This window comes from Emys orbicularis, chromosome 1 (genome assembly GCF_028017835.1).
Source record: "Emys orbicularis isolate rEmyOrb1 chromosome 1, rEmyOrb1.hap1, whole genome shotgun sequence".
Lineage (NCBI taxonomy): Eukaryota > Metazoa > Chordata > Testudines > Emydidae > Emys > Emys orbicularis.
This window is the reverse complement of record NC_088683.1, coordinates 293,681,903-293,753,991: the sequence shown is the minus strand read 5'-3', so window position 1 is coordinate 293,753,991 and position 72,089 is coordinate 293,681,903.

Below are 72,089 nucleotides of genomic sequence, written 5' to 3'. Positions count from 1 at the left end.
GTTTTACACAGATCCAGGACTTCTTCCTCTTTGAAGAGTCTCCTTTTAGGATTGTTTTTTTTTTTATGAGAGGAAAATCAAATACATTTTGAATTATTTACAGTTTGATTTCAGGACAGGTTAAGATATGATTTATCAATGAGTGTGTGAGTGGGGTTGGGATATGATCGAAAGAAGATAATATTTAATAAATGCAAAACTGACTGTCATTTACATAGAATACTATTTTCTCTTTTAGTATATTGTTAAATTGCTTGGAGTTTACCACACAATTCAAAACAAATTATGCGGTAAACTTTCAGAAGGGATGTGGATTAAAAACTGTTTTTCCGACACAATTTGCAACCATGTTATTTTTGTTTGAAAAATGACTGTCAAGTATTTGCTTCTCCAAATAGCTGGTTTTCATTTGCAATCAGGTAGTCTGGGGACAAATTCTGCACAACCTATGGCCATGGGAGCAGGATAGAGGCCTAAATATGCAAACACTGAGATATGCACCTGAAATGTAAAGTTTGTTGTCCTTTCCCTTTCCTTCACTCTGTCTTTCTGTCAATTGTATATTTTGTGGTAGCTTTTTCTCCTCCTTCTTCTGTTTCCACCTGCAACATTTTTGTAGAGTATATAACTTTTCATTCCTTTCTTCTCTCCCTCCATTATAATATTTCTGTTTAGCTATGTTAAATTCATACTGCATATCACATTGGTATGTAAGTGCACCACTCCCCTTCCTCCCTTATTTCTATATGTGCTGCTTCCATCTCACTCCTCCACTTCAGGTCTCCCTCTTGTATCTTCCTTATTCCTCCATTTCTTTTCACAGCTTCCCAATCACCCCATCGCCTACACTCAGTGCCTGCACACACAGATCCCATCATTCAAATTTCTTCCTGGTACACACTGCCTCCTCTCCTCGTGCAGACAAACAGACGCACGCACCCTTTCCCTTATATAGACACACATTGCTATTGAAATGAATTCAGTTGGCAGAGTATTGACATGACAAAGCGCACAGGTGTTCCCAGTTGTGAAAATGACAGAACCCCTCAGCTCTCTGGCACAGATAGATAAAATACATTAAGCATCTCCTCAGGATAGTATGTTTGGGGTTTTATCCTGTGTGTCCATTTTTTATTCATGCTCATTGCTGATTTTGTGGCAGGGTACTGCATAGCACTGGTGTGCTAGCTTAGCAGTCTCTTTCTCTTTACAGAGGGTTGTGCATAGTTTTTCCTCCACTGCTTTGTGATGGAAAGTGCAGGATCATTTCTGATACTCTGAGAAAAGTCCTTTATATTTTGGACCCTGCAATAGGAAAGCTCTTTCTATTTTAATCCCTGCTCTGTCACACTGGCCTCCCAGCATTTTTCTCTCAATTTGCATTGTGCTTTGCATCTGCCGATTTTCACCTCTACTTTATGTTCATTGATTGTGTATTTGGCTAACTGCTTGGGAGCTGAAGAGGGGAAAATGTGACAAAGAGCAGGAGGATCCAGATAAGAAAGAGAGAGTGAGCTAAAGCTCAGAGAGGGTTGGGGATTTTTTATTTTTTGCCTTGGTCTCTCTCCTTTTTTTTTTACCACTCAGTCAGTCTTTGTGCAGTAGGCATCCAGGGCTAGCCCTGTAGAGCGAATACTGTCTGTATTTCTAGTACATATAGTATGCCTGCTTAGACTTATTTTCAGTGTTCTACACTTCTTTGCTATGCCTATATCTCTGTGCTTGTTTCATTCTACATCTTCTCTTGGGCCCTGCAGCTATTCTGCTCTCAGATCTTGTTATCCAGGGTTCTTTCAACCCAAAGCTCTTGATAACTTTTACTCTGTGTGAGGTGGTGTCAGGAAATACATCAAGGGAGACACGGACATCCGACTGATAGATGGGGCTGGCACAAACAGGGCAACACAAGAGTGCTTTGACTTAAAGATAAACTTTACTTAGTCTCAAGCACTTACACACATCTGCAGCAGGTTAGTAACCCCCCCCCCAACCCTCGATAATTACCAAAGCTGGGTGTGGCTTTCGAGTGGCTCAGCCTCAGCAACAGCCTTCTGATAGCCAATCTTCCGTCTGCTGGTGGGGACCACAAGATGCATCCAGAGGGACAGTCCCTGAAGAGTCCCTCCCGAAAAGTCTAACTACCTCAAACTTTCCCCCCTTATTTATACATTAGTAATACAATGACATTTTACTTAAAGAAAATTCATTAAGCAAGCAGTTTCAAAGATCAAGCAAGAGATTTCCTTCTGATCATCAATTAACCAGATGTGTGTGTGTGTGTGGGGGGGGGGTTCTTCAGGGTTTGCATGCCTTGAGGCCCTGACAGACACGTTCCTGAGGGCACATATAGACAAGCTTCCTATTTTTCTAAAATACATATAATCGGCAATTTCAACATAATTCTTAGCAGGAAGGACACGGGGTCAAACTGCCCTTTCTGTGGCACCCAGAACCCCCTCCCCATCTGCCTTGGTTATGCTAAGGCCACTGCATGGCCAATTTACAGCCTGCTGACTTGGCTACTTTTAGCAATAAGCAGTAGTGGTTCAGGCACTTTACTGGTTTGCCAAAATCTCCCCGTACAGATCTCTTCTTGAATTTTGTGCATACTCAGATTTTTCAGATGTCAATGCACAAGTATTGCAGAATTAGGCACCCCTCTGTCCTAGCTGATCCCTCGGTCTTGTTCTTTCATGCTAGGGTGACCAGATGTCCTGATTTTATAGGGACAGTCCCGATTTTGGGGGCTTTTTCTTATATAGGCACCTATTACCCCCCACCCCTGTCCCGATTTTGTACACTTGCTATCTGGTCACCCCATTTTATGCTAATCTCTCTGCTTGGAATAGCTTTATACATTACCTCCAAGCACCTCTCTCCCCTTCAAATCCTTCCTAAAAATTCACCATCTTACTCTGTGTAGGTCTCATCACAATTGATACATCAGTAATCTTACATCTGGACTGTTGTTTACATTAGTCTTTTGGCTCTTTGCAGTAGACACCCTCTTCACAACATCAGTAAAGAGTGGTGCCCATCTACGATGCCCTCTAACTGATGATCAAATATCTGAGTTGTACTCTTCAACTTTGTCCCCAACTAAACCTCCTCAACAACAACAGATTTTCTAAAGTAGTGAAATATGTTGTTTGGCCATCCAAAAGGTTCAGTGTTTCACAAACGGTGTGAGGCTGCACCATAAGTGCAGTAAATAAACGGTGATATTTTCTATAATCAGCACCTGTGCGCTCTGTGGCAAACTGGATATAAATTCTGTGTCATGTGTCTTGGATTTTGCAGCACTCTGGTGCTGCAGACAGGGAAATCTATGGTAGCTTAAGCTATATTTTAAAAAGGAACTATGTACTGAATAAATTAGAACAATGACTAACATAACACACATTTATCCCTTTGTTTAATTGAGTTTACTAAAATCAATGCATTTTATGCGGTCCTTGTATTTTCAGTTGTCAGTGTTCCACAGGTCTTTTTGTTGACAACATACAAGTGTATCATTTAAAACGGCAGGAGGGAAAGCTGAAGATTTTAGTAACTGAGTAAAGGACAGTTTTCTGTTGTTTTTATTTTAAATCAGGAAACTAGCAGGATTTTAATCTGAAATTATCAGCAGCAAAATAATTAATTGTGCTGACATTTAAATTGTAACCTTTAGGTTTCAGAATCAACTCTCACAGAAGTGAATGAGGCAGTTCCCACCTCTCAGATATACTGTTTCAGCCTCTCTGCAGAATCAGGAAGATGGCAATATTTATAGTCACTACATTTAAAAATAAGATTTCTTCAAAAAATGTATGGACTACAATACAAGTATATGGTTTTCTTGAGAAAGAAAGTTTTGCTTCTGGAGCACAATGCCACCATAGAATCACAGAATACATGAGGTCCTGTATATAGTATACCTTCTTGAATAACTTTAACAAATCCTATAGAATTGGAAACAAAGAGAACAATACAAACAACAAAGTTCCTCGGGAAAATACCATTTGAAAACTTCAGCTACAACAGAACCCATGCTAACATAACAGATCTGCATGTATAGAGCATATGCCTGTATTTCAGGTACTTCATACTGGTTTCCCGTTCATTTTGGAGTGCAATTTGGGATTGAACTACTAACCCCTCTTCTCTGTAATTTACCCCAGCAGTTGAGATTTATTGGCATGCTTGAGCTAATGGTCCTCGATATATACACATCAAAGCAGACTGGAATTGTCAATGGAGTGCCCTCAGTTCTGGAAATCACTTTCCCAATATAGCCTAAGTTTGCTGACCTCCAGGGTATGTTGTAGGTTCTTTTATTTATTCAGGCATTTTAGAGGACATCTAGGGGATGTTTCAGTTTATTGATTTTGTTTTATTTTGTTTATATAGTAGTCGTGATTTGGAAGAGCTTTTAATGACACCCCTCCGCCCCCCGTATAATAGCATTTTTTATGGCCTAAATGTCCTCTGCCTTGCACCTTTTATTGCCAGGTACACCTCAGCTAAACTGGTATAAAATTATGGCATTCTGATTTGGTAGAAATTTATGCTCACTTTGCACAGGTATAAATGATGACACAAGGTGTAAGGCAGTGGAAAATCAGACCCTTAATGTTCAAAACGTGCCTAGCAATTGTGATCGGCACTTATATAAATTGAAATAAATTGTCAACAAGGATGAAAAGGGAACTTGGAAAATGATAACAATAGTTTTTAATTCATATAAACTGAATCTATAAAAAGAATGGGAGAAAATTGCATTAAGTTGTATAGGATTGAGAGACGATGATGGAAATAAAGGAGCTAAATGTCACAGAAACATTCCAGATGCAATAAGTTCAAAATCAAGATGGACATAGCATCTTAAGGTAGGGAAAGGACAGGGCATTAAGGGAGTTTGGGAAAGACTACTTAGGCAGAAGGTAATTAATGTGTAGAATAGACTACAAACACAAACAGAATTTCCTAATTGAGCATATTTATAATAGAATTTGACAAGCCTTTACGGGGAAAAAATTACAGGTTACAAACAGTAGACAGACTTAGATGAGCCACCTTGCTGTCTTTCATTCTGACATGTTATTGTAGGAATGGGAAATATTTTCCCACTGCAACCAAATTAAGCCAGTAGTACATAATTTATTTACAAGCAAGGATTTTCAAAAGTAAATCTACCTAATGCTCAATGTACTATAGGTTTTTTTGATACATTTAATAAAAAAATCCAGATTGTCTTTACTTTTTTTCCAGCATCATCCACATGTCCAACACTTATAACCCTGCTCAAAACTCTGACAATCAGCCTGACAACACAGTTAAACAAATTCAATTCTACAGCCATTTCCTAGGTAACCAACCACAAAAATAAATTCTACACAGTGGGAGAAGAAATGAAAAAAAATCTGCATCATTTCCACATTTCTAGTACTTTCCTAGGGCCAGATATTGCCATTTTTACTCATGCTGAATAGCACTTACACTGTGACTAGTCTCATTAATGGGTGGTAAAATCTGGCCCTTAGATTGTACAGCCTTTGTGTTTAGGGACCTTTGTGTAAGTGGAGAACATAGTAGGAACAGGTACCACTCAGAGCTGGGGCTTCTCAGTGCTACAAAAACAGAAACAGTATTACTAGCTTGTTAATTGGAGGGGAAAATGCTAAGGTATAAAAACAGATAATGCAGGGAAGTGGAATACAACTTTTGTCTTCTCTGGCTCACTCCTGAGGGGAGTGCTTTGCACAACACCTCTGGTGAATTTATGGTGTACTGTGTTAGACAAGATTGCATTTCTAGGTGTATTCCATATGACCTTGGCTTGGTACCTACAAATGCACTCTTGCAGTATATTAATGATGGGACTGTGCGAAAGATTCACATGCAATCCTGAACACCCACTGAGATCCACATGTTTGTCAGACCAGGGCTGTTGCTATTTGTACTTATCAGCCCCCTCACTATCATGTCCACACTCATCTTTAGCAGCCCTAACCCTAGGCACACCTACCCTCCTTCTGTCTTCCATTCATGTCTAGAGTCTTTCCCTTCTCCCTCTTGGAGCTTAGTCTTCAACAGGTTCCCAGTGACCATTATCCTAACAGCAGGGTTTTTGAGTAGTCTGTCAAGTATGGGCCACAATCCCTCAATCCAACATGTTGACTATCCCCTCCTTCTGCACAGTGAACAACAGAGATACAGAAACACTCCTGCCCCTTCTGCCAGTGATTAAACCTGTGGCTAAAGAGGCATAGGCATTCCTAGCCTGGTATATAGAACCACGGGGCAAATCCATAACAGATGCCTGGGAAACATTTTGGGTGTATCTAATGATTCCACAGCTTGTGTGGCACCTGTGTCCTGCTTTCTGTGCAGTAGCTACCGGCAGCAGGAGCAGGAACTCTTATCAAAGAACTTGCTGTGGGGATGGTGGCCATTTGGTGATTGGGGAAGAAGACAAGAAGCAGCAGGCCTTCCCAACAACAAAGTTGAGGTAAGTAGTGTGTGTGGGGTGTCTTCTTCTTGGAGACAAACATCTCAGGAGTGGGTCCATTGCCAATCATTGAACATAGATATTTTAGGGTTCAGGTCTTCCTAATTAATGCCCACTTCCATTGTGGCCCAATGAGCTAGAGCAGGGGTCAGCAATCTCTGGCACGCGGCTCGCCAGGGTAAGTACCCTGGTGGGCCGGGCCAGTTTGTTTACCTGCTGCATCCACAAGTTCGGCCGATCGTGGCTCCCACTGGCTTATCCTGGCGTGCCGTGTGCCTGAGGTTGCCGACTCCTGGGCTAGAGAGTACAGAGTGCATGCATACTTACACCATTCTTCTAGCCAACCCTAGCTTTTTATAGGGGATCAAAAGAGGCACACATTGTCTGCTCTACTAAACATATATTGGGTGGATTTGTACCATTTTTAAGATGGCCATGTCTAGCTATAATTTGAAGCCATCTACTTCTGAAATAAGAATGCCTATATTTTTCCTTTCTTTGTGTTTATGATACTCCTTTTCCAAGTACTAGAAATGTGCAGTATCTGCTTCTGGTGGGTTTAAAACATACTAATTATCCACACAAATTCAAGTGTGTTTGCTAAGTGAATCAATCACTCAACAACAATAACCCTGGGATTGTCACAAAGAAATAGTACAGTATGTTGGCAGAGAACATTTACAAATCAAACATCAGTTTGCCAGGTATTTGGCCAAATATTCTTGTGTTATTTTTAATCTAATTAATCTTACTGCTTTTGATTCAGCAGAATCAATTGTTCCAGAGTGTTTAGAAATATAATTGGAGAGTTTATGTATGGTTTGAAGCTTCTGACTAGTGCTTAGTGTCTATTTTATTTATAGGTGTTTGCATATCTCTTTGTATGTGTATTTTATGTATTTGATATTTCTGAAATACAAATGATAAAAAATGGAATTAAATTGTAAAATATTCTCCAAGCCTGATTTTGTCTGGCATCTTAACGTAGGGATGTTTTATACTGTACCAAGTTGCTAATGCTTGCTTACTAACTCTCAATTGCATTATTGTGGTAAGCAGATTTCTGACAGCCATCTGCTTAGACCTTACTACTTTATCCTAATCAGCCCATTTGAAATTAAAATAATGATAAAAGCAAGGAAGTTAAGATGAGAATTGTTAAGCAGTTGAAGCTATAATTCTGTTTGCTGTGTGAGTTGCTGCTGTGTTTGCGGATACTGCAAGAAGACATTATATTACAATGCAGAATTGCTGCAAAATGTGTTCATAGCTTGCTATATGAACAGAGAATTTACAGGGTCCTCTAGTATATATTCCCTTGTAATTAGTACACAAGTATTTGCAATTCTTCGTATCTCTTTAAACATACTGAATATATTTACTGTAAAAACAAAGTATATACTCACCTGTAGATAGAATAATTTATTTGGTGAAAAAATATTCTATCAAAGCCTGTGGAATTAAGTATAATATGCGTTAAACATCTTTGAGCAATTGATCCCCCTAGACCCTGCCATGTTTGTGAAACTAACTTTTTTTTGCAAACACAACACATGAAAAATAGTTAGTTTTTAATAAATGGAAATATGTAGAGATTAAATTGTCTCAGGCTGTCAGGGTGTAAGGATGCTGGATGGTTAGTGACCTGTAACTACACAGTGCATTCTCATTTATGCGATTCCGTGAACTCCGTCTGGTTATGGGTGACTGATTTGCATAATCACTGTGTGCTTAATTCTCTATGTGCGTCAATGCCATGTGACCAGAAACAAGCATTCACAGGACAGAAGCAGGATGCATCCATTACTCCTACAAACATGTCTGAAATATACAATGGCTGTATTTAATGAAGGCAACACACATATGGAGTGGTTCCACTCAAAAAGTTTGTTCTGTTTGGAAAGATTCTACCAGCTGGAGAGCTGTTGACTCTACTGAAAATGTAGAATACCAATAGAATGGATCTTTCTCAAACTACCAAAAACTTTCAGTGACCCTACTGCATGTAGAGAAGCGGTTCTGACAAACTGATTGCTGCTAGTGCTAGATTTTCCTAGGTACATTCTCCAAATGCCTGCTCCAGCATACTGAGATTAGTCCTCTTTCCCTCTGTCTCTTTTTCTTTCTTTCTTTCTATCCCATCCTAAAGATTACCCAGTCCAATGTTTTTCAAGCAAAAGGCAGCACGTGTATTTTTGAAAATAAAAGAGAATCACTGACAGGTTCTCTCCCTGGAACACATTAATGCTTGAAGAGGCCCTCCCTTCCCTCCTCCACAGCCTCTATTCAACATTTTATTTGTCCCTGCTGCAACTAATGAAATTATCTGGCATTCGATAGTTGCATAGAAAAAGGTGGTGTAATGAAAGCCAACATATCCTGGCTGTGAGCAGTCAGGCATGCTGTTGATGGATACTGCACTTACCACTCTAAAAAGCTGCTCAGAGTAAATACTTGAGTGGTGACAGGTTTGATGTTGCACAACTACATGGAACAGGGCTGGCCACAGATCCTTCATTACTTGAAAATACAGCAAAGGGGTTGTACCAACTGGTACTCCTGATATCCATCCACCATCTGTTCAACCCTAGCTTCAGCTGAATACTCCAGGCCCTGATGGGTGATGTTGACAAGTTCAAGGTCCTCCAAGCTGTTCTTTAGGGAACTCCCACACTCTAAACTGCAACTGTCACACTGTTGCTATCCCCTTTGCTGAGTAGCATGATGTGGTCTGGCATTTGAATCAAAACCTGCCTGACTTCACTCTACCACTGTGTCACTTAGGTTTAGTTTCGTTTGTTTGCGTACTCTTTCTAGACACCAGTCATGACTGCTACTTGGAGCAGCTAGTCCTGAAACCCACAAGGGGAGAAAAAGCAATTCCAGATCTAGTTCTGAGTGGCATGCAGGGTCCAGTCTAAGAGGTGAATACAGCTGAACTGCTCCATAATAGCAACCATAATGTAAAAAAACTTTGCATCCTTGTAGGGAAAAATACCAAAGAAACTTCCCGCAGTAGCATTTAACTTCAGAAAGGGGAAACTGTACAAAAGTGAGGAAGCTAGTTAGATGGAAATTAAAAGGAACAAGAGTGAAATGCTTGCAAGCTGCATGGAAACATTTTAAAAACACCATAATAGAGGGTCAAACTAAATGTATTCCACAAATTAAAATAATTAAAAAAAAAACAGTAAGACAATGAAAACAATGCTGCCATGGCTAAACAGAAGAGTAAAAATGGCCGGTAGAGACAAAAAGACATCCTTTAAACACTGGAAACCAAATCCTAGTGAGAAATAGAAAGGAGCATAAACTCTGGTAAATCAAGTGCATTTAGGCTGGCCAACAAAGCATTTGAAAAGCAACAACTTTTTAAAATACATCAGAAGTAGGAAGCCTGCCAAACAATCAGTGGGACTACCGGATGATTGATGTGCTAGGAACACTTAAGGAAGATAAGGTCATTGTGGAGGAGCTCAATGAATTCTTTGCATCAGTCTTCACTACAGAGGATGTGACAGATTTCCACACCTGAGCTATTCTTTTTAGGTGATAAATCTGAGGAACTGTCCCAGATTGAGGTGTCAATAGAGGAGGTTTGGGAACAAAATGATAAACTAATATGTCACCAGGACCAGATGGTATTCACTCACTAATACTACAGGAATGCAAATATGAAATTGCAGAACTTCTAACTGTGACATGTAACATATCACTTAAATCAGTCTCTGTATCAGGGATCTCCCTACATCCCACCAGGCGGGTGTACACTTCCCCTGGATTTCCCCAACACTCCCTCCAACCCCCATCCCCACCCCGCCCAGCTGTCAACGAGTTATATGCAGTGTGGCCAATTTAGTCATTGTTTGGAAATTTGAATTGAAATTGAAATATTAATACACACTTTAAAAGCATATACAGAATACGATAAAATACTTGTACCTGAGAAAGCATAATAGGTTTGAAAAGTATGAACAAAGATTAGCTTTTTCACACAGCTATTGTTTTTTATGACAATGTTGAGGATGGCGTGAACGGTGGCATGATGAACAACAGCGGCCAGAGTGAGTGGCCGAAGCGAGTGGCGAGCGGCTGAAGGAATGAGCAAAGTGCTTTTCCCCTCCCACACCACCAGGTGGGAGGTGAACTAATGGGAAAGCAGCTCTGAACTCTGGGTCTTCACTGACCAAGGACAACACTATGAATGGGTTGCGGTGGAGGGAGAAGGGAGGGGCACATTAAAGGAAATGTTGTTTGTTGGACTATATTTTAGTGACTTTGCTCCAGAATGCAGCACCAGAATGTGGACTTTGCTCCAGATTGTGCCTGGTAAACTTATATAAATATACATTTCCTAGTAGGCGAAGATTTTTAAAATGCATTATTTTCTAAGGTTATCTCACAAGGTCTCTGTCCTGGCGAGTTTCTGTACTCAACATTTTTATTATTATATTAAACTTATTTTTTACATAAGAACATAAGAACGGCCATACTGGGTCAAACCAATAGTCCACCTAGCCCAGTATCCTCTCTTCCGACTGTGGCCAATGCCAGGTGCTTCAAAGGGAATGAACAGAACAGGCAATCATTGAATGATCCATCTTCTGTCATCCAGTCCCAGCTTCTGGTGAACAGAGGTTAAGGACACTCAGAGCATGGGGTTGCATCCCTGCCCATCCTGGTTAATAGCCATTAAATGGACAAATCTTCCATTAGCTTAGCTAGTTCTGTTTTGACCCGGTTATATTTTTGGCCTTCTCAACATTCCCTGGCAAAAAGTTGTGTGAAGAAGTACTTCTTTTTGTTTGTTTTAAACCTGCTGCCTATTAATTTCATTGGGTGACCCCTAGTTCTTGTGTTATGTGAAGGAGTAAATAACACTTTCTTATCCACTTTCTCCAAACCAGTCAAGATTTTGTAGACCTCTATCATATCCCCTCTTAGTCGTCTCTTTTTCAAGCTGAAAAGTCCCAGTCTTTTTAATCTCTCCTTGTATGGAATCTGTTCCATACCCCTAATCATTTCAGTTGCTCTTCTCCATACCTTTTCCAATGCCAATATATCTTTTTTGAGATGGGGTGACCAGAACTGCACATAGTATGCCAGATGTGGGCGTATATAGTAAAAGTACCATGGATTTATGTACCATGGAGCTTGGTTTGCCAGACCTATCAGCAAAGCCAATGCTGACAACCTACATGAAAAGGCTGCAAAATACCAAGCCCTTGAACTGCATCGACATGCAGAAAGCCTTATAAGCCAGTCACTATAGAAGCCCATTTTAGAAGTACTTAATGAGACTGTTGAGAATGCTGGAGACACAAACACAGTTTACGTGAACAAACATGGCTGTCACATCATACTTTCTATTTAAGCAAGAGATACCACACACTACAAACTAGAGGCCAATGTTAAGTCCATTGTTACTTGTTAATTCTGAAGCTGGACACTGGTTCTGAACAAGACTGGAAAATGCTCGCTATCTTTCTGCAAGAAGGTCAACTGACTGGTTAGAAACATGTGGTGCAACAGTGAAAGATTCAGCAGTTGAAAAAGTGAAGAACTCTCTCACATTATTCAAAAATGTGCATATATGGCTGATGAATGCACTGAGGCAAATGGGCATCAAAGTATTAGGTCATTGTGGTTATCTTCATGTCAGTGGGAGGCCAGTAGATGCATTTCTAGATGTTCAGGTTATAGAAGACACATGTGGGTTGTCACAGATGCAGCCAATCTTAGACAAGTTAAATGCTTGTAAATTGACCCCCAAACAGCTGGCTGCTTGTGCATTTGATGGAGCTGCAAACTTCTCTGGAAGACATAGTGGAGTACAAGTTTGCTCAGAGAAAAATGTAACCCTAATCTCTCCTGTACACACTGCAGAGGCCATCTATTCCAACTAGCACTAGTACGAGCTGCAGAAACTTCAAAAGACTTTTTAAAAGCCATACATGTAATGTCTTCATTATACTCTTTTTTTTTCCCAGCAAGAGTCCAAAAGGACTGAATGTCTTGGGAAAAATAGAAGATACACTAGAACTGAAATTCAAATTAGTCCAACCTGGGAAAACCCACTAGCTTTCTCATGAGCGATCCTTGGCTGTTATCTTAAAATTACTGCAACTGTTATTACTGGCTTTGGAAACTATCTATAGAGATGGGAAGGATCTAAGTAGTGAGACTGGTGGACTACTTTTACTACTAAGTTCAAAGAAGACTATTATCATTCTCTCTCTTGTAAGTCTACTGATGAAACCACTTGGGTCATTAAACAAGCAGGCATCTCCTACAACAGTAGTAGATCTTTGTCCAACAATTGAAGCTACACTTGAATCAATTAGAGAGACATCCTTTCAAAACATACTGGAAGAAGCAAAGACTTCAGTCCAGAAGTTGACTAATGAAGGCATTACATTGAATCCTTAAGTGAAGAAGACAAGAAGTGTTTTTTAAGCCAGCTGAAAAAGTGCACAGACTTGATTCTTACAAATCTGCAAGAGTGACTTCTGGAATCTACTCAACTTCTAGGTAGGTTTTACCAATGCCTGTCTTATAAAATACTGACCATTGAGTGGAGTGAGGCACTACCAGCTATGGAGTTGCCATGTGATCTGGACAGACTAGAGAACTTGAACACAGAGTGGAATGTCATATGGTGAACAAACAAAGATTTGAATTCAACTATTTCTTTATCATCATTAGTGGTTTGACCCAAACTTTGTTCTATGTTTCCTGGGATGAAAGAAGTAGGAATACATTTCTTGCTACTCCCAGTCACAACAGCTATAGCTGAGTGTTCTTTTTCCTCATCAAATAGAATTTTGTGTTCTGAAAGAAGTCACCTTCTGCCTGATTGTAAGCATATCATGAAGGACTGGAAGTACTAGACACGAGATGCCACCAAAGATGAAGGCACAGCATTCAAGAAGTACATTAACAGAGTTGTGCAAAATTACAACAAGAAAACAAGAAGGTTGTAGATATAGTGCTTCACAGTAGGCTTGGGTAGCCAACTTTAATTTGTGTGATAATTTTAAAACATGAGTTAAATCTAATAAAATGGTTGTGAAACATTTTTCAGTTTTTACTGTAGTGCCATATAGCTCACCTTCATCCTCACAGTCTCACCCCCCCTGTAAATTAGAACACTCCCTTAATTTCAATTCCTGGGGAAAACACTGCTCTGTACCAGATGATGGGAGTGTAACTAATGTAAGGCTGATGTTTAATAAAAGGCTCCAGACATGATCCTGGCAATTACAGGTGAGTAAACTGAAGTTCAATGCCAAGCAAATTAGTTGAAACTATAGTAAAGAACAAAATTTTCAAATGCATAAATGAACGCGATATGCTGCAAGTCAACATGGCTTTTGTAAAGGGAAATCCTGCCTCACCAATCTATTAGAATTCTTTGAGGGTATCAAGAAACATGTGAACAAGGGTGATCCAGTGGATAGAGTGTACTTGGACATGCAGAAAGCCTTTGACAAGGTCCCTCACCAAGGGCTTTTAAGCAAAGTAAGTAGTCATGAGATAAGAAGGAAAGTTCTTTCATGGATCAGTAACTGGTTAAAAGATAGAAAACAAATGATAGAAATAAATGGTTAATTTTCACAGTGGAGAGATGGAAATAGCTGTTCAACATGTTCATAAATTAGCTGGAAAAAGAGATAAACAGTGAGGTGGCAAAGTTTGGAGATGATACAAAATTACTCAAGATAGTTAAGTCCAAAGATGACTGTAAAGAGTTACAAAGGGATCTCACAAAACTGGGTGACTGGGCCATAAAATGGCAGATGAAATTCAGTGTTGATATATGCAAAGTAATAAACTTGGAAAACAATCTCAATTATATACACAAAATAATGAGTCTAAAGTAGCTGTTACAACTTGAGAAAGATTTTGGAGTCATCATGGAAAGTTCTCTGAAAACATCTGGTCAATGTGCAGTGGTAGTCAAAAAAGCTAACAAAATTAGCAACCATTATGAAAGGAAAAAGTAATAAAACAGAAAATATCATAATGACACTATATAAATCCAAGATATGTCTACATCTTGAATACTGCATACAGTTCTGGTCACTCCATCTCAAAAATATATATTAGAATTGGAAAAACTACAGAGAAGGGCAAAACATGATTAAGGGTATAAAACAGCTTCAATGTGAGGAGAGGTTAAAAAGATTGGGACTGTTCATCTTAGAAAAGAGATGACTCGGAGGGGATATTATAGAGGTCTATAAAATCATGAATTGTGTGGAGAAAGTGAATAATAAACTGTTATTTATCTCTTCAGATATCTCAAGAATCAGGGATCACCCAACAAAATTAATAGGCAGCAGGTTTAAAAAAAAGGAAATATTCTTCACACAATACACAGTTAACCTGCGGAACTCATTTTCAGAGCATGTTGTGAAGGCCAAAAGTATAACCAGGTTCAAAAAAGAACTAGATAAGTTCATAGGATAGGTCCATCAATGGCTATTAGTCAAGATGGTGAGGGATGCAACTTCATGCGCTGGGGTGTCTCTAAACCTCTAACTGCCAGAAGCTGGGACTGGATGACAGGGGATGGATCACTCTATAATTACCCTGTTCTGTTCATTCCCTCTGAAGCACCTAGCAGTGGCCATGGTCAGAAGACAGGATTCTGGGTCTGGACGGAATGGTGAAAGTAAAAACAACGGATTGTGTCTGCTTCATTTGGTAGCATGGAAGTTGACCTCTTCACAGATGCTCCTGGATATATTTATGCACACATTAAGAAGGGCTGAAGTGGGTGTAGATCAATCTGGCAGTGTAAGGAGTATGATTCACTTGGTCAAAGTAATATACCACTAGGCTGAGGCACTGTTTGAAAAGTGGCCATCAGGCACCGTGTCTCAAATTTTGCCTGTGGCTTGAGGCCAGAAACAGAGGGAAGAAAATGGAGTTTATACCCCACTCCATAGCAACATGCAGCTTACTCATGCAATTAAGGTACATCAGCACAGAGTTCAATTGTAAATGAAAAGACCTAATGGAAACCACTGAACTGTATTTTATTTTTTTAAATATTTTTCTATAGGGTCATTTTTGAGGCTTGTTTTTTTGCCCTCATATTTTTATTACTAGGGACATTTGCTTACACACCTGATCTCTTGATTTGGAGTTAACCAAATATATTGCCATTTATTCTTCACTTGAAGTAGCAGGGTTAAATTTTCAAAAGCACCTAAGTGTCTTTGGAGTTAACGTCCCATTTTCAACAGTAACGAACACTTAGGAGTATAAGACTCATCGATAGTCAATTAGACTTAGACTGTCTAAATCATATTTTAAAATGATACTTTGGCTCTCCCATTCAAGCTGTTCCATTTTATGAAGTATGAGTCAGTGGGCCAGAGAAACCATGTGAGTGGCTCTATAGCCTGGTAATTAGGATACTCACCTGGGAGACCCATATTCCACTCCCACCTCCAATATCTATTTCGCTATCTTATAACAAGTGGATCAGCTTCAACAAGAGATGGAGAAAAATACACCCTGGAATACCCCATAGCCCATTTGTTAGGGCAGATACATGGATTCAAGGCCCTGCCTAACATCAGGCAGAGTGGGGATTTAAACCTAGGTGACCTACTTCCTGGGTGAGTGCATGATTTCCCTTTACAAAAGCCATGTTGACTTCCAGCATATCGTGTTCATTAATGTGTCTGAGTAAAAAGGGGGTGCGGATGACTCCTCCTCAGATGTTTTTTTTCCCTCTGAGAAAGGGCTGAGCTGGTTTAGGTGCTGAAGGAGGAGGGGAGGGAGCTGCCTCCTGTTAGATGCTTAATTCCCTTTGAGGGTCAAGTCTTAGGTTCCTCAGCATTTCCCATTGGATAGCTTAGGCAGCTCCCTGCTTAGTATTCAGGTTTTTGTGACTCCCAGTCTCAGGTACCCTTTCTCCCCATCCACTATAGAGGGTGCCTAGCTCACTGTTCATTCCCCTAACCTCAGGCCACCTCAAAGTGAGACACTGCAACACTGTGTCTGAGTCCCCTTTGTAGATGTAATGCTTAGCTGCTTCTGAAACTTTTACCCAGAACCTTCATTTTGTGACACCAGCAGCATCTTCACAGAACTAATTGTGATGTCATCATCCTAAGATTATGAATTCAAACAAGCACTAAGCTGCCAAAGCAAACGAATGCCCACACAATCAGAATCCTATTTTTATGCAATTATCTCCAGTCATAAAAATCCAGCACATGAGAAATACAGAAAATATCAGCTATGTCAGCAGAACGGTCTGCAAATCTGAAGTTTTTTTCCAGCGTTTACCACGATTACATCAGCGAATTTTTAAGTACTATAGTAGATCTGCCACAGTCTGCTCCAGCATGAGGCACTAATGGCCAGTTTGTTAAGCTGGCCAGTAAAACAAGAATACTATATCAAGAGGCCTATGGTAAGTTGAGTGGTTACTCCATTCCCATGACATTCCAGATAGCCATTTTGGAGCAATTTATGCAGTCGATTTGAAGGCAAGTTTAAAACCATTTCCAATTCATAATCAATTGAAATAAAATGGGCTTTGCAGCCGTTCAGAATATGTTAATTTAGGTTCTTACTCCACTGAAAAGCAGCTGTGATTGCTACCTTGCGAGCACTGATAATGTGTCCTCCCAGAGCCATGTAAAAAACCTCACACAGAAAGCAAAAACAGCCAAATATGCATATTTTTTATTTTGCTGTGATATGCTGTGCATCGTGCTGTTACATTCTGCAACTCAGCAAGAAAAGGTATCACATTCTAGGAAGGAAAAATGAAAAAAAAAAAAAATCTATAAAGTAGTGTTCAGGCACTGGAGACACAAAAGAGAATTTTGTTATAATCAATATATGTTAGTGTGAGGAGCAAAGCTGGAAGAGAAAGAAGCAGGAAGCTAACACAGGATTTTGGTTAATATCTAGATGGCCCCAGAATAGGTTTTATAGTAATTTGCAAGCTATGCTAGAAATGTCTTTACATTTAGATGTCTCATGAATGTATAATACTTAAAAGCTCAATCAAGTGTTCTCTTTCTGTCATCTTTTAAATTATTTTTGGTTAAAGTTGCCATAAGCCTTTAAAGAGAAGGAACAAATTTGTGGAGGGAGGGAGATACAAGGTTATCACTCAAATGTCAGAAAATACTACATAATTCTTAATATTAAATAGTTTACCAAAATCAAATAACAAAACAAAATAAATAAAATAAAAAAGAGGCTCTGGTATGAGAAAGTTATACTAACAGGCAATTCTCTATTAAAAATACCAGTCATTTGTACAATGACTAGACTGGTGTTATCCCACTGAAAACACCCTTGACTGCCCTTAATTATTTACTAACTTAGTCATTACTAGTTACTTACTGGGCACCATAGATGTGAGCAGCAATATACAAATCAAATAAAGATATAATCCTAGCTTTAGCTTTTAGGAGTTCATACTATAAGGCTCTGCTCCCATTGAAGTCACAGGCAAAAGTCCCATTTTTTCTGCTGTGAGAGAAGAATCAAACCCTAAATTCAGAGCAGAGCAAATAAGTGCGAGTAGAATTTGCCCATTGTTTTAACCTACTTTTGATCAAAACAGTGTCAAGGGTTAACACTGTATGTGTTAAAACTTACTTAATTCCGAAGAATTAGTAGGGAAAACAATATCTTGGCCACTTTTCTTCATTGGAGACAGGCCATGTGCCCAAAATGTCAATCTTCATCCTAATACTCCTAGAATAAAATGTAAGTTTTGTTCTATACAGTAGAGCTTCTTGAAGTTACTTTGAAGGGGATTCATTTAAATGTGGTGTGTCTAAGGCTCTCTTTCTAGCATGGAGCCATAGTCTATCCTCACTCTTTGAGCAGTACTCCCTTTGATGTTAGTTATCAGTGTTTGTGGCTTACAAAAGGTCTGGGCATGTCAAAGCAAGTGAAAGGGTCAGAATATAGATAAGGGAAATTATTTTGTTAACAAAAATAAATCACATTAGTATTTAGGCTGACATTGCATGCCTTAGTCCCCCACCACAGACACATTCACGTGCATTCTTTCCACAGGAGGCCACATAGTTGTGATCTCACCCTAAGTAATTGACAAGGCAAAGAATAATGAGACAAATCACAGTTATTTTTCAGGATATTCAGACCTATGGCAAAATCCGACAAGAGCAGTTTATAAATGTAATAAGCTTTATGACGTATGGCTGAAAGACTGAAATTATTTTTCCCCCTCAATAAGTCCAGTGTTCTTTATCATATGTGATATGTGATTTCCAGGTGACAGTTCATGGCTGGCAAACTGATTAGTCATCATTTCTACGACTGTATGTGTTAATGGATTTGAGCTAATTGAACATCTTTTACTATGAAATATAATGATAGGTTTAGTAGCAGAGAAAATAATGCTGGTGACATGTTCTTAATACTAAAATTGGGCAGAAAATGGTTTTCCCATCCCACAAGAATGTTTTGAAGTTCCAGAAAAAAATCCTGAAATGAGTTCAAAAAAATCAAAATCTCAAAAATTTTCATGAAAAAAAAATCTGATCAGATCAATCAAACATTTCATTAATTTCAGAATGCTTCATTTCAATTTTGAGTTCTCTCTTTTTTTTTTTTTTTTTTTTTTTTACATTTTTAACTATAATGTAACTCAGATTTTTAAACCAAAAAGTTTTCAAGCAAAAATGGGACTTTTGTTTTGAAAATTGAAACTTTCCAATTTTTTTTCAAAATAGTAAATTTATCTAAACTACCTCCTTCTGGTGAATAATTTTAGTTATAATGAATCGGCATTTTTGATTTTTTTTTTCAAAAAGTTCCCAATCAACTTTACTCAATACACAAACAATAAACCATGACATCAATTTGAGAAGGATGGGACTAGGAAAAGTGAAGAGACTGACAGTCTACAATAGGGACTTTGTAAAAATAAAACAAAGAGAAAATATAATGTTCTGGTCAATGTGTGTTATATAGTTTCCAGCTATGGAGAACTTGGCTTTTTAACTCATCTCTACAGACTCATGCTTTCAACTCTGGAGGTAACCTGAAAATGAAACAAAATGTTTGGTTCACCCTCCCCCCCCTCCCCCCCCCCCGCACACACCCCTCAAAAAAGAAATGTTTTGGGTAAACCTGCCAATTTTTATTTTTATTTTTTTCAGTTCAGCAAAGTGAAAAACCATTTATTTGCAATCTCTAGCAAACAGGAAGCAACATAATTTGTGAGCATGTTGGTGAGGTCTAAACAGAATTTTGCTTCAGGTGTATTCATGGCCCTTTTTATTATTTTTTTCCATATTCATGTAAACATTTGCTTGTGAGAGTATTCACAGAGTGCAAATTATGGCCCATGTCCAAGATTTAAATAATCACAAAGGATAACATTTAAAAAACTGCCTGAATGGCTTGACTTAAATGTCATTTTCACTAGATTTTTTAAAGTTATTTCATTTCAATAGGAATTAGGGACCCAGTGGTATTTTCAAGACATTTATGCACCTATCTGGCCCTTTAGGAGCCCAAATACCTTTTAAAAATCTAGTCTTTAGGAAGTAGAGCCAGTCCACAAAAATACTTAGGCTCTGCACTGCTCAGAGTTGCAATACCTAATGCCTAGCCACCCCAGCACCTCAGGAATTTTCAGCCCCGCATTAGGTGCCCAGGTTCCCCATATAATGCATGGGGAGACTTGGGAACCCAAGGAAAATATTTGCAGAAGCCCTCAAGCCAAATCAAATATATATTAAGTCAGGCAGAAACTGTCTTTAAAGCCCAGTGGTTAGGGCACTCACCTGGAATGTGGCAGAATCAGGTTCAAGTCCCTGTTCCAATAAATAATTATGTATACAATGCAGAAAAGATCCAAGATAAAAATCTTGAGACCCCCACTCCAGAACAGCCTAGTAATCGCTCTCTGGCACAGGGGTTCAAGCCTCTGCTTTAAATCAGGCAGAGTAGGGATTTGAATGTGGGTCTCCCACATCAGTGCTCCAGCCAATGTGTTATTGCTGTACTATGGGGCCAGGCTCTTGCTCTCTTTTCTTCCCCTCCCACTGTGCTATTGACTGATCAGGGGTTGGGGTCTTTCTCCCTGATTTTTCATGAGAAAGGGATGTCCTGACTTAGGCACATAACTCCAAGGGAAGGGCACACATCTGTGGATCCTAAGTGGAGGGATGCATCTCCTTCTAACCCATCAGTCAGGAGCCTAAGGCCCAGATCAATGGGAATTAGGCACCTAAATACCTTTGAAGATCTGGGCCTAAGCCCGGTTCCTTTAAGCTGAATTTCCAATTGGTTAATTTAGGCAGCTCCTTGTTCAGATTACTGGTTTCTGAGAATCCATTCCTTAGGCACCTTCACCTCCCCATGCATCATATGAGGAACCTGGGCACATAAGTCAGGACTGAGAATTGCACTAGGCACGTAGGAACTAGGTGGTGTAATGCCTTGGAAATCTGCCTCTAAGTGCCTCACTTTTGAAAATGGGAGGTAGGTTCCCAAATCACATTGGTGCTTTTGAAAATGCTACCAAAATTAATTTTATTTTGTTCAGAATGAAAATAATTGATACATATTAAGGAAGTCAACCAGGCAATGAACAGAGACAGTCCCATGTTAATAGAAAACCTCACATCAAAGAGTTAACAAGAAATCCACAAGCTGACATTTGTTCACATTACACATTCAAACAACTTTAAATACTGAACAACTCTGTAAAACTCACACTCTGGGGCGACCAATTTGTGAACATCAAAATGGGGTAAATTTGCCAAACTCATTGTATGTTGGTAATTGTTAAATTTTGCCTCATGTAGAAGGTAGTTCTGACTTTGAACTGTAGCATTAAACAGAAGTTAGTGATTGAAACAAGTATTATTGTAACCAATTCACTAAAAAGGCCAAAGTCGGTGGCTAAACTGGCCTCTTGCACAACCAACCAAATTCTGCAGGCAATCAAATTAACTTTGCACACATTTTGAAAATCATCTCTGTGTGTGCCAGTTATAGCATATTATACAGAAATGGAATTGGTCTAGCCAATCAGAGCAAAGAAGATGTACGGCGATTGATGCATAACCATATATTTTTTCCTTAGCGAGGCAATTCTCTGCACACAGGTTGGTTGTGGTTATCTGATTTGCATAATCACTGTACAGTTATTTCTCAATAGTGCAAGCTGTTCAAGCTGTTTACCAGCAACAAAGATGCAGTTTCAGCTTCTCATTCTCTTCAACCGATAGAAATATTCTAAAACTTAAAAAAAAAAAAAAAAAGAAAAAGAAAATGGAGCTAACACCTGAAAAATAGCTAAATCCCTGGACTTAAACCCATCCCCACGAGCATAAAAACACCCCCCACACACACACACTTCCCCCATCTTCTTCTTGCCCATACATATCGACAAGGCTCTTGTCCCCACAATAGCTATCATATTTCTGTTTCCACTTCTGTTTGCACATTGGGAGAATCCCAACCCCTCCCTCTCAGTTCAGTTTTGAGAGATAATACAAACAACTCAATTATTCTGGAGAGCAGAGAAGGGCCTTGCTGATGGATGGAGAGATGGAAAGTGGAACTGAGAAGGGGGTGGGGAAAATGAATGCGATGAGGATTCAGAAACACTCAAATGATAGAAGTAGGTGGGCAGCAAGGTCCAGAAAGCTACCTAGTCATCCTGATGCATTTGGATACAATAATAAAATGTTTATCCACTACCATCAATTAAGCTCTGAGTTCATCTTCCTTTAGGTTCACTTAGCTACTTTCAGATGTCTTCAACTCCACTGCTAGGTAGGGGCTAAAGTATTTTAGTGAGCCATTGTTTTCCTGTGTCATTCTATACTTCTGATTAATCTCTCCCCTCCATTTTGGGAGCATAGGCCTAGATTTTGCCTGCCCCTGTATGGGTGCACAACAGAGATGGAGAAGGCCCAAGGTGTCCATTTCCCCCACTTGCAGACCAGTGCAGAAGCCAGTCAGAATGCTAGTGCTTGCAATAGCAGACTCAAGGCAGGAATGTGCTACACCCTAAAGATGAACCCGGATGGTGTGAGGGTGAGGCCTCACCAATGCACTGTTTAGTTGTTAGAAGTCAATGCTTGTGGGAAGCACCCAAATCACCTCTAATAAGAAAACATAAGAACCCTTACTGTGCAAATTCCTCATCAGCACCACTGGAGGCATTATGCTTGCCTTAACAATCCATATGCAAAATTCCTCTGTCATTGATGCTCAAGGTCTGCATATCTACACTTTCCTAGCCTTAGCATTTTTATGGCTGCAAACCCTAGAACAGACCCCTTAATGGTACCTGAGTATAATAATTTCATTTTGTGATTGGTTATTATCTCTTGGAAGTCACCCATATACTCTGATGATTGATTCCATTTTGAGAATTTAAAGACAGCTAGCTGATCATGTAAACACTTTTTAGGTTTCTCAACTACACTGTGTTTCTATTGATCCTTTATCTTTTTCTCCTTTACCCAAATATTAAGAGAACTACATTTCTCATGAGAACTGTTCCCTAGGAGATCCAGACATATGGCTAAATCCCATAAAATTGACAGTCCATAAAATCAACAGAAGTGGTGTTTTTTCAAACACTGTTTATTTTGCAAATCAGAGTGGATGTTCATCTTTAAAAAAAAATAAAAAAAATTGCATTTGCAAGCACAGACACTGTTCCGGTACTTGCCTTGCCATTGCCTCTCAATAGAATATTAACTCTTCCTTCTTTGATGCAGCAGGTACTTGCTGTCATGTTGACTTTATGAAAGTGTTGGCTTTCCCTCATTTGCTTTTCAGCTTTTCAACAATACATAACGTCTACTAACTTTTAAAATTAATGTATTCTTTTGATCTACAAAATAATACTTTGTGGACTACTTTAGAGGGGATATTAAACATTTTCAGATATACTGCTGAGTAGCTCTTTTTCTCTCCTTTTTCTTTGCCCTGTCAATTACTTAATTAACATCTTTGTCCTATATCACAATTTTAGTGCCTTTAAACTTTCTTCTCTCTATTTTAGAAACTATATGCAGCAGATGTATTGTATGTGGGTTTTATTCTATTTAATCACAAAATCTTTCATGAAAAATTAATTCAAACTGTTTTGGAGGGAAACACTGTCATGTTTTATTTTATTTTAGTTTAGTTTTTGTATTCTGTGTTTTGTATAGAACCATAGAATTCCTTATGTGTTTCTACCTTCAATATTATAGGATGCCAGCAGCCATCTAAAAATCTCTGTTCTCTTTAGAGAAAAAAAAAAAGAGAAAAGAAAATATAGAAAATATATGTTGCTCACCTGCAGCAAGTAACTTTTCACAGATTCACAGGATATTCAGCCTAAATTTCCCCACTCTTAGTTTCATCCCAGTACTCCTGTAATAGCCCAATGCATTTTCCATCTCTAATATCTAAGATTCTATTTGTTATTATTAAATATTTATACTTCAGTAGCCCACAGAGAGCCTAATCAGGATTAAAGTTCCAGTGTGCTAGGCTCTGTACAACCACATACAAAGGCAAAATTCCTGCCTCTCAAGACCTTACAAACTAGGATTCTTTGTTATTCATGATATCAAAACCTTTCTTCATTTCTCTGCTTGTCTTAAGCACAGAAGTCGGGAGGGACATTGAAAAGTGGGTAAACATAGCTGACACAAATGAACACTCAGAACCAGTTTATAGAAACAAATAAGGACCATACTCAATCAATATAGGGTGAGCAAATCTTTCACTGTACCTTGATAAGTTTCCATGCATTATAGTTTCTGATTGTTTGCTCTTTCAGAAAGGACTTTTTTCCCCTGGCTTCCTTATCATACACACTTTTTAGCACTTTTTCATATTCTATTATTTCTTCGTTAATATTGGCTCTTGTTTAATTCACACGTTTGATTTGTTTATGGCTCTCTGACTCAATCATGTTTTTTCTCTTCAAGATCTGTGCTAATTATTTCCTCTCATGAGTTTCTGCTATTCTATTTTAATGTTCCAACTAGTTTGTGCCTTTTAAATTCCTATGGTCACTTCTAATATTTACACTGTGGAAGTTAGACATGTACTATAAGATATGCATTTTGTATTTATTATATTCTCCATGAAGATTTGAGAGCTTCTTCATGTCCAACTCCTTGATATAATGAAGAACATACTCTTTGTTTTTAACAAATTCCAGAAACTTCCCTTTTTTAATCACACTACTCTGTAATTAACTATTCCATCAATGTTTTGTTCTTCTGCTGTTTCTTGACCATACAGATGCTAAACTGTATTCTTCTTTTGTTTGTAAATCAATCCAGACTTCTATGCAGAATGCGGCTCTCTTTATGAAGTAAATAGCAGTTGAGGAATAAATTTGGAGGATCGTTTTGTTTTGGTTTTATAAAATCATCTGGGCTAAATTAAGCAATTATTTACTGTGTTGTGTTGAAACACATGACATATCTTGCCAGTGACTTGCACCATTATTGCTCCTACGTTTGGATAGGAGCTAGATTCACAGTGGAACTTAGGTGTGGGGACACCTTGTATTTAGGTACTTAGAAAAATCACTGGGATTCATAAAGCCTGTGTAAAGTGTGTAGGCTCCCTATACAAAGAATGGGGAAAGATAGGTGCCTCAGAATGGATTCACAAAAGCCAGCATGGTAGGTGGCCACCCATCTAAACTAGCCAACTGGAGGTGCCAACTCAAGGAGTATGTCATGAAACCTGCTCCTCTCCGAGAATTCCTTGCCTACATCCAGGGTGAGATTATTCTTGCAAAGAATCTATTCTAATCAGTATGAGATAATTCACTGAAAACCCTCTCTTGGTTTTAGGCACCAATGCCATTTTTGCAAGAAGCCAGAGGTGAGGAAGAGTCGCTACTCCTTTGTAACTTTTAGCCCAGTGACTAGGGTGCTCACCTGTGATGTGGGAAAATCCCCAGTTCAGGTCCCCTCCCTCTGAGGGGGAAAAGGGATTGGAATTGGGATTTGCCATGTCTCAGGTGAATGCCCCAACTACTGAGCTATAGGATATTCCAAGCTGGAGAATTCTCAGTCTCTCCTGTTAAGGCTACTTCACTATGGATCACTAATGAAAAAACATTGGGCCAGAGAGTAAAAGGGAGTATGAGAATGACTCCGTAGGCTGGTGGTTCAAGCCCAAATGTAGGAGATCAAGCATCTAGTCCTCCTACACCAATGACTTTTAAAACTATTTATCCAAAGTGGAACAGTTTCAGTAGGATAGACTGAGGAGCCCTCAGATCTTCACCTGAAGGGGAGAGGGCCTCCCACATCCAAAGTGAGTACCCTAACCAGTGGATTAAAAGTTATAAAGAGGTCCTCCTTCTCCCCACAGCCATTTTGTATGGGCTCACCTATGGGGGCCTGATCCAGTAGATCATCGCAGAGCATACTTACTGGATTGAGCCCTGCTGGCAAATTAGGTATCCTATCTTCCCCCTGTTTGTGAATTGCACTGATGCTTAGGCAGGAGATAGGCATCCAGTTGTCTAGAGTGACACAGCAGTGTGCATGTGCAGAAGCAGAAACAGAGGCACGTAGAGAACTTTTACTGCAAAAATTAAAGTAATAGCTAGTTTAGGCACTTACAATGTTCAGCAGCCACTGAATGTGAGAGAGGGAATTGTGAATTCCAGTTGGCCCTAATGGTAGGATTTAGGCATCTTAAGATGTAGTTTGGCACGTAAGTCATAGAAACATAGAATATTAGGGTTGGAAGAGACCTCAGGAGCTCAATCCCCTGACCAAAGCAGGACCAACACCAACTAAATCATCCCAGCCAGGGCTTTGTCAAGCCAGACCTTAAAAACCTCTAAGGATGGAGATTCCACCACCTCCATAGGTAACTGATCAAGCGTGGACACACCCCTGCGGCACCTCCTGCTGGTCATCTCAGGAATTAGCTCACCAGCATCCGGAGCGCCCTCTGCAGGCCAGGTGTCCCACCTGTCATTGGCCCCTGTGTCCCTCCCGGACCCCAGTGCCCTTGGCTTAGGTGCTGCCCCCCTGGCAATACACCCCACACACTGGGTCTCCCCTCCCAGGGGAACCCCCACCCCCTATCCCAATGTCACCTCAGTCGTGGCTACTGCCAGTCACCATCTAGCCCCCACGCCCTAGGGCAGACTGCAGTCTATCAGCCAATCATCACTGGCAACAAGGGGTTTGGACTGGCTTGCTTTACCCACCCTCAGGCTGCCCCTGTGCAACCCTAATACCTATTTGGGCCTAGGACCAGGCCCTGCAGCCTGGGGAGTTGCTGGCCTAGGGCTTCCCAGCCCCCAAGGCCTTTCCCCAACCCTGCCTTACTCTAGATCCCCAGTGAGCTCCCTGCAGCCAGGTCTGTCTCTCTCTCCTGTCAGAGAGAGACTCCTCTGCTCTGGCTACCCTGGCCTTCTTATAAGGCTGAGTTGCTCCGTTTGGGGCGTGGCCCCAGCTGCAGCCACTTCCTCAATCAGCCGGGGTTTTGCTCCTTTACACAGCCCCAGCCCTCTGCAGGGCTTTTCCAACCCCTTCAGGGCTGGAGCGGGTGTTCATCCCGCTACAGTAACCCATTCCAGTGCTTCACCACTCTCAGGGCCACTGAAAGCGGGTTCAGGCCCTGGTGGAAAAAAAAATGTCGGGCCCCCCAGCAAGGGGGGACTGGCTAAACAGGTCTGACGAGAGGGGGAGAAAGCCAGGGAAGCCGGGCCCGGAATTTTTTCAGGCCCCCCAGCAAGGGCGGACTGGCTAAACAGGGCTGACGGGGGAAGCCGGGCCCTGGGCCCCCTTCTGGACCGCTGGGCCCCAGTAATTTGTACCGGCTTTCCTCCCTCTCATCGGCCCTGACCACCCTCCTAGTGAAATAGCATTTCCTAATATCCAACTTAGACCTCCACCACTGCAACGTGAAACTATTGCTTCTTGTTCATCTGCCACCACTGAGAACAGCCTAGCTCCATCCTCTTTGGAACCCCCCTTCAGGTAGTTGAAGGCTGCTATCAAATCCCCCCTCACTCTTCTCTTCTGCAGACTAAATAATGCCAGTTCCCTCAGCCTCTCCTCGTCAGTCATGTGCCCCAGCTCCCTAATCATTTTCATGGCCCTCCGCTGGACTCTCTCCAATTTGCCCACATCCCTTCTTTAGTGGGGGGACCAAAACTGGATGCAAAACTCCAGGTGTGGCCTCACCAGTGCCAAATAGAGGGGAATAATCACTTCCCTCGATCTGCTGGCAATGCTCCTACGAATACGGCTCAATATGCCGTTGGCCTTCTTGGCAAAAAGGGCACGCTGCTGACTCATATCCAGCTTCTTGTCCACTGTAATCCCCAGGTCCTTTTCTGCAGAAAAAGTCTTTTTGTGAATCTAACTCTAAGCATCTTTATACACATCATCTTTAATTTTTCTAGTTAATTAATCCCTCCACTTGATGCCCTTTGTTTCGTTCTGTAGTTTACTTGTTATTATTTATTATTATTAATGCAATCCTTCTGCTAGGTGTTGTCAGCACAGCAGCGAAAAGGGCCATGTTCAATTTTCTAGGGGTTCCTTTTGAAACTAAACACCAGCTCGAGCATGAACACCAGAAACCTGCAGAAGTATATATACCTCCGACACCCTTGAGAGGTAATACTTCTCCACCTGAAAGCACTGAGTCCAGGGATTTAAAACAAAGAGAACTATCTTGGGAGCATGAGGGGGTGTCAGGGAGGACAACAGAATAAACTTGAGAAAGCCAGAAGTGAACAATAGATACACAATATTTGCTAAGACACACCTATCCCCAGGGTGTCTTAGCAATAGTCCCAACCTCCGTGTTCCTTTGCATTTATGAGTGGCTAATGCATTCTAGCTACTTTCTTCCTCTCCAGCTCCCCCATTCATATCCCCTAAGACAAGTGCTGCCTGGCTGCTCCAAGGCCTCTACCACCTGAGGTGATTTCAACTCTGATTGCTTGGTATGAGGACCCACAGCAGAATGGACTTGGGTAGACTGCAGCTCTCTGCAGTTTCAGCCAAGACCCCAGTAGTGTAGCTGAGGGTAAAAACAGGAAAACTTCTCATTTGGGGAATATTGAGTTTTCTTTAGGTTAGTTTATCCCCCCTCCCCTGTTTTAACACTACACCACTGCTAAATACCTCAATGCCACCTCTGTACTGTCTACTGTCTCAGCTCTGTTCACCAACTTGAATCCATCCACTATCTTGGAGTTTCCTCTGTTCTGAGTCTTCAGAGTGGGATCAGTGGCTTATAGGACTTCTAACATAGTTCTTACCACTAGAGAGGCACTCCCAATGGAAGGCAGAACCAGGTTCTCCACTCTGTACTTACTGATGCTTGTTCAGGCATCACTATTTGACTGTGCCTGACTGCAGTCTCAGAGTGACCCCTAGCCCCTGGCACATTTGGTGGAGTCTTTCATTTCTCAGCAGGGATAACATTTTTTACCCCCAAACTCAAAACATATATATTTTTTAAAAATGCCCCAAACTGTCACATAACTGAAATGCAAATGAGACCTGGCCCAGTAGTTATTTCCTCTGGCTCACCAACAGATACCAGCAGCTATCTTTCTCCTATGGTGTCTCTTTCCACCTGGAGTTCTCAAGCAGTTCTTCTCCCTGTTCACCAACTGTGACTGGGGTGCCTGGCGGGGCCACATTGAAAATGCCACACTCAGGGCAAACTGAATGGAATTAGGCAGACAATCCCCAAAACTGGTGGTTTATTCTATAATTATTCACCAAGACAGTAACAAAACAGCTCCAGTAATATCACACTGGTTAACAAGAAGCCAAATACAGTCCCCTTTAAGTCTTCCAGCCCTTGACTCCCATCTAAACAACCAAGTCTAATATAGTGAGAGGTTACTGAAAACCTGATTCACCAGATGTGAGGTCCACCAATCCCAAAGAACTGGACATTTACCCCCAGGTCAATATGAGTCTCAGATCTTACCCAATAAACACACTGATGCTAATCCTTTAGTAACTAAAACTAAAGGTTTTAATAATACAAGGAAAATAAGGAAAAGAGTTGCAAAAGGTTAAAAGATCAATATACATACAAATATGTGTAAGTCCTTAGGTCAGTTTAATAGGAGAGATGGTGAGGCTGCAGATTTGTTAAAAGTCTTTCTGGAATCAATTTAAAAGATTATAAATCCAATAGGCAGCCCAGGTGTAGAGTCTGTTCAAGTTCTCCCACTGGAATTCCAGAGTAATCCACGACCATGACATACAGAGGCATCGACAGGAACCCCCAGATGAGTGGATCCTGACTGGCCATCGGGTGAAATTTGTCTGTATATTGGAAGTGGTGAGCATAAGAGATTTTCTGGGTATATGTATTCTGTGTGTGTTGCTAATAAATAGATGTTTAGAGCACAATTGTGTAAGACTCTTTCACTGGGAAAAGGTTTCGCAGACCCATAGAACCCTGAGCCCCGAGGGAAAAGGTGGGTAATTAAATTGACCAGGTTTCTTCCTGAGCCCTGTGAGTAAGGATGGGTGCCTTACATCCTGAGACCTTGGAAGGGAAAGGCTGGGGGTGCCTAAATTGATTGGGTCATGCATTGAGCCCTTGGTAGGGTTTAGATGAGGTGCCCTAAATTGAACGGGTAACAGGTGTAACTGTGTAATATTTAGTAAGCACTCAGGAAGCTGGTTAATTGGAGACAAGGTATTTTTTAACAACTGCATGAGCAGCCAGCTCAGACTGAGTTTGTGCAGGCACCTGAAAACTTCTAATTCTGTACTGGGTATATTCAGAGGCTCAATGCAGGCATTAGCATAGTCATTTTAATCCTACCATTACATCATCTTATTAGCACAGTCACTCCAAGACTTGTAATTTGATACGTACACTTAAATGTATCAATGGGTTCAGCCTTATCACTTTATGCCTCATTCTGCTCCAGCCTTCAGTACAGCTAAGAGAATGGAATCTCTGTGGAATGGGGGAAGATTATTTTGAATCTCTTATACACCTCCCATACACACAAAAAGGGTCTGTTTATTAACAGCTGGTCATTCTGACTTGATAGTCAGAATATGGATAAATGAGCCAGATTTCAGGTTTTTCAGTTTTTTGATCTAGGTCCGCTAAAATACATCTTTAAGTCCCCCCTCCCCCACCAAAAAACCCCACTATTTTGAGTTTGATTATGTACAGCAAGCCAAAGAAAGTTAGGATCTTTAAAAATGTTTGTTAAGAGTAAAAGTAAATATTCATTTTTCACATCCAGTTACTCTTTTAAACAGAGATAGTAGCAAACCTACTGCATTGTCTGGTCCAGTTTCTCATTAAGCTTTCTTAGCCCCAAGAAGAAAGACCAATGCAAAAGGCAACTAAGCTGCACAAGACATAAAAATAAAACACATCTCCCCTTTAAAAAATTCAATGGAATCAAAATACCCACATTAAGCATTATTCTTCACACTATTCAGGCTTTGCAAGCACATTGTTACAAAACTGGGTCATGTTGCTTAAAAAGTAAAATTGTATATTGCAACTGGAAGAGATGTAGAAAATTATAGCCAGAAAATATATCAGTTAGCTGCGAGAAAGTAGGACAATTATACTTAGTTTCTAGTCCTGACTAAAATGCTTATAAACCATACAAGTCAAGAATTACCTATTAGCCAGCATACAACTCTTTGGAGCACATCCCTATCTCAGGCATCTGCTGAATCAAGAATTTCAAAGCTTCTAAAAATTAGTATCTGGCTTTGCTGGATATAAAAGAACAATTCCTCTCAAATCTCTCTGCCTTTTTTACAGAACTCTAACATGCTTATTTACTCACAGATCCGGAAGAGTCTATATCGACAAAAGAAAATTACCCTCACGAAGAAAGGCACTACCAAATTGCTTTGAGCACTGATGGTGTTTCTAAATCTGCAGTTTGCACATTGTGAGCATTGTTCTTAGGATCCAAATTCTGTTTCCCAATATTACAAACCGTTTTTTTTTCTCCATCATGTTTTCAAAATTACTCAGTTGCATATGTTCTCACTAACCAACTTTTCAAGCAGTTTGAATAGAGCACAGTTCAAAGTAATTTACATTCATTTTCTCCCTTCACCCCAATACAACACAATTTCATAACCTGATTCATAATATTTTGTTGCAACTTTCCTATGAATCATTACTAAATTATAGGTCACTGGTACAAATTTCAATAGCAAGACAAACCTCTTATTTGAAGGCTTGTCAGCTAAAATCTCTATATACACTTAAAGAGTGAGGTTAAATCAGAAATAGAGTTCCTGGTGTAACTCAATGGATTCATAAATTTGGCCCATTATGCATTTTAAAGTATGTATAATTGGCAATTCAATATTTTAATGTATTCAATACAATTTCATTTTTGGTGGGAATGGGGATGAGGTGGGGATTAATTATATTAGTTTCTCTCAGTTTTCACATTAGCACCCATCAGCATAGTAGCTGAGTGTCTGTTCTAATTGTTTGCTTGTAATTTCTATTCTTGAGCTGATGGAACACATCAAAAAGTCACTGACTGAGAAATAAATCATTGCATGATAAAATCAGAGGGATAAAAGAAATCTGACAGATATAGAGATAATAGAAAAAAGGAAATGACATTAGCATATAACACAAATATTAGTCAAATCTATTGTTTTCTTTTAAGATAGCACAACAATTTCTTAAATTAAAAACTGACATTTAAGGAAGTACTGTACTTAAATAAAACTTCTGTCTGAAAAGTGTTCATCTACTTTTCTTACAAACAGCTCTGGAAGTTTCAGCCCTGCAGACACAAAATGGTGAGCTTAAGTATGTTAGTAGTCCCAGTTAATTTTTTTCTTCTATTTTTAAATGGGCAATTCTCCTGTAAGGGTCAGGTCCTCAGCTGATGTACATTGGCATAGCTTCACTGCACAACACCAAACACATTTTTTACAAAATAAACATAGTTAAGGAGTCCATCTGGTTCCTCACAGGCATGTAATCCTTCATTCATTCACTCTCACTTAGGATGATTTATACCGCCCACCAAACATCAACTTTCCCCAGTTTTGTTTAATTAAAATATACTGCTAGATAGTCATTGTGTTTGAAAAACTTTCAGCCAATCAGTAATCAAGAAAGTAACAAAAGCATGCATCTGATTTTGCCTCGAAAGACTTATCAAAATTAAGCTTTTAAAGGTTCTAAAATTATGAAGAATACTATGGTGAACATAATTTTGGATTCTCAAAAGAGATCATCCAAGTGTCTGTTCTATAACATTTATTTCTTTTTTCAGAATAGCAATGTTAATAAAAAGCAAGGTTTAACTGTAATAATTGTTTACAGTTGCTTAAAAAATAAACATCTCGGATACCAGAGTTATGGATGCCCTAAAAATACCTATATAGTTAGATTTATCTGTTAGTATACCATTATTGACCACAAATATGTATTCTGTTAATGTTCTTCAATATGTCATATGTAAGTTGCCAAATAAGATTGAGAGTCATAGAAAGAGAGGAAATGTGAATACAGTTCAAGTATGTTAATATCGTGAGCACCATGGTGGAAAAATAAGACATTTAGTACTTTAAAGACTTTACTTTATATGGAATTGAACTGACTTCTAAAGGAAAATGAAAGCAATGTTAATTATTTGTTTTCCAACATTTAAAAGTAAAAACTAGTAAATATATGTATGCCACTCACAAACATAGTGATTTGTATATACATTTTCATAATGCCTCACTTCTTTACATGTGCCTAGCACCTATAATATAGATGAACAATCTGCACTGGAGAACTCCTAAGCTTGGGTTTGACACTTTTTTTGGATAGCTGTGAAGTGTATTTAATAAGAAATAAATGATGGAATATTAGATTTAGGGTACCTGAATAATGATTCAATCATACATAGAGTCTCCATTTTATAAGTTTGCTTACTGGTTGAATAGCAGTTCTCCGCATAGCAAATCTTGTGGGAAGAGGTACTTATACTTTAATTAAAAAAAAAAAAAAAATCATTGTCAAGTACCAAAGCTCTATTGGGAAATTGAAATATTTGCAATGGAAAATCCCAATAGCACAGATCTGATCCACACAAATTTAATTAATTTCTATTATCCAAATAGAACTGATGAATTAGAAAATCTATATCTGGATGAAAACTGCAGGGGCAACCCCAGTACACATATGGTGAAAAACAGGTATAATATTTTTCACATCAAATAATGCCAGGGTTGCTTGATTGGATGATATATCCCTGCTTCAAGAAAGCCATTAAGCTGACCTATCAAACTCCAGAAAATATAGGAAGTTTTTGTTTCTTCCTTTTTATCAGGACTAAACTCTGCTGGGTTGAGAAAAATCCATACTTGGTATGTAAGAACCAAGCCTCACCACCTGCTTTTATGAAATGTAAAACCCCATTTCACAGAGTACTATGAAAAATTAAAACAGTGAAAGAATGCCTTACATATGATAGTAGGAGAGAATAGAAAAGGCAGCACAGCTGGTGACTGAGGGCACTGTTGCCCTCTGGGGAATTTCCTGACAACTATTGAGACAAAGCTGGTAATGGCCAACATTAATGGTATAGAGCAGTTTAATAGGGACCAATCCTGCAAGGAGCAGAGCACTTTCAACTCCTAGTGATTTCAGTGGGAGTTGAGAACACACAGCTCTTGGACCCATATACTATTAAATTACTATTACTATAAAGTACTGCTATTGGAATAACACAATATTCTTTTTTGACACACCGCAAGCTAACAGTACCATTTGAGGATCAAATTTTAATAGCCATATTTGTTCTGGGTATAAGTAGCCCTATTCATTTAAATGGACATATTCACAGAACAAGGTACACTCAATGTGAGCAAATGTATCAAAATCTGCCCATGTGAATGATTCTTTATCACCAAGATTTTCTTGTTTAGGGTCTTCACTTCATTAGGATAGTGGTGGTAAAACTTTACTTTTGTTGATTACCTTGGCAGTAAGTATTGCAATGGGCATAGTAACTTTATGGTCACCAGTACTGTGGCAGCAATAGATAATTGATAAGTAGGCTTCAATAGGCGTTATAACAATATGTTTATTGCCTACAATACCTGGGATATCTTTCAGTGCCGAAACATTAAAGAATGAGGGGAAAGAATGATGTCACCATATGACTTTGCTCATTCGGGACCAAACAACTTTATTAATGTTCAGAAAACAGCCAAAGAAGTTGCTAAAAATTCCCCTGTGATATGCATCATAGTGTCTTTAAAACAACAAGACTGGAGGATTAAAGGCAAATATTTTTAAACCTGGATGGCTAAAATTAGGCTCCAAAGTCCATATTCAGACAAATGTAAGTGTCCTAATTTACGTAAGTGCTGAGCACACACTAATTCCACTGAAAGCAATGGAAACTTAAGGGTCTCAGCACCTTTGAAAATCAGAACAAGGGGTGCTTGGAAAATGTGAAGATATATAAATCAGCTTGTCCAAATGACATGCATCCTGTGAGAATTAATGGAATTAGCAAAGGAACTTACTGTTACAGTGACACGGTTTATTTTATTTCGTTATCTTGGAAAACTAGAGAGGAACCAAAGTCTGAGAAAAAATATCTAGACCTGGAAAGTCAGCATGCAGAAGTAACCCACATTATTCATAGTGTCTTCCCAGAATAATGCAAGAGCAGTTCTCCAACAGCAAACCCAATTATCACTACTAGTTTATAACTATTTCCAAATGATACTCTGGCATCTGGGTATCATTTGCTATTGCAACCTGAGACAACGTGTTGTACCAGCTCAAAAAACAAAGTGTAGCACGGTTTCTCAGTATTTCATGAGAGACTGTCATTCCATTATAGCAGGGGTGGGCAAAATACGGCCTGTTGGCTGGAACCGGCCCATCTAACATTTCTGTCCAGCCCACCAGGCTCTTTGGCTGCCCCCTTGTGATCTTTGGGCATCTAAAAGTCCCACGGCACAGCGGGGAACTCAGGCAGGCTGTCTGTCTGCCATGGCCCCACGCTGCTCCCGGAAGCAGCTGGCTGCTGCTGGCATCTCTCTGCGTGCACCTGGCGGGGGGAGGCAGCTCTGCACACTGCTCCCGCCCCCAGCACCATCCTCACAACTCCCATTGGCTGGTTTCAGGCCAATGGGAGCTGCAGGGGCGGTGCTTGTGGGCGCGGGCAGCGCACAAAGACCTGTTCCCCCTCCCCCCAAGGGACGCACAGAGATGTGCCAGCAGCAACTGGCCACAGCTGCTTCTGGGAGCGGTGTGGGGTCATGGCAGGCAGGCAGTCTGCCTGAGCCCTGCTGCGTCGCCAGCTGGGAGCCGCCTGTGCTAAGTGCCCCCAAGCCAGACCCTGCACCTTGCACCCGTTCCCACACCCCAACCCCCTGCCCCAGGTCAGAACCCCCTCCTGCACCCAAACTCCCTCCCAGACCCTGCACCCCAACCCCTGTCCCAGACCAGAGCCCCCTCCTGCACCCAAACTCCTTCCCAGACCTTGCACACCTTCCATGAATATAGTAGAAATGTGCAGCCTGTGATGACTTACCAAAAATCGTGGCGTGGCCCCCCTGTGAAAATTATTGCCCACCCCTGCATTACAGCGTGATACTTTAAACCAGTGATATTCAGACTGAGGATCACGAGCTGCAAGTGGCGCGTTAATGTGTCTCGTGTGGCTCTTTGCAACACATGATATACAACACTCTGATTTAATTGTTAACCAGTCGGGATGTTTTTACTATGTTATTAAGCGTAGCTGATAAAATAAAAATACTTGGTCAGTCATTTTTCTGTGAGAATAATATATACAACTACATATTTCCCCATCAGACTGTTTAAATATGAATACATAGAACTATAGTAAATGAAACAATGGATTCACGCTCTTTTGGTCGCTAATTTGGCTCCTGAACCACCGAGCTCTGAGTATCACTTCTTTCAACCAACCCCACATACAACCCCACAAAAATTCTCATAAGGCATAGTAAACTGAATTCTCATCTGTAACATGAGAGTTAGGATTCTGATTTTTTTCTCATTTTGGTCCAAAATTAGAAGAAGTTAAAAGGGTGAGAAACAAGGAATAAATAAAAGGGCAAGGTAAACAGAAAGGTAAAAGCAAATCAGATAACAACATTTTCCCTACTGGTCTTCTTCTTAGTGTATAGACAATGAGTACTTGTGGCACCTTAGAGACTAACAAATTTATTAGAGCATAAGCTTTCGTGGGCTACAACCCACTTCTTCGGATGCATATGAAGTGCAAGTGGGTTGTAGCCCACGAAAGCTTATGCTCTAATAAATTTGTTAGTCTCTAAGGTGCCACAAGTACTCCCGTTCTTTTTGCGGATACAGACTAACACGGCTGCTACTCTGAAACCTGTACAGACAATGTACCTCAGGCGGCACGTGACCAGGATACATCACCAAATTTGGTCCACTGGTTGGTTCATTAGCTTCGCCGGCTTGGGCCAGTTACTGACGGGGAATGCAACATGAATGAAACACACTCTCTGCCATACAACTTCTGAGTCCAGTTCAGTAGAGCATCCCTATATAGGAAAACACTTATGCTTATTTGCTTAACTTGAAGTCAACGGGACCTTGGCACCTTCTTAAATTTAAAAACATATTTAAGTGCTTTCCTGAATAAGGGCTTCTATGTGCTTAGAAAAAAAACCCAGCACAATTATTCAAAGACCAATGGGAGATAAGTCAACTCTTTCCAAATGTTATTGAGGACTGAGAGTGCCAATATACTAGACGTACTGTGGAAAAAATATATTTCACCCCAAAAAATCATTATACAAAACAGTTCATGAGTCTCATATAGGAGAGACAGTGTATCATTAATATACATGAGCATTATCAGATGCATAATGAATATTCTGTCTCATTTATCAGTGCCAGTTTCATGGAAATTTACTTGACCAGATCCTGAAAATCCTGTAAGTGATTTTTAAAAGGAAGATCAATGCTAATTTTCCTCTAGAACCATGCTTTTAACTTTGCTTCATACCCTCCCTGTCCAACTTTCCCATTTGAAGAGAAGAAGATGAGAGAAGAATTCTGTGGCAGGTTGATCTGAAAACAAAGTTGGTGGCTATAGGAATCTGTTTAAAGACTAGGAAAGTTGGAAGTAGTCCCAGGGGAGAAGGATTTGTATAGGTGAGTTGGTCACTGGTGCATGAGACTACTTGTTAATAAAACAAGTTTCACACCACAACAGCTGTGGGAATGCATACACACATGCTTCATATACATATATAATACTGTTAAGAGGTCATGCAATGAAATAATGGATCACTAGATGGAAATAATGAATTTAAAACAAATAAAAGCAAATACATCATATAGTATATAGTCAGTCTGGGAAACTCACCAGCATAGATGTAAATCCAGTAACTGAATTTATAAAACTGGATTTATTTTATGATCAATAACAACATTTGTAATGTATCAGAGGGGTAGCCGTGTTAGTCTGAATCTGTAAAAAGCAACAGAGGGTCCTGTGGCACCTTTAAGACTAACAGAAGTATTGGAGCATAAGCTTTCATGGGTGAATGCCCACTTCATCAGACGCAAGTAATGGAAATTTCCAGAGGCAGGTATAAATCAGTATGGAGATAACGAGGTTAGTTCAATCAGGGAGGGTGAGGTGCTCTGCTAGCAGTTGAGGTGTGAACACCAAGGGAGGAGAAACTGCTTCTGTAGTTGGATAGCCATTCACAGTCTTTGTTTAATCCTGATCTGATGGCGTCAAATTTGCAAATGAACTGGAGCTCAGCAGTTTCTCTTTGGAGTCTGGTCCTGAAGTTTTTTTGCTGTAAGATGGCTACATTTACATCTGCTATTGTGTGGCCAGAGAGATTGAAGTGTTCTCCTACAGGTTTTTGTATATTGCCATTCCTGATATCTGACTTGTGTCCATTTATCCTCTTGTGTAGTGACTGTCCAGTTTGGCCAAATTACATAGCAGAGGGGCATTGCTGGCACACGATGGCATATATAACATTGGTGGACGTGAATGAGCCGGTGATGTTGTAGCTGATCTGGTTAGGTCCTGTGATGGTGTTGCTGGTGTAGATATGTGGGCAGAGTTGGCATCGAGGTTTGTTGCATGGATTGGTTCCTGAGTTAGAGTTGTTATGGTGCCGTGCGTGGTTGCTGGTGAGAATATGCTTAAGGTTGGCGGGTTGTCTGTGGGCGAGGACTGGCCTGCCTCCCAAGGTCTGTGAAAGCGAGGGATCATTGTCCAGGATGTGTTGTAGATCACTGATGATGCGTTGGAGAGGTTAAAGCTGAGGACTGTAGGTGATGGCCAGTGGAGTTCTGTTGGTTTCTTTTTTGGGCTTGTCTTGTAGCAGGAGGCTTCTGGGTACACGTCTGGCTCTGTTGATTTGTTTCCTTATTTCCTTGTGTGAGTATCGTAGTTTTGAGAATGCTTGGTGAAGATCTTGTAGGTGTTGGTCTCTGTCTGAGGGGTTGGAGCAGATGCGGTTGTACCTCAGCGCTTGGCTGTAGACGATGGACAGTGTGGTGTGTCCGGGGTGGAAGCTGGAGGCATGAAGGTAGGCGTAGCGGTCGGTGGGTTTTCGCTGTAGGGTGGTGTTAATGTGGCCACGGCTTATTTGTACTGTGGTGTCTAGGAAGTGGACCTCCCGTGTAGATTGGTCCAGGCTGAGGTTGATGGTGGGGTGGAAGCTGTTGAAATCGTGGTGGAATTCTTCCAGGGTCTCATTCCCATGGGTCCAGATGATGAAGATATCATCAATGTAGCGTAGATAGAGAAGGGGTGTGAGTGGACGAGAGCTGAGGAAGCGTTGTTCCAGGTCAGCCATAAAAATGTTGGCATATTGTGGGGCCATGCGGGTGCCCATGGCGGTGCCACTGGTCTGGAGGTATATATTGTCACTAAATTTGAAATAATTGTGCGTGAGGATAAAGTCACAGAGCTCAGCAACAAGTTGTGCTGTGTCATCATCAGGGATACTGTTCCTGACAGCTTGTACTCCATCTGTGTGTGGGATGTTTGTGTAGAGAGCCTCTACATCCATGGTGGCTAGGATGGTGTTTTCTGGGAGGTCACCAATGCATTGTAGTTTTCTCAGGAAATCAGTGGTGTCACGGAGATAGCTGGGAGTGCTGGTGGCGTAGGGTCTGAGTAGGGAGTCCTCACATCCAGACAGTCCTTCAGTGAGAGTGCCAATGCCCGAGATGATGGGGCGTCCAGGATTTCCAGGTTTGTGGATCTTGGGTAGTAGATAGAATAACCCCGGTCGGGGCTCTAAGGGTATGTTGATTTGTTCCTGTGTTAGTGTAGGGAGTGTCCTGAGTAGATGGTGCAGTTTCTTAGTATATTCCTCAGTGGGATCTGAGGAAAGTGGCCTGTAGAATTTGGTATTGGAGAGTTGTCTAGCAGCCTCCTTCTGGTAGTGAGACCTGTTCATGATGACAACAGCACCTCCTTTATCAGCCTCTTTGATGATAATGTCAGGGTGGTTTCTGAGGCTGTGGATGGCATTGCGTTCTGCACGACTTAGGTTATGAGGCAAGCGATGTTGTTTTTCCACAATTTCTGCCTGTGCACGTCGGCGGAAGCATTCTATGTATAGGTCCAGACTGTCATTTCAACCCTCAGGAGGAGTCCATGTGGAGTCCTTCTTCCTGTGTTGTTGGTGGGAGGGTATCTGTGTATCAGTGCGCTGTTCAGTGTTATCTTTAAAGTATTCTTTGAGTCGGAGGCGGCGAAAGTAGGCTTCCAGATCACCGCAGAACTGTATCATGTTTGTGGGGGAGCTGGGGCAAAAAGAGAGTCCCCGAGATAGGACAGACTCTTCTGCTGGGTTGAATGTGTAGCTGGATAAATTGACAATATTGCTGGGTGAGTTAGAGGTACCCCTCTTGTGGCCCCATGTGGCAGGTAGGATTTTAGACAGCTTACGGTCCTTTTTCCTTTGTAGAGAGGTCAAGTGTGTAATGTAGATCTCCTGTCTTATTTTAGTAAAGTCCATTTGTGTGGAGGGTTGGTAATTTATGAAAGTCTCCAGGTTGGAGAGCTCTTTCTTGATGTTTTTCTGTTTGCTGTATAGGATGCTGATCAGGTGGTTCCTCAGTTTCTTTGATAGTGTATGGCATAATCTCTCACTGTGGTCTGTGCAGTATGTAGATAGCAATGGATTTTTCACCTTCAGTCCATTTGGTATGATGTCCATCCATTTGCATTTGGAAAGGAAGATGATATCTGTCTGTATTTGTGCAAGTTTCTTCATGAGGTTGATAGATTTCCATTCCATACGGCTAAATGCAGTGCCTTGCATGGTGTCAAGTATCAGAGGGGTAGCCGTGTTAGTCTGAATCTGTAAAAAGCAACAGAGGGTCCTGTGGCACCTTTAAGACTAACAGAAGTATTGGAGCATAAGCTTTCGTGGGTGAATGCCCACTTCATCAGACTCAAGTAATGGAAATTTCCAGAGGCAGGTATAAATCAGTATGGAGATAACGAGGTTAGTTCAATCAGGGAGGGTGAAAAAACAACAAAAACAGTGGTTTTATATCTTTAATGCCAGCCAACTTGAAGTAAACTACACAACTGATTGCCTCAGAAACCTCTGCCATCACTTTACTCACAGTCAACTTTTCAATACCAAACTGGTTGGCAATGGACCTATAGCAGTCTGGGGTAGCCAGCTTCCAGCCAGTTATAACAACCTGCTTCTGAAACAGCAAGGGTTACCTCAGTTGTGTCTTTTTATGCTGGAGGGTGGGGGCAAACTGCTCAAAGATCCAAAAATGTAGCTTTCTTCATGCAAAAGTTCTGGACCCACTGCTGGCCATCTCAGGTCTGAATGATGATGTGTTCCCACCAGTCAGTGCTTGTGGCCCTGCAGCAGAAATGCCAGTCTACATAGGGGGCATCAATGGTTATGCCAATTGTACTGAGCAGCATTCTGCCAGTGCAAGTCTGCCATGCCAGGACATTCCTTCTCTTTTGCCCGCTACTCCTCCTCTCCCTGCCGTTCCATCATTAAATCCTTCAGCTACCTTTGGTGGGACATAAAATGCCATTGAAATGTTCACCAGCACCACCACCACACCTGCCAGTTTCCTGACACAGGAGTGAAAGCAGAAGCAAAAGAAGTTCTTCAAAAGACACCTCCTCATTGTTGCTGGCTCCAAGAGCTGGGAATACAGACAAAACCCACTGAGCTGCAGGTTGTGTTAGCGGACTGTTCAAACTTCTTGTAACATGTAGGGTTGGAAGTAAATTTTTCCCACAGTGCATTATAGTCAAAGAGCTAGAGTGGCCACAGTTCAGGAGGAAGCTAGGGACTCAGGGATATTGTTGGTTTGACTTGGGTCTGTGTGCTGCAGTGTCGACACCAAAACCCTAGATTTGAGCACAGGTTAGAGAAGTCTTAATGTAGGTATAAGAAACAGTGTAGATGCTCAAGCCAGGGTTCTTTAACATGGGCATGCAGACTCAAGTCCCACTAACCCTGTGCTTACACTGCAGTGTAGACATACCCATAGAGATTGAATAATATGCCCAGAAAGCCCCACAGAAAGTCTGTGGCAGGGCTCCAAACCTCCTATGTTTCATTCCAGTGCCACAACCACAAGACTATGCTGTCATTTTTTTTTCTTTTTAAAAGCACTTTTATTATTTATTGATCAGCTCATGATGATTTAAGTTATGATTGATTGGTCTATAGTTTGTTTGTGGTCTCTGACCCATTCATTCCTAAAACAACTGTGCACTTAAAGTATTCTTGATTAATGAGTGACCCTGGCTACAGTATGTATATTTCTAACTGTTTTGTATCAGAAACAAGTATAACCTGAGCATATTTGAAAGGACATTATGTCCCTCCATGAAGCGGATCATTTCCTTGTCTCTGTGGTTTCATTGTACATCTATATGAATAGTAACGTATTTGATTCATACCTTATCTTCACTGATACAAAATACTTGTAAGAATATTTTTTTATCCTGCTCATTAATTATTTATCAGTGACAAGAAGTTAGGAGCTGTTAGTAGCTCTAAAATTGCCAAACCTTAAATCCAGTACTCAGCCTGAGGAACAGGGACGTGTTCTGGAAAGGCATGCAAAGGGATAGGAGTGAAAGACCTTTCCCCAAAGTTGCATGAAAGCCACTAGTAGCCCCCACTGCTAGTCTGCCCTTCACTCCATCCAGGCTGGAAATACAAGATAGTTCCATCTAGTCACAAAACCACTAGCTCCATCCCCACTCTCCCAGTGCCCCACTTAATTGGGCACAAGACACTTCTGAGGAGCTGAGCTTCACTGCAAACAGGTGATTTTATCTCCTTTGTAGGATATGCAAATTCTGATCCACTGAGGAGCAAAGCTTCATCAGTTCTGCTGCAGCTGAGGCCCTATCCACCCACACTGGGGGTTGGGCACGTTTGCCCTGAGAATGTATTTATTACTGAATTAGAAGGTGCTCATTGTAACTTATTTCTTTTGCACCCTCTCTGCCTTTTCTCTATACATCAAAAACGTATGAAAACTAATTTCACAAAACTGAAAAAAAGTTTCCAGAAGTGTTATATTACATATTCTTTAAATCCTAGATTGTGATGTGACGTTTCTAGTGTTGGGACTGTCTTTGTGTTACCTGTTAGTACAGTGGTGTCCTTACTGTGGTCCTTGGGCTCCCATATCAGCAACTTTTGTGGGGAAAGAGTAAAACCAGTGCTGAGAGTCCCTGTCCAAAGTGGCATTCAATCTTAGTTTTAAATACTTGAGTGATGCACTTAAGGGGAAATCTTCCTCTTTTTTCCAAGGTCAAGTAGCTGATGTCACACAGGCAGAGTAATCCCCATCTCCTGCATAGTAGCAGTAGAGCCACTATATGGTCGCTGGTGCACTGTCAAAGTTGCAGCTACAGCAGTTTCAATTCAGCTTGTACTCACACTGAGGAGGGCATGTAGACAGCAATTCCATTAACATGCAGATCCTTCTACCTTGCCCTCTCAATTCCCCCCTTTTGGCTCTGACCAGGAAGCCTTGCTGATTTGACCTACATTGTATGCAAGAGGTAGAGACCCCATCAGCAGGCTCATCAAATCCTGCTTCCTCATGTGACAGAACTATATTAGTTGTAATGCAGCCAGGGCTCTCCAGAGCTGTGGAGGAGGCTGAATTTGTCCAATAATTCATACCTGAGACTTATTTTTCCGCTATTTTTTAGAAGTGGAAGCCACTGAAAAGTTCCAAAGTGGCACAGTGAATCAAAGTCATCCTTGTGACACAATCAGTGTTTCTGAACTAATGTAAGATACAGATGACATCACAGTATAAAGCAGCTTTTCAATGACCCAGACTCTATTTCAGGCACTGTTTCCTATTTATAAGTATCCTGAATTTCAATCATATTATCAGTTACCTGCTGAGTCTGGCAACATATCTAATTTCATGTTAAACCACCTGACTGCCTTTTCTGTAAGAAACATTTTCCCAGTGTTATTGTCACTGACCTAGCAAAGGTTAGCCATAAATCTCTTTCTCAGCAAGGGTGCTGATAGTTTGAGCTTCACTGATAAGCAATACTTTATTTCCAAGCGCATAATCAAAACTGTCTGAACAGTTGTATCTTCTCGAACAGTATTTAGATAGGATTGTGTAAGTCCAACAGGTTAGTGTATGAATCTGCACAATTTTTGTATATCTGGGTCTGCTGGAATATTTGTTTTACCTGAATACATGCAGCCATTTTTCTGTTGTTATTGACTGAATATCCATCCATATTACCTATCTGTAACTGCTTACCTGTACATTAAGGACTCTAGAACTGCTTGCACTTAGCATGAAGGCCATATTTATTTTAATGGAACAGCCCTCAAACTTTTGCTATGAAAAAGATGCTATAACAATTTCCTTGGTATATCACAGAATTTGGAAAATAGTACCTGGGATGAAATCCTTAAAAACAGAGAGTCCAGGATTCAGTATCAAAAACCAAATTTTTGCTTCCACATGAGACACATGTACTCCATATAATTATTGAATTCTGAGACCCAGTATCTGAGTTACAGCCCAAGTGTCATCTCTATTTCTGTCTGGCTTACATGGGCCCATTCACACAACATCTGAACAAAGACAGAACTGGATAATCTGAAACAAGATCTCAACAGTGACGTTTCAAACCCTGAAAGAAAAATTAGTGCTCATATATTTTTAAAATGTCGGGTTTTTTGATCGCTCATAGTGTCATAGTAGGAATAATGTTCACAGAAGTGGACTATATTTAAAATAAATGGCTTTTGTAGTTATCTAACATCTCAGCCTGTAATCACTTGAAAAAAGCCATTTAATGTTTCTTGTACTCCAGTATTCAGGAACAGTAACCCTCAAAACCCATAATAAAAATAACATGAAAAAATAAAAATACCACACTCTTCAGTTCATGGCATGGACATTTGTACGTTCCAAAGGCACAGCATATTACCGTAATTAAAAAAAAAAAATGCTGTGCCATATACTGCTTTCCATTAAATGGATATAAGTCTGGAGTGCTTTGGGCCAGAAATCTCAGGGACTTTAATGAAGATACTCCCAATTGATACAGGTATCATTAAAAGCAAGATTTGGCCTCATTTTGGGTTTAATTCTACCACTCTCAATCACACTGTGTAGCACCTTACTCTACAAGTATTTCCATTGAAAGTATTGCTTTCTATAGAACTGCTTGTGGGAAAAGATAATATTAAGTGTAAGGAGACAAAATCTGGCCTTTAATGGCCTTATCTTCACTAGGTAAAATGGTATATTTTTAAACACATATTACCGTACATATCATGTGTTAACGTAACCTTTGAAGATTTACTTCAGCTAGTTAATGTGTTAAATCTATGACTTTCCTTGTCTACACTAGGATTTTAAGATGTTAGCATATTAAAAAAACACATTTTTTCCTCATATACACATGGCCTATGTGTTGCTTTAAAAGTACAGTTTGAATCTAGTGTACATACATATTTTGGACATCTCTCAACCAAATTCTTAATTAGGATAGGAGTGTTAAGAGTTTATGTTTAGCTTTATTTGGAGTTTGTTTTGTATTCACCGTTTCATCAGTTCATACAGTATGAACTAATTCTATATAACTGTATAAATCAAATGAGAATTTTGAAATCATAAAGAATGTAGTTAAGGCCCAATGTGGTTTTTACTACTTTTTGTCCCAAAGTTAACCAGTTGAATACAGCATGAGGTACTGGGTATATTCATCAAAACTTATTTTCAGTACTATCCTATGTACAAGGTATGTCACATAGATGTGCCAATATTCCAGTGGAAGATTTGTGCTTTAGATTAATGCCAAATCACTTTGTTTCAGCAGAGAAACTGTAGTGGAAAGCAATATCAAGAAGGCTGAAATTTCAGGAGCCTATTGAATTGTGAAGTCTTTTGAAACTCTGGGGAAACTTGCATTGCAGCACTGAACTTTTTCCAGGGAACTGAAAAAAGATTTTAAACTATCTTGCTGCTGGGTGGCACTCCTGTTCCCATACAGATGGAAACTGCTGGCAGACTCATTGGAAACGGGATAAGGTGCTTTAAGATAATCATCACTTTACGAACACCTGTTTCCCTTTCATGAAACAGTGATTATTTTAAAGCACCATCTCCCATACTCGGTACTCTGTTTCTATGGGAACAGGAATAGAGTAGCTGCAGAGTTATAGGAACTCCTGTAAATTTTAGTGACTCATGCTAAGAGAAATCCATTTTGAGCAGAAAGAGAAGTCCAATCTGAGTTTACCTGTAATGCCTTCGCTCATAGATTATGCCAAGGTGATGAGGAAATATCTTCCCTGACAGGTGCTGGAGTGTTACATTCCACCTGTCACCATCCAGAATAAATTTTATCTATGACCATATTTCTGTTTGGAATTGAAAAAAAGCATATTGCTTGATCTTGAAAAATGGCTTCTGATTTTCATTAAGCTGCAAATCAAATAGTTACCAATGGCTAATATTTGCACACCTATTTACTAGCACATTGCATACACAAAAAAGAGTTCATGGTGAAGAATTTTAAAAGTAAGCTGTCATAAATATAAAGGGAAGGGTAACCACCTTTCTGTATACAGTACTATAAAATCCCTCCTGGCCAGAGGCACAAAATCTTTTTACCTGTAAAGGGTTAAGAAGCTCAGGTAAACTAGCTGGCACCTGACCAAAAGGACCAATAAGGGGACAAGATACTTTCAAATCTGGGGAGGGGGAAAAGGATTTGTTTTGTCTGTTCTTTGTCTGTCTGTTCTGTGTGCTTGCCGGAGACAGATCAAGAAGGCAAGCAATCCAACTCAATTAGAATTAGTAAGTAATAATAAGGAAATGCATTAGCTTACTTTTATCTTGTGATTTTCCTTGTCTAGAGGGAGGTTTTGTCTAGAGGGAGGTGTATCCCTGGATTTGTAACTTTAAGGTTTTGCCTAGAGGGGAGATCCTCTATGTTCTTGAGTCTTTTGTTATTCTGTAAAGTACTTACCATCCCGATTTTACACAGGTGATTCTTTTACCTTCTCTTTAATTAAAATTCTTCTTTTAAGAACCTGATTGATTTTTCATTGTTTTAAGATCCAAGGGTTTGGGTCTGTGTTCACCTGTACCAATTGGTGAGGATATATTCTCAAGCCTCCCCAGGAAAGGGGGTGTAGGGACTTGGGGGATTATTCTCAAGCCTGCCCAGGAAAAGGGGTTTAGGGGCTTGGGGGGATATTTGGGGAAGGTAGGGCTCCAAGTGGCCCTCCCTAAATGTTTGTTCAAATCACTTGGTGGTGGCAGCGTTACCTAATCCAAGGTACAAGGAAGGATTTGTGCCTTGGGGAGTTTTTAACCTAAACTGGTAGAAATAAGCTTTGGGGGTCTTTCATGTGGATCCCCATGTCTGTACCCTAAAGTTCAGAGTGGGGAGGGAACCCTGACATAAACCCATACTTCTTAAATTAGGAGAAAAAATGTACAGCAATAGTGATTTTCATCATTCACTAGAGACAATTAAAAAAAATTTCAATGGGGAGTTCTGCTTTAAAACAAAACAGAACAAAAATGATGGCATGAAACTACATTACCCTTTGTCCCTAAACAATACCCCTTAATTCCCAAGGTTCTTGAGAGTATGTAATGGAGTTACTCTATGGAGGAGTAGGCTTATTTAATTTTCCAAATTCACTTGTGGAACAATAAATTCATTGAATGGATCTTCAGGCTTAAGACATATTGCTATAGGTTTGCTAATGCTGAAGATTGTGTCTCATCATAATGACGTCTTTGGTCTCAGGGCCTGATCCAAATTCACTGAGGTCAACAGAAAGGTTCCCACTGACTCCAATGAACTCTGGATCACACCCCCAGTACTTAAAATCCTTGAATGCTGCATACAATGAATGCTGGAAAGCCTTGCACAAATATTACTGCTTTCCAGGGGCCACAAGGGCAGCACTCACTTTACACATAGCATATGTCAACATGTACATGTTTTCATGTCACATTACAGAAAAAGTCATTGAAGAACAAAGGGGTTAATTTGAGTTGGTCAAAAAATCAAAATTTGTAAATTTCATATATTTGAAAATTAATAAAAATAAGGAGTGAAATCCTGGTCCTGTTGAAGTCAATAGCAATGGAGCTTACTAAAATGTTCTATCTCAAAATTGAGTGTAAACTATATAATAAACAAACAGCAGTTGAAATAATTCCTTCTGTGAGGCTAAGTCTATGCTATACATTGTATTCTAGTATGTATTATAGAATGGGGGTGGGGAGGAGGAAACAAGGGATAGTTAGGGCATGATCCTGAGGAAGAACGCAAGCACATTAGAATGCTGCTTGTGATCAAGCATGTTATTTTTAAAAATAACTATTCATATGGGTTTCTATTTCTAGTCAAACCAATAAATGTGTAAAATGGGCGCAATATAGCACCCTTTAAAGTTAATGGTAACATTCTGTTTGGGCCAGAAGTTCCATTTACTCTGATGAAAACACAGAGTAGCTCTAGTGATGGCAATGGAGTTACTCTGGATTGACACTAATGTAGCGGAAAGACAATGTGGCTTATTGGCTCTAGTGAAGTGAATGGGAGTTGAGAGTGTTCAGCACCTGACAGGAACAAGCCTTAAGTTTTCTTCTAATTTTATGGGCAGAGAAGGGTGAGCTTGAATGATTATGGAAAATAACATCACTATCACCATCAGATTTAAAACATGAAGAACAGAATACATGAGTCACCCATAAACTGCTCCACTTCTGAGCCAGGAACCAAATCCTTCTACTTTTCAATGCAATGACTTTAGCCATTTACTTCATTGGAATCAGGAGCAAGCCTTAGGTAGGGAATGCTGGCACTCACAAAACAGCTAAAGAAATATTGCTTCCTGCCAGCATCCACTAAGAGCCAAACAATATGTGTGTTGGGTTTCAGTGTCTCGGTGATTCAATGATTTCACTGATTGCAATTTCCTTTCTTCATTTCCAATTCAGGAATGAGATCCTGAAAGTTTAAATCATTTGTAAGGTTGTTGTAACTGCTTTTCAAATGGGCTCCCAGACCTACAACAAGAAGTGAAATCCTGGCCCATTTGAAGGGATTGTCAACACTCCTAGGGGCCAGGTTTTCATCCCAGAATAGTAAATAGCGATGAACTTATTGGACATTCAATGCTAATCTTTAATTGAACCTGAACTTCCCAGTTCCCTGGCTCTTTTTACTATCTGGAAGACCCTTGAAATTTCTTTTCCACCTGGCCTCAGGAGTGTCACAACCTGGTCAGTCCTTCCCTTCAGATGAACCCCAGTTTGTTGTGACTGGTCTAAACACTAACTCCCAGGTGGTTCTAAATCCTCTGGGTTGGGGTAGTGACTGGTAACTATTCCTAGTTCTGGGTCTCTCAGGCCCACTTCCAGGTGCAGACCCCAAGTCTGATACCCTTTTGGGGCATGGGACCCTGCTGTCCAGCAGTGTAGGCCCTGGAACCAGTGCCATATCCCTCCCCAGCTCCAGTTGCTTATATACATTTCCCCGGAATGTATTGTAATGGTTGTGGGAGCTCAGGTTTCTAGATAAAGCCTTCAGGGACAATGTGGCAGGAAAGCAAGAAACACAGACTTATCAAAGGAACTTTTTTTTGACACAAACACTTTACTCTTAATAAAAGAACAGAGAGTTACAGATCTAAGGAAAACAACAAACAATCACAATCATCACATTCTTCAACAGTCTGCTTAAATAAACATTAAATTAAAACAGACCGGTGAAAAATAGTTGAGACTAGAAATGTATTAGACTTCCTGGGATCCTGTTACTTTTAAATGTTCCTCATGTTTTGAGCACGATTTTCTGTTGGGGGTGATAAATTAGCACATCCTTGACTGACTGCAGCTTAGAATGAAATGAGAGCAAGTAGTTGGTGTGAAAAACTCAGGTCATAACACACCTTCAGAACAAGATGGCAGAATATAAAAATACCCCTAAACCTGGAAACAAGATGCCAATGACAGCTAGAGAGAAGAGAAGATGTGGCCAACATAGAGAGGAAGAAATCAGATAAGTACTTCAACACTGATGCCAAATAAATAACAAACGCCAGCAGAGAGGAGAATCTCATTCAGTTCTGAAGTTCCTGGAGAAGAGGGGATTTCCTCACCTTCAAGACATAAAGCTTTGACACAGTTGCCACAATGTATTAGAAGTTTAAGAGGAGTGTGTGACTTAGATCATTACAAGAAAGGAGAGGGGAGAGTAACATATGTGAAACAAGGTTGCCCCAGAATTATAAGCATCAGACAGGCCCTGAAAGAAGGAGAAACCGGATATTATAACAGACTGGAGTAACCCATTACCTGTATATTAACAAAAGCTTAGAACTGATTGGGTACATGGGAGTTTCAACAGCTCAAATGGCTCAAAATATAAAGACTAGTTAACCTTCCAAGCAGCTCCAGTGAAAAGCTTTTGTGACAGCAGGAAGAAGAAGGCTACATTTTCAAATGGCTGATTTTTCAGCATTAGAACTAGATGAATTCTGCAAAATAGTGTTTACACTAAACAGCTGATTTGCATGTTGATTTGCGATGGGAACATTTTTTGATATCTTGCAAATATTCATGGGATGGAAAACCTGTCTCCTGCTCAGTTCTAATACATAGTTTGTAAATCTGGCTCATAGGAGCCTAAATCTCTTTGAAAATCAGTAGGATTTAGACCCCATATAAATGCTTCTTAAAAAGTTATCCCCAAATTTGAGAACACCTTTACATTCTAAAGAAGGGTTACAATTTTAAATAAACAGATTAGAAATTTGGTAAATGCACAGTCACATATACATTTATATATAATAACTCTGATTTATATATCTAACTTCATGCATCCACATTTGAAAAGTTGGCCCATTATTTGTTATTGAGATTGTACCATAATACAATGTTAGCACATAGTTAATAATTGTTATGATTAAAAATAGTTTGCATGTGGTCCTGTTCAGCTATATGTAATTTTGTTACAAATATTTTTAGACTCCCCCCCAAAAAATTGGAAAAGGTTTTGGCATACACATCTAATTCACTTGTGAGATTCTCCAGGTGATATAGTAATCTAATGAAGATCTGTATTTTTATCATCTCTCTCTCTCTGGGCATGCATAGGCAGCCATGCATGCTCACAAAGAGGTAGCTCAGGGGTTCTCAAACTGGGGGTCAGGACCCCTCAGGGGGTTGCGAGGTTATTACATGGGGGGTCACAAGCTGTCAGCCTCCACCCCAAACACCACTTTGCCTCCAGCATTTATAATGGTATTAAATATATTAAAAAGTGTTTTTAATTTATAAGGGGGGGTCACACTCAGAGACTTGCTATGTGAAAGGGGTCACCAGTAAAAAAGTTTGAGAGCCACTGGGACGTCCAACCTCTGGTAAATCTGAATGAAGTACATTGATTTTCATAAACTGAGCTATTGAGAAGAAACACTATCTCTCCCTGGGAAGTCCAAAAACAGCCAGTAACGTGCCACTCAAGGAAGCATAAACACTTATATGCATTTTGCTTCATCAGAAAAATTGTTTCCAGAACTGCTGCATCTGATCTTATAAGGAAAACAAACCCTTTCACTGCATAAATGAAAGTCGGTCTTTTTCTACCCTGTGCCAAAACCAAGATATTGTTCTGTTATCAACTTCTTTTGTAATGATAAATTTTCTAGTCCTTACTACTCCAAGCAGAGGTAGATAGCTGAAGAGAAACACCACACCTATTTCACGCAGAACTGCTAGCTTGTTTTAAAAAGTATGTAAACTGTTGTAACTAACTGAATCATGACATCTCTAATCTTTTTTGATTGCAAAGTCTCTACTTTGTCAAGGTAGATAAGAAGATAAAAGTTGATGCTTTATTTTTGTTTTTTTCAGAATAGCATACATCTACCTTGATTTCAGATTATTAGTATCCTGTCCAAAGCTTACCATACACCATGACTCATGCCCTTTTATTTTATATCTACTTTCCACAAATTTAGGACAAGCAAATATAATAAAAAACCCTCTGACATTCAAATTCCTGGTACTTAAAAAACTTAAAAATCTTAGGAGCATAAGCTGCTTTAGCCTTTAAGAGCAGGAGGCTTAAAACTCCAAATCAGTTTGAATTCTCTGAGCCAATCTTTGTCTGTTAGAAAAAAAAATGAACAGAGGCACAAACTAGATAACAGCCTTTTATGGGGTACAGAAATTAAAGTAACAGAATTACCTTTCAAAGAGATCCCCAGGGCTTTAATGTAAAAATAGCTATTATTTTATTAGACAGGGCTCTAATCCACAGTCCGCTCAGTTGTATTCCAGACTTCTAAAAGATAATCAATGTCTTCACTGGAGAGTGGCTTGATAGAAAAACAATATATTTGGGGAAGCTGGGGAGCCATCTTGTGGTGATTGTGTTTAATCCTCCAAAAGGAGAGTTTATTTTTGGGTGAAATTGTTTCATTATCAGATCACTCACAGAGTAACTATTCTATCACTTTATCACTCATGATGAACCACACATTTTGCAGGTAATATGCCTGAATGTCTTAAGAGTGGTATATTGGGAAGGTGAATGGCACAGAGAATGGCTAAAGCCATTCCATGTGGTCACTTTTTGACTTTGCCGTTAATCTTTTCTGAACGATTTTTCATACACATTCTTTCTTTGGCAATAAACTATATTTACCAAATAGAGAAAGTCTCGAGGCAGAAAACCATTCCTTGGGAGTTGATTTGCACTGCTACTAATTTTGTAGGGTACATCCTTGAGTGATTATGCCTTTTTCACGGAATTTTTCTGTAAAGAGGTTAAACTCTGTTCTTTCTCATGGGAGGAGCTTAAATCAGTTCAGCTCTGAGGGGGGAGGCTAGGGTTATATTTTACGTTACAGTTGCTGAGGTGGAAACAGTGGATTAGAATCAGGAGAGCTGGAGGTCTATATAGAAGTTTCACCCTGCAATCTTGTGAAGGAGCAATATTTGAATCCCAGGACACAATTGAGACCAAAGTGAAAAGATATATCTGTACACTGGTTGAGAGACTAACACTGTTTGAGGTTAAAAATAATAATAATAATAGTAGTCTCTGTGTAACACTTAGCTTGTCCCTTGCTGGAGAAAGCCTACTTAGTGATATCCAGCCACCACCGTACCTGCCTTGGTAAGCAGCAATCATCTTTATGAATCATTCCCGGAGGTCAGTAATTTGACTGTGAGGGGCACACTGCTAAATTATCTGTATTTTTAAATTCCCTGAAGGAAATAGTTTCTCCTAGGCAGCGTTTCTTATAGTCTAGTTATCACTGCAGCACATCAAAGGCAAAGAATGAAGGTACCCAGCTATCAAATAAGGCATTTTCTTAAGTTATAGCCATAGAGAACATACCAAACTACCTTCCCATATCTATTATACTGTACATCTGGTCAACTGCATTCCAAGAAACAATAAGCACCTGTCAGCATATAATTTTACTTTCTGTTTTGGGCCCTAAGTAGAATTGCTTAATTCCATTCTATTTAAACTGAATGGGTTTCTTAGATATGCTAACATTCTAATCTGCTGAGCATCACACATATTTTTTAGCAATGCATTCTATGCAGTTCTCTCTGCCTGAATTTCACAAAAAAAGAAACCTCCTGTTCAGGGCTGGTTCGGACAATGAAGCCAAATCTGTAGCAGCATGGAGACCAACAAAGATTGAAATTCTAGTGTTAGGTTTCCTACTCATGCTATGGTGCTGCACAATGTTAAGGGTAAAACTTGTTGGTGGCGAATCAGGGTGCCTCTCCTTTTTATCACAGACTTGTCTTGGGCCCATTTTCTCCCATCCTCCTTTTTTATCAGAAAACTCCATCCACTGTTCCCCTAGTGATCTTTACAAACACACTATATCTGGGTACATTCAATTTTCTTCATCACCCTGCAATGGAAAGAAACATACATGCATACCCAGCTCCATAGCTCGCTGTGAAAAAAAATTTGAAGCAGATGGAATTGCAGGAGGTCACAGAGTAAATCTTTTGCCTCACAGTCAGCGGGCTCAGTTTAAAGAATTTGCAGAGACTTATTTTCTTGAACCGGTACTGCTCCTGTTGTCAGGCTCTTCTACATATGCTCAAACTCATGACTTGGCAATCATCAGATTTCATTGAGCAACTGCATTTTGGGTTTTATTACCCCTTTGATGCTCACATGTATCTGCCATTAAACTAAAATGGAAAATATTCACATTGTGTGTTTATGGTGGTCCATCCCCTTTCTCATAAGCAGCGGATGAACAGTCCTTGCAATAAGAATTCTCCTTATTGGTTTTGCAAAACTGTATTAAGATGGACACATTTGAATGAGACACCATTTATATTCTGAATACACCATGATATTTCCATGACTAGTTTGCTAGATGATTTCCATTAAGAAAAACAAAACACAAAGGAAGGAAAATGAAGAGACTGAATGATGAAAGGAGGTAGAAATAAAGGGAGCTGAGAGCAAGGGGAAAAACAAGGATACAGAAAACAATGACTGGTAATGAACGTGAGAGCACATGGAGAAAAGAAAAGCAGAAGAGACTAAACTAGGCAGGAGAGACAGAGTGGAGAAAGATAGAGTTGTCAAAGAGCACAGTGGATAAACACAGAGACAAGGGGAAAGAGAAAGAAGCATCAGACATGAAAAGGAAATGAATTACAAATGTACAGAATGAAAAAGAGAGACTGAGAGGCAAATATAAAAGCTACAATTAAATAGTGCATGTAAAGATGGACATAACTTACATTAGGTGACACCTCGAGAGAAACAGACATTGGGAGAAAAGTATAGGAAAATAAAACATTAGAAAACAATACACACAAAATAAACAGGATATGGAGAATAAGTGAGACACTAATACATTTTGTTAATTTAGTTTTTATAATAGGGAAGTGGTGAATTTTATTTTGACTACTTATTGTGCTAAATTGTCTAAAGCTGCAGAACCAGTCATAGTTTGGGTTAAGTCTTATACCTAATTTTATATTTATAAATCCCTACTTTCTATTTAGAACCTCAATTCTCTTAAAATACCACTCTTCCTTAGGATTTGGTTTCCAATTCGTTTCTCTTATTGCTATGTTATGCTTATAATTATATAGTCCCTGGGGGAAGAAAAGTGCACATTACAAATCAACAACACAATCTGTCATAATTTGGCACGGTTGTCAATCTTTGCTTAAGGGAAGTGAAGGAATGGAAAAGCAGGGGTGTTGCAGGTCAAGATAGAGGTGAATTGTGGAAACTTGTAGATCACTTCTTCCAGTCTGTCTGAATCTAGCTAATGCTGCAACAATGTCTAATTCTAGCTAGTACTCTTACAACAGTCATTAACTTTTATGAGCACTAATCTCACCCCCATTTTTTTAAAAATTGCCTTCATTAATGAAGCTCCATACATACCTTATATGGTGGTTACAGTGTGCTGCAATTTAGATAAACTTTTCACCTGATTAGGGCGACAGGCTCCTTGCACTAGAAAATCCATCACCATGTTTAATTTATTTCATTTAAATTAATCATTTATTTTAATTTATAAAACTCTATAGGCACACATCCTACAGTCTAGGCAGCCATTACAGAAATATATACAATTGACTGTTTATACATAAGAAGTGGCGTATGTCCTCCAGCAAATACAATAATAAAATGAACTCCTAAGAAACCACTGCAACTTTCAACCCATCTGACTGGGCCAAGAAAGCTGGGAAGAAATATGGACTTTGCAGCATGGCTGGAAAGTTAACAAGTCTGGGATCTGGCCAACCAAACGTTCACTAGAATTCTGATGGCCTTATTTACATTACCATGTGGCCATTCAAGATTACCAAAATAGACCTGACAATTATCTTCAATGTTTGAACATAGTATAGATTTATATTTACATTTCTAAAAGTAACTAGGGATTTGGGATGCCGGGATTTTTGGGTGGCCATAAAGGGACCCTTAAAGTGACCTGAATTTGAGTTAAAGGTGTCTCAGATTAATCAACCAAAATTTGAGGACTCCAAATCATAAAAAATTAATAAATATGGTTTCCTATAAGATTCACAAAATTTACTATCATTTGCAATTTAGGCTCTAATGTAGAGACTAGCATTCACTTCAGCACTTGGGAGTTTTGATTGACTATAAAAAACAAGCAGCCACACCCCCCATTATCTGGGCTCCATCTACATTATCCAAATATCATTACTGGTCTGCTAAGGGCATATTCAGTCATCTCTAACTGCACCCCTCTCATTAGGAGTCATTTCACTAATTTGCCTGGTAATAGATACTCCCAGATACAGTTCTAGTGATTAATGTATATAACTAGTTGCAAAAATGGTAAATAATTTCATGGCATTTTATATAAAAACTACCATCACTCACGAACTGTCATAAGAATGTTGCTACAGTCTTAACTAAGGCAGGGTGAACCCTAGACATCTGATTATAATTCATATTTACAAAACCAAACTGACCAATGCAAATATATGCTCAATAGAGAGCTGTGTGGTCTGATTTTCAAAAGCACCAAACATGCAAAGGCTCGCATTGACCTTTGTGGTAACTAGTAGGTGCCCATGCATGACTTAAAACAAATAAAGAAACAAACAAAAACTGTACAGTTCTTTGTAAAAAACAAACAAACCACTTTTGTTACCATCACATTTAAGGTTGCGAGAAACTAGGGAGGATTGAGAATAAGGGATTAAGAAAAGAGATCAGTGTTAAATTTCACTTCCATGATTTCCCCTGAGAAGCTAGTACCCAATTTACATAAAATAAAATGAAAATGACAACAGTATTTAGGTTTTGGTATTCAATATTACCTTTCAGAAGTAGCCATCTCCCAAGCTGCTCTGAAATGCTTGCTCATAATGACCACTCTCCTCCTATGTATCTTATAATTAATGCCTTGCACCATCAATGAGAAATAAGATTGCAAGCTATTGCTCCTGAAATGTAAGGATCAAGAGAGGATTTTCCCTTCTATTTCTTCTTGCCATGGCAGAATGCAGGCTGCAAAGAACTTCAGCAGGGATGAGAGATGAAAGCCTATGATTCAACTTGGAGTGCAGATTGCCTCTCAGTTTAGATTGTTTGCAAGTGACAGGCATAGGTAAAGAAGTCAGCTTTGTTAGCACTGAGCCAATTTATTATTATATTTGAAGTAATTAACTTTGAGCGTGTGAGCCCTAATTATACAGGACAGAAATATTTATTCTTTCAGTACTCATTTCTTTTAAAAATGAAAAGAAGGGGCAGTTAAACTGTAGCAAAAACAAAGAGAGACAGAATTCACTGTTACAATTAAAGTGTTTCATATTGATAATACAAGATGATTCACATATCAAACCACAGACAATATTGTCTGTGCCTTTATGGGAACCTGTCTCCTACTGCAAGCAACTCATTTCTGCTACTTTATATCCATTACACAAGGACTGCAATGTAAAGTTTAAACATAGAAAGGGGCGATGTCATGTAAACAATTCTTAAGCAGAGCACATGCCAAAACATTTGCCTTCCTGCAGGAAAAGTCTAGATCGGTGACTCTCTACCTATCTAGACTACTGTACCCCTTTCAGAAGTCTGATTTGTCTTGCATACCCTCAAGTTTCACCTCACTTAAAAACTACTTGCTTACAAAATCAGGCATAAAAATACAAGTGTCAGAGCACACTATTACTGTAAAAATGAGAAAATAATCATTTTTCCATATAATTATAAAATAAATTAGAATATAAATATTGTATTTACATTTCAGCATATAGCATATAGAGCAGTATAAGTTACTGTCTGTATGAAATTTTAGTTTGTACTGACTTTGTTAGTGCTTTTTATGTAGCCTGTGGTAAAACTAAGTGAATATCTAGATGTGTTGATATACTGCCTGTAAGACCTCTGCATACCCTCAGGGGTACATGTACCACTGATTTAGATTACCAGTAGCTGCTACTACATGAAATTAAAGAAGAAATCCAGAAAAACTCTGTCTGTGCTCTATAACTTGTCTTTCTCACCAACAGAAGTTGGTCCAATAAAAAATATTACCTCACCAACCTTGTCTCTCTAATATCCTAAAACCAACATGGCTAAAACAACACTGCATTCTGTATGAAATGTCAATTGAGTTTCTTCACAGGATGAAGATTTTCCAGCTTAGAAAAAGTTTACATTGGCTATTACATTCTTTAAGACAAATTAAACTTTCTTGCTGCACCTGTCAAATTTAAATTTTACAATTCAAGCAGATTGTTGGCATATTTAGGCAGATTACTGGTTGGGCCACGGGACGAGGAATTAGGACTAAGCTCAAAACACAGTAACTAGACCTCCCCGGCTGACCTGTATGAACTGACTCAGGCTTGCAGGACTCGTGCTGCAAGGCTGTTTTATTATTGTGTAGACATCTGGACTTGGGCTGGAGCCTGGGCTTTAGGACCCTGTGAGATGTGAGGGTGTCTAGTTGCCATGTCACCATACCCTGAGGGTCCATTTTTTGGCAATATTGAGCACCTGCTGTAAGAATATGAGTACAGTTTATTTAAAACCTAGCAAGAAGCTAGACAAGAAGGGTCTGTGGAAAATTCTAGGCAGATGCTCTGCAGTAAAGCAGTGATTATGTAGCTTTAGGGATAATACTATTTTTACCATTCTAATTAAAAGGTTTTGTTCAATGTCACAATAAGGTGAATTTTTTGTGATTCTTAACAATGGTCACATGATATCCACAGCTCTCATTGACTTCAGGCCCAAGCTGTCAACAATAGGGCATCCAAAATCTGAGATCCTTAAAATTTTGTCCTAGATGTCTACGTACATCAGTTTATGCTTCTGTAAAATAGAGGGTGTACTGTAATAAAACATACCATAGGACTGTTCTGAGGTTTAATTCAAGGTTGTAGAGTGCTGTGAGGTGATTTACCATCTGTTGTAAATCATCATTTCTCTATACTCAGTAAAACTTGCTAGAGATTTGCTGCTAAATTCACGGAATATTCCATCTGCAATGAGCATGTTTGCTAGTGTCTCCTGCATCAATTTGAAGCAGCCACCCTGAACTGAACTTCTGCATTGGTTACAGACAAAACTGATTTTCATTCTCCATGTTCTCTTTGAATTAGGGGTGCTGTACGGGGCTGCTAGCCTGGAGATTATAGGTTCTGGACTGACCTATTTTCCTAACTGTTAATAATTGTATACAACTCCTATTACTGAGCAAGACCTCATAGCACATGGAGAAGTTATACAAAGTCACCACTGGCAGAGCTGAAAATAGAACCCAAATCTATAATTTAGCAGACCCAAGCTTCATCCACATAGCCCCCTCGCCTCTCAGATTGTAGCTGCTATATCTATGTGCTTGGCTAGGTTATCAATAAAATAGTGCTATTTCATCTATGTGTAATATACTATTTCAGTGTGTTAGGTGTCCTCTAGTGATTGGTTAATAAAAGATAAAAGCCAACTTCTGCTACTAGATGTTAGAATTAGTTTTTTATTTCAACTGGGAGTGGTGTGTGCTTGAGTGTGAAGGTCCTGGGTTCAACCCTTGTTGTTGATGTTCTGAGGAGTGAGATTATTACTGTTGCATATTTGTTTTTTCTTCAAAATAAATACTGGGAAATTACCTGAAAAATAAGAAACAAGTATATTAAAATTTAGAAATCAAGTATCAAAGAGCAAGGAAAAATGTTAGAATAAAGATTGCTTGTGTACATAAAATAGGAAGCATAAGAGATATAGCAGTGGCTCCTTTATGCCAGTATCTTATCTCTGACAGTACCGATACTAAATATTTCACATGAAGGTGCAACAAACCCCAAAGAAGACAATTATGGAATAAGCTTCCTATAGGCATAATCTTTCTAACTCACTTCAAACAGAGTTTACTCATGGCCTGAAGAATAAGGGTTGACATTAGAGCTGGCAAAAAAAATCAAATTTTGATTTTTTGAATAATATTTTTGGTAATTTTGAATTGTGCTAAAACAAACTGACTGAAAAAACCACAATGAGGTGGTTTTGTTTGTTTGTTTGTTTTGTGTGAAAAACACAACAAACCATAAAAAATTATAATTTTCTGTCCAGGCTTAGGTCATTTCCCATATATACTGTTGTTTTTTTTTAAATTCGATGTAACTATCCATGTTATCATTACACATATAAACATGTAATCCTTTTTGACTATTACTAAACTCTTGGTCCCAATGGTATCCAATGGTGTCAATGAAATCAACATATTAATTAAATATCATATGAAAAAGTATTTCCTTTTATCAATTTGAAACATACTACTTTTCATTTACTGTCCCTTCATTCTTGTATTATGAAAAATATATATAGGAAAGCCTGTATTATCTTCTCTCACATACCTACACATTCCTCTGTCAGAGCCTCTCTTATTCATCTCCTCTCTAAATGAAACAATCTGTCTTTTAATTTCTCTTCATATGAAAGTCATTCGGTGCCTCTAGTCATTTTTCTCACCTGCTTCTGAGACCCATGTATTTTTCTCCTATATCTTTTTGAGATATGGTATCCAAAAATGAACATCGTATTCCAGGTGAGAGTATATAATTGATTTATGTATTTCATTATAACATTTTCAGTTATATTTTCCATCCTATTCCTTATGCATCAACTGTCGTTGTACATTGAGTGGAAGTTTACATGGAGCTGCCCACAATGATGGTCTTTCCCCTAAATTGCTACAGTTAATCAAGAACCCAGTGGAGTGTACAAGGTGTTTGCATTATTTTTTCAAATGTGCATTGCCTATATTTGGCAACAATGAATTTCACCTGCTATCATGCGACCTCTATGGGTTTTGGAAACCTTACTCAAGTTGTTGAGCACTTGCTCACAAAAATGGGTCTCCTTGTGTAAGTGCTTCAGGGTCATCTATAATTCAGAACAACCTAAAGGCCAGAGAGATCTAACAAAGAGAAGGACTCTGAAGAATTTACTCATGCAAGCAGGCCCATTGACTTCAATGGGACTATGTGTGTGAGTTAGTGCTCATCAACTTGAATAAGGTTTCCAAAATCTGGCCCAAAGCCCTTACTCACATGGAGTAATTAGTAATTTACTTCATCAACAGTCTATTGAAATCTGTGATAGTATTTCAGGAATAACAAATTCCTCAGTGTGAATAAGGGTGACAGAATCTAGCCCTAAATGATTTTGTGCCACCTTTAAATGTTCACCCCATTGCTTTGCACTGTATGCTCTCTCTCTTCCAGATCATTATTAAATATATTTTGAACAAATGGAGATATCTGCAGAATGAAAAATTGTGTGTCATTGCTAAAGTATAACTGTAGGGCTTTTGTGTTTACTCAGTGACTGATTCCTCAGCGGGTCTCTAATCGGATGCAAACTATTTTGTGTCTTACTTTTTCCTTTCTTTGCTTGCCTACTACTTAACCAATTACAATCAGACGAGTCCAGGTGGTAATCAGTTCAGTATGAAATTGTTTTCACACTATAATTTTGATAGATGTTACATGATAATTACCACTGTAACATCAGAATTAACAGCAGGGATAATTGACTGTATTCACTAGCCCCAGAGCAAGATGACCCTGTGTATTACCTTCTTGAGTAAGCAAAATGGTTCTTCCCTGGCTTGACATTCACGCACATTTGAAGTACGGAGCACTTTAAAGTAGGAAAACAATTCAATTCCTACCAAATGTATCAGACATGGATAAATAATAAATGAAAGCCTATTTTAAAACCTAGTCAGAGAATATATGAATTTGAACAGATTCAAAATGCTAACCCCTTGTTTACAGAAACATAGTAGTTAGCGGACATATTTTCTTCTTAAAATGATAGACTATTAAATTCTTAGGGATGTCTCTCAGACTAGACCAATTTCTGTGTGAGGGCTGCATTCATACATTTCAATTAAAATCAGAACCTGATCTACAGCTGTGGAGTGTTCAGAATAGCTCAGGAGAAAAGGGATGTGAAAGTGGCTTCATGACATCTTTGTGCTACCCCAGTTCTGATGGAGTCCAGGTACTGGGCTAGTCCCTGCCTGAGGACTGCTCTAATGCTTTCCAGCTGCTAATGTCCTCAGTGAGCCTTTCTGGTAGTTAGGAACCACCAAGACATAGGAACATCATGGTTATGTCCCCTTTCCCCTGGCCACATATCCTGAGCTAGTAGCTGAGATGATGACTGACATAGGAAGCCTTCAAGCTCCATCCAGCCCCAGTCCTGCTTATTTTATCAGTTTTCAATCTAAATTCAGCTCCCATTAACTCCAGGACTGAATGTAGGTCCCTATAGTTTTGCAGTCTGTCTTAAAAAAGCAGTGACAGATTAAACAAAGGCTTGTAAAGATTTGTGCAGCTAAAGGTTACAAGGACTATTTATCGTAGAGTGCAAGATGAGAGTTCACTCGAAGACTCAGAAATTCATTCATTATCGTGTGTGGTGTGGCATGCAAACATTCACTAAACTGCATGTTCTGCTTTTATCATTCATTTCTATTGAAGTCTCTGTACTTAGATCATGTCAAGTTATAGCACATTCCGGGGTAATGCAAGGATTTCTAATCTACTTCTCTCCACTTTTTGTGTCTCTGAAAACAGCCTATCTTGAGGTCACAGATACTTCACAGGTAAGGTAGTTTATTTCATTTTGTTGGTTTAACTACACAAGGTAACTTATTTCTCCTATGAGTTAGCTGTTACCATGTAGCCAATAATGGAAATGTTTGATGATGAGCTGCTTAATGTTACTCACTGCCTGATTTATCAGAAACAATATCTAATCCCTTATTTATAGCCCACCTGACTTTGTTGTTGTAGGGCATTTTTCACTTGTATTGTACATCCAATCAATACCCTTAATAGTGTCATGGGATGCAGTTTTCTCTTTGAAAATACTTTAAATTGTGTTCTTCTGCTTAGGAAGTGCCCATTTTTGTGGCTGAGCTTATTCTCACTGACTGAATTAGCAGAAAGTCTGGGTTGAACAGAGAACCAGGGTTTACGATTTCCATCCTTGAGCTCTCAAAAAGAGAATGAGTTGTTACATTCCTCTGATGTCCAAACAGATGATCACTGGGCATTGAAAAAGATATTTGGTTGCAGATTAGTATGTGATTCTAGCTAGAAAATCCAGGAGTAATTCAGTTATCTCCACAAAGGGCTCTCTTGTACATTAATTAAGAGTCAGATTCTGTCTGATCTTTCTCTGGGTGACCTGTGGGGTGGGCAGAAGGAACCTTGGCCCAAATCCACAAAATGATTTAAACATTGCAATACCTATTGTTTAGGTGCTTAGAAAATAACTGGAACAACAATGTGATCCTCAAAGCCTGAGTTACACCTACACAATGCATGGGCTCCCTACACAATGCATGGGGAGATACAGGTGCCTTAGAATAGGATCCACAAAAGCCAGCATGCTAGGTGGCTGTGGGACATGATCTGCTAGGCATGCTCTGAGCACATGAAATTTCATACAAAACTGAGGATGAGCACTGAACTCTCCCTTATAACCTTTACCCCACTGTTTTGAGTACAAAGGGCCATGACTAGGGCTGGGCAAGTGGAGCAGCCATCCAAGATGCAGAGCCAGGAGGGGTGCAAAAATGGGGTAGAGCGCAGGATCGGGCCATGCGGCGTCAACCTCCCCCCCACAGGATCGGTCCCAGTGGTGTCACCCCCCCCCCCCGATCTGCAGAATCGTGCCCAGCGGCATTGGCCAGAACCCAGAGTGTTCAGTGTCCCCCCTCCATGAAAGATTGCAGGCCCATTGACCCTGGCCAGAGCAGGGTAGGAGCCAAGACCACAAATACATACAATGCATGCATGCATTGCCTACACAGAGACACTTTTTCATATACTTTCTCGGGACCCTATGGGGGAGGGTCTCAGGAGTCCCTACAGCCCATAGGGCCCTGAAAGGGGCAGTCTCATTCTCCTCCTCTCCCTTTCAGCAGCCCCATTCCCAGCACTCGGAGACGGGGATACATACCTCAAACTCCTGGGTGCCAGTGATGGGGTGACAGACCGCGGGTTGCCGCAGGGGTAGGGGCAGGCGCCGCAGCTCGAGCCCAGCCATAGGAGAAGCGCAAAGAGGAGAAGAGGACAAGCAGCAGTGGGAGAGACGTGTGCCATGACTCCTCAACAGCTGCCTGCTGTGGGCACTTGTGAGTTGCGCTAGTTCGTCCCCTGCCCTGACCCGGCCAATGGGAGCTGCTCCTGTGGGCAGGGGGCGGGGACAGCACACAGAGTCCCTGGCCGCCCCTAGGCCTACCAGACATGCCAGCTGCTTCCCGGGAGCCATGCGGCATGGAGGCTATCAGGAAGCCTGCCAGTCCCGCTGCGCGATGCCGCCAAATGGACATTCAACACCCCAGTCAGTGGTTCTGACCAGAGCCACCAGGATCCCCTTTCGACCGGGTGTTCCGGTCAAAAAACAGATGTAGTTTTATATTTGAAAACATTATCATTTCTCTGCATGGCAGCAGGGGAGTTGGTTTTGGTCTGACAGTTAAAGCCCAGCATTGGTTGTAGGGCAGAAATTGAGAATACAAAAAACAAAAACAAACAAGTTTGAGTTGAATAAGTTTGTTCCTACAGGAATATATCTTAAATGTGCAATGCCCTCCAAGAACATCTTCCTCGTCTACCAGATTTGGAAATACCTAGAGCTCAAAAGACGTACTATACCAGGGGTCGGCAACGTTTGGCACACGGCTCGCCGTGAGGCAGGAAGGGAGGCAGGAAGCGGCGCGGGCGAGCGATGTGCTAGCCGCGGCTTCCCGCTGCCCCATTGGCCCAGGACGGCAAACCGCGGCCAGTGGGGGCTGCGATCGGCCGAACCTGCCACGTCAGCAGGTAAATAAACTGGCCCGGCCCGCCAGGGTGCTTACCCTGGCGAGCGCGTGCCAAACGTTGCCGACCCCTGTACTATACGGTTCCTTAAACAAATTCACTTCCCTCTGATGGTATTATCAGAAAGGATATCTGCTATTGTTAAAGAAGGCATCTTATACTGATTTTCAAAAATCTACTATTTTTTTACTCAGAAAAATGATTTGAACATTGGCCTTAAATTCCTTAATATGTTGTCAGACCTGTATTTATTTGTTCTGTTAAAAACACGTTGTGTTTTTCGCTCTTTTTACAACAGTAATGATATAAAGGAATCACATGTCCAAACAGACATGTTTATTAAATATATACAACATGCAAGGGCTACTTATATATATACACACTATTACTACGGCTAATTTAATAGGAGCTGTTGGACTATTCAGCAGATTACAGATTTTAAGCCTGTCAGATTCAATACAACTGCCACCTTTCTGTCATCAGTTATTCCAATACCCATTTTATATTGTTCCAATTTCTCAGTATATGTGGGGTAGTCCTCTATTGAGCTACCAAACAAGTGCATTGTCCCCAAATAGCTAGACATTTTTAACCCTTATCTTTTAAATTAACAGTTTACTCACAGCTAGAGCTGGGAGGAATTTTTTCAACAATTTTTTTTTAAAATGCATTTTTGGGGCCCTGGAATTATTTGCCAAATTTAGGCCAAAGTCAATCAATAGTTTTGATTGAAAAAAATGTCAAAAGAGTCAAAATATTTTTTAATTTCAAATTTGGCCAATTTAACGCCTTTCCACTCACCTTAAATGGCCGAATCAAAATGAAAAACCCGAAAAAGTTGATTTTGAGTTGACCAAAATATTTTGATTGATTTGAAATTAGTTGAAAAACAAAAATAATTTTGGATAGATTCAAAATGTTTTGCTCCACTTGAAACCATTTTTTCCAAGTTTTTTCTATTTGAATCTAACCATGTTTTCCCCTGATGTTTAGTTTCAGATCCTGAACTGAGAAATCTATTATCTGCTCACCATTCCAGTGGATGAAAGCTGCACTTTTCTTTAGTTTCACTTTTACTGAGCCTCTGCAGTCACTGAGTGCAAAATTAGCATGCCACACATTAAATGGATTAAAAACTGACTACGTGATAGGTCTCAACTGTAACTGTAAACAGAGAATCATCATTGAGCAGATGTATTTCTAGTGGGGTCCCAGAGGGATTGATAAAAATGTTAAATAAAAATGTTAACCGGCCTGGCGGGCCGGGCCGGTTTGTTTACCTGCCGCGTCCTCAGGTTTGGCCAATCGCGGCTCCCACTGGTCGCAGTTCGCTGCTCCAGGCCAATGGGGGCTGCAGAAAGCAGCGCGGGCTGAGGGATGTACTGGCCTCCGCTTCCCGCAGGCCCCATTGGCCTGGAACAGCGAACTGTGACCAGTGGGAGCTGCGGTTGGCTGAACCTGTGGACACGGCAGGTAAAAAAAATGGCCCAACCCGCCAGCAGATTTCCCTGACGGGCCGCATGCCAAAGGTTGCCAATCCCTGTTTTATTGGGTCCAGTATTACCCCATATCTCAGGAAAAGCTTATTATCTCACATAGTGCAAATTTTCCTTGAAAGCCCAAAACACAGTGTATTTAACGCACATGTTGCACACATTATATAAAAGTCCCAAACCATAGTCCAACAACACACCTCATACCCCACTTCCAGCACCTTCTGTCGCACCTGGGGTTTCCTTCAGTTCCTGCCTGTTCTTTTACTAAAACAGCCACCCCAGCCGTTTCAGCTGGAGTTCTTCCCAGGCCTCTTCCTGGCTCAGAAAAGTGAGCAGATTGGTCCCTCTGCTGATCTCTTATCCCTCAGCTCTTTTCAGCCTCAGCCCCAGAACTTTAGGTCAGAAAATCCGCAGGCTAGCCCCTCCCCTGATTTCTCAGAATCCCTACAGGAGCCTTACCACTCTCTGCAGATATCCCTGGGGCCCTCTGTCTCGGGACCGCTGCAACTTCCCAGGCTTCTGTCCTGCTTGGCTTTCCTACTCAAGCTCCCCTCCCGAGGGACTACTGCTGGATTCTGTCCTTTCCTACAGCTGCTCTCTACCCAGGCATCTCCCTTATCAGAGGTCTGATTGAGTCACATGACCCAATTTCCCCACTAGGGGAAGCAAGTTAAAGCTTGTCACAAGTGGACTAGAGACCATCTCCCCTTGAGGGGCCAGCCATCCTGTGACAATGGAAGACTTGCTTCTACCTTATTCTTGCTTTCATTTAATTGATGGTGTCCTGTTGATCCTCTATGTAACTCATATATCTTGTTTCTTCTGACTCTTCTATACCAGGTCATCTAAGGCTCTTCCTAAGGCCTCCTGATCTGGCCTTAGCCCTGTCTGTCCAGCTGTCCTGGCTTTCTGCTGCTACTCTGCAGCTGTCTGCAGTTTCATCTCCACTGCTATCCTGCATCTGTAGCCACCTCATATGACTTGTGTCCCACTGCAGCTCAGTGTTTTGTGTATTTGATGCTTCGACCAAGACCAGTGTGATGAACCTGCTAATCAGGGGCCTACCATACTTATCAACCTTCCCCCCCTCCCCCGAACATCCCTTTTCCCAGGCCAGGTAGGAGGAGAGAAAGATCCTATCCCAAGGAGGGATCATCTGGGGAAGCAGCAGCATCATGGAAGCCAGGAGCAGCAAGGAAACCTGATGAAGAGAGAAACCCCCAAGAACTGTGAACAGAGCAGATGTCATAGATCCTAGTGTCCTCTGCTGGCAACCCACTAGGACTGCTGTGAGGGAGATCCAAGCTTCTATGTTCCTAGATCCCCAAGTGTTTTAAAGTCCTTGGTGACTGAATGGACTCCAGTCACTGCCCCAATCCTGATGTCCATCATCTGGCACAATCTAAGAATTGGAACCTCCTGTCCTGTCCAGCTGCCTACCCCTCTGGGCACACCCTTTCAGACTCATTTGTTCTTAAACACACCCTTTTCCCAGAACTCCACTCAAAAGGTATGAAGCCTCTGGTTTACCAGTTTAACTCTGTCAGGGACAGGGAGCAGTTGTGAAGCAGTTCACACACACACTACTCTAAAGCAGTTCTTCCAGGCAAGGACCAGTCTTTTGTCTAAAGTGACTAGATTTCCAACAATTGGGTACTTAAGGTCAACTGTTCTCTATTGTCAGCCCTTTATCTCTACATGTTGGGACTTCAGCAGAAGGGTAACGGACAATAGAAAAAGCAAAAAGCTGTACAGTCCTAATGGAATTTGCAGCCTGACACAGATACATAGAGTTTACAGTTCATAAACTATACAGACCTATTTCCAAATCATCACAGTAGGCTGCAGCAGAAGCCAGGGAGCTGTGTATGGAACAGGCTCTGGCTGTCAGATACTGCAGCTGGGTCCGTGTCTATGTGAGATTTATGGGGAAGCAGGGCATGGAGCCAGTGGAAAAGGGGCTTAATCCTAATCCTAATCGCTACCTGATCCTATCTTGAAAACCTGCAAGGTTCTATTTGCTTTGAATAAAGCCGGGACTGGAGAGGGCACCCCAGGTATCAGGCATGGAAAGCCTTAAACTTGACTGGACTGTCCCCAGAAGCACAAATAAAAACTGTTATAGTTCCACTTTGAGTTGTAACTGTTTAAGACACTGTACCTAGGGTACCTGCAACCCTTCCCTTTCATGCCAGCCCTAGTAAAACACCCTCTCACTTTAGTCATGTGTCTGACAGCTGATTGGGGCAAACCAGGGCTAATACCTGAAGGGCCTAGCAACTGAAGTGCCTTCAACACTTGTCTCCAAATCATGGTTCACCTGGCATGCTACTGGTACTTTAGAGGTTTGGTGTACCTCAGCATTTAGCAGCTAAAATAATTATACCCACTCACCTGTGCATACTGACTTCAGGTCCTTGGCTGCTTTGTTGTGGTGAACTGCATGCTTAGCATGGCGTTATAACTGTTTCTGGGTCCTAGCGCTCATTCCATCATTGGGCTTCAGTAGACGATCCCTCATGGTTGACTCTGTATAGAGACTCAATTCTTATTTCCATGCTTACGGCCCTCCATACTGCCTGTTTGTTCTGGTTTTTGGATGCTGTTTTGTTTTCCTGTTAATTACACTCTTCCTTTCTGTGAGTTTTACTAGACTGACCACTGCCATGGTGATGTTTCATAAACTGCATGCTGAGTAATCATGGAAAAATGCAGATTTTTATATTTTGTAATCAGAGAATGTGGGGGGGGAGGGGTTTACCACGGTAAACTAGGATTCCAGGTAATAACACGGGAGGATTCTATGTTTCTAAATATAAAGTGGCTATTTAGTAAGACAACTATTTATAGAGATGCTGCAACTGCAGCTAGACTTCAAGCCATGCCCAAACAGACTGACTTCCTAGTGCCTTCAATTAACTTTTCTCTCTTGCAACCTGTGTTCCTCCCCCTCCACGTTCCATGCAGGTTGCTAGACCACCTACATCCTCAACGTGGATGTACAGACCTTGTTCCAGAACTCAGAGTCTTCATGACAAATCCCCACATTTTGGAAATAATTTAATTTAGAATAAAATATTTTATTGTATTCACTCAGGTTTTTAATACTATTGTGTGTGTCTCCAGTAGAGAGGAAAACATATTTGCAATCAGAAGCATGGGTTTTTGAAAGGCTCCTTTTGTTTTCAGTTGTCACTTCATTGCAGACCTGAATAATGAAGAGAGGGAGAGAAGCCCTTTCAATCAAGAGGGAGCTCCACAAACAAAGGTAGAAGGCATCAAAGAACACATTAGGAACCACAGTGGGTGCAAAGTAAGAAAAAAACAGAGATGAACAAAAGTATTATCATAAAAACACTGAAAAGATCAGAAAGATGTGCAAGGACTGAGAAAAGATAAGGAATTCAAAAGATCAAGGAGTACAAAAAAGAGAATCAATAAACAAAATCATTAAAAATTCACAAAAAGGTGTACTACAACTTAACATCAATTGTCAGGAAACTCACAACACTTCTGTGCAGAGATTATAAGGGACTGTCAGCGAGACAGGTTATATTTTCAGGCATGTTTAAGAGACAAAGTGCATGAATAAACATAGTCATTACTGTGATCATGAAGAAAAACATTAATATAAAAATAAAGATGATGTAGACACCATTACAGGTATTATCTCAGTATGTGTCCAACACACAACTCAACACAATAGTTATGTGAAACACTTGTGGATTGTAGTTCTTTAAATAAAGGCACGGTACATTACTGTGGTTACATAAAAGATATTTTGAAGATTTCTTCTGAGTTTTGATTTAAAATATTTATGAACATAAGCAATGGTCTTATTGTGCTTCATGTTGTTGATATTTATGAACATAAGCAATGGTCTTATATTGCTTCATGTTGTTGCTCATCACAGAATTATTGAACCTGAAGACTTTGAAATAACTTGTAAATCACCATCATTAGTTATTTTTTCCATTCCAGGAGTGCCAAGAGACCTCACTCACAATTAGGGCTCAATTGTGCCAATCAACGATTTGTACAGGAAAATTATAGGAAAATGGAATTTTCTTGTGGAAAATTTCAATGAAAATGGAGGAACAAAGAGGAAAATGTGTGTGACATTTGTTTACTTTGGAAAACTGGTTTTTCTGTGAAAAAATGAAAAATTTGAACTGAAAACCAAAACATTTATATTAAGAAAGGCTGTTGTGATGCCTTATGGGACATGTAGTTGTGGGGACTCATGCCGCCTTTTGACTGTAAGTTTTAAATGCCCTGGCAGTACAGAGGGGCTAGTCTAGAGATCTGGGTCCTGAGTCTCAGCTAAAGATAAAAATCTAGATCCACAAATGAACTTAGGTACCTAAGTCCAACATTTAGGCACCACTTAGATCCTCAAAAACCCTGTTCAGCTGCTGTCTAAGCCTGTAGGTGCCTAAAATTCCACAGGTAAACTTCCCAGGGTACCCAAATTTCTGCCTAAATCTGACACTATTGAGCTGCTTGGCATGTTTCCCTTCCTATCTCATCTGATCCAGAAGGCATTCTGGTGTTGGTAGTATTTTTGGTGCCAGAATGCAAATGAGTATGACTTGACAGCTAGGCTACTAGGCTACTGTGGGGGGACTGAGAAACCTCACTGGAGGGAGGTGAGTATTATATCGCTGAGGTGCCTCCCTGTGGCCTGGACTTAGATATATAACTCCCTCCCTGACATTTCCTACTGGAGAGCATAGGCAGTCATCTTACTGGCTTCCATGAATCCCATTCTTAAGGTATGTCTATACAGAATTTTGTAACGAGTCTCTCAGCCTGGGTTGACCAACTTGGGTTAGTGGTGTTTGCATTCATACTCTAAAAAATAGCTGTATGGTGAGCGCTTTGAAGTTGTGGCTCAGGCTGGAGCCTGTGCTATAAAGCCTGGGGTAGGCTTTAGAGTTCAAGCCCAAACCCCATCTTCAAAGTGCTGTCTATACAACTATTTTTAAAGCATTAGAATAAGCCCTGTTAGGCCGTCTCTCTCAACCCAGGCTGGGAGGCTTGCACCAAAATGCTTTGCAGACATACCCTTAGCCACCTCACTCTCTCAATGCATTGTGTAGGAAGCCTAGGTACCTAACTCAAGGCTGTGAATTCCATTAGGTGGCAAGGTGCCTAAAAGTTAGATTACCTCAGCATTGCAACACCTAAGTCCCCTTGTGAATCTACTTCATAGGCCTCAGTCTTTACCCGAAAATACGCTATCCCTTAGCAGTTGCAAGTATAGCCAATAGAAGCACATGTAGATTTATGCACATTTTAAGCTCTACTGTTGTTGTTTTTTTTGGTTTGCGAAGGGCAGCAGAAATGGAGAGTGTTTCTACTATTCATGGGGCAAAATGTTAATTTTAAAACATGCTTTTCCTTTCATTATATGAGATTATGCTGCATCAAACCATGAGGCAAGGTGGGATACTACATAACCTAATGCAAGACATTTTCACAAAATTTGCCAGATTTCTGCTGCAGATTTCATGCATTTTTATAGCTATTTCTATATACTCAGGCCCTGCAAATGAGAAAGTAGGACTATTTGCTGACTCAATTCTAATCAAGTATATTAGCCGACATCTTATCACCACAAAGCCTTATCCAAAGTAATAATTTAC